We start from the raw sequence: 60948 nt of genomic DNA on the forward strand, positions 1-60948 counted from the left end.
GTGACAGAGAACGAAGGCATGGGTTTGGTATTTGGAAGAGAGAAGGGAATGGAGTGGATAATCACTTTTGTACTCTTTGAACCTCCTTTGGAAGCTGGCGGCGACCATGGCCTTTACAAGGAAGAAGATGGATAGAGTGGAAGATGAAAAGAACAAGGGGGTCCTAGGGTTCGGGAATGAAAATGAGGGTCAGAGTGAGAGGGAGAGTAAAAAGAGTAAAGGACACTTTGAACGAAGACGGTTTTTACAAAATCACCTTATAATAATAACCTTCTAAGACGGTTTTCACAAAATCATCTTAGAATGGTAGTTTCTAAGACGATTTTTGTAAAATCATCTTCGTTGAAAAACCTCTTATTTACAAAATTATCACCCCCTACATACTAAGACGGTTTTCGAGAACCGTCGTCAAAGGTGCGTCGTAAAAAATGGTTTTTTTAGTAGTGACAAGAACTTGCTTCTATTGAAATTTAGCCAAGTCTTAGTGGGATAATCAATTACAATATATCGTAATCGATTACAATGTTTGTTTCAAGAAGGAAGGCTCAATACATCGAGATTATCGTTACCATTCCCTGTAATCAATTACATTGCTTCAGAAAAACTTAGGAAGCTCTCTGGAAGTCGAAATAATTAATTACCTAATATCATAATCGATTACATTTCTTCTAAAGAGGTATGCTTGTTCTTTGTTGATCGAGATAATCAATTACCAATTAGTGTAATTGATTACCATGATTCTAGAAATGTACAATAAAGGGTATTTGATCGAATTAATCAATTACAAGTTTTGGTAATTGATTATTACAATTTTATTAGTTAAAATCTATAAACACCTCATCTTGTTCTTTCTCTCTGGTGACTCTTTTTATGAACCTTATCTTACGAAATGACTTTTAAGAAAGGGTACCTATGAGCTATCATGTGAACCAAGAAAAGTCCTCATTCCCTCTTGAAAAGTTGAAAAAGAAAAATGTGAAAAAAAGAAAAACAAAAAGAGAAACAAAGTAAAGAAAAAAAATCAAAAGTTAAGGACAAGTAAAATATGAATCTGATTGAAAAATTAGGGGTACCAAGGATTGGTAGGAATTGAATGAAAATCTAATGAAATAGACTAAATATTTTCCTTCCTTTGAGTTACTTTTGAATATCCAGAAAAACCAATTTTCCTTGTTAGCCAAGCCCCATTACAAGCCAAGAAATTCCTTACTTATCTTTGCATGCATTTGATGTGTTGATTAACTTGAGATGAAAGTCAAAGTTGAACTGTGGTGTCTTAAGTTGTGAATTGAGTAAAACACTTACCCAAAGCTAAGTGAAAAGCTTAAGAGTGAAACACTTATTGTGAGGACAAATTGTTATGCCATTAAATTTGGTTGTCATTCTTATTGCATATTTATAACCTTGCATTTGATTTGGTTGAGCTAAAAAGTTGAATGTGGACATCATACTTAGTTGATTGAAGCACATGAACAAAAAAATTGTTGAATAAAGGGGAATGCAAGAAGAATGTGTATGTAACTTGTCATTGTGTGTCCTCAGTCTTTAGTTTTAATTTGTCGTTTGTTTTTTAGTCTTAGTTTAATTTTGTTTTTGAGTCCTTTTTTAAGTAATTTTTACTGTTTTAGTAGTTTTAGTTAGTCTTACTTGAAAACAAGCAAGGTTCTAATTTTGGAGTGTTAATAAATGTTAAATTTATCAGATTTTTTATATACATTTTGTAACATTTATTTTGTATTTTAGTTAACTTTAGGCTTTTTTAATTAAATTAGTTTTAAATTCAGTTTTTACTTTATATTAGGTAGAATTTTATGTTTTATTTATTTTTAATGAATTTTTTATGTTTTTTTAGCTAAAACAAGTTATTTAGGCAAGAGTTCCATCTCCCTAAAATTTGGAGAGCAACTATTTTCCATCTCCCTAAATTTCAATCAGATCACAACCCTATTATGGTGCAGATGACTAGAGGTACTTTTGAAAATAGGAATAGACGACCCTTTCAGTTCCTAGCATCATGGATTACACATGATGATTTTAATAGCTTTATCAAATCAGCTTAGAGGAATTCAAGATCTTGGAATTAGCAAATTAAGCTTTTCCAAGAGGACACTCTGAAGTGGAATAGGGAGGTCTTTGGCCATATTTTTTCAAGGAAGAAGGAGCTCTTGAAAAAATTACGAAACCTTGAGCGGTGTTTGGGAAATGGAAATAATCACAACGTTATGATGGAGCAACAAATGGTGTGGAGGGAATATGAGCAGGTCTTGATTTAGGAAGAGGTTTTGTGGTTCCAAAAATCAAGGACAAAGTGTCTGACATTTGGTGATCGCAATACCAAATTTTTTCATGGGATAATAGTTGTGAGAAGAAGGCGGAATAAAATTGATGTAATTCAAAATGAAGAAGGGGTTTTCATAGTCTAGAAGGATGTGTTGGAGAACTATGTTATATCCTACTTCAAAAATCTATTTTCTGATGATTTTGATTATACTCCTTTTTGTTTAACAAACTCTTTTCCTTCTCTTGACCCTCCTTAAGTGGATATGTTAGGCAATGAGGTTAAAGAGGAGATTTTTCATGTGGTCCAAAAGATGGGTGCTTTTAAAGCACCATGACTCGATGGTCTTTAGGCTGTTTTCTATCAATCCCAATGGCAGGTAGTAGGAAAGGATTTGTGCAACCTGGTGCTTTCCATTTTCTAGGATTTGAGGTTGATTAGGGAAGTTAATGCAATTCTAATTACCTTAATTGCAAAAGTAGAATCGGTGGTGACACTGAACGATTTGAGACTTATCAGTCTGTAGATTCTTACCCAAACACTCCGTATGTTGATGGAGAAATTGGCAAGTCCTTGTCAATGTAGTTTTATTCCTAACCAGCAAAGTGGGAACAATATTGTGGTAGTGTAGGAAGTGTTCCATTCTATGTGAGATAAGAAAGGGAAAAAAGGGTGGATGGCTATTAAGATGGACCTGGAGAAGGCTTATGATAAGCTCAAGTGGGTCTTTATTAAAGAAACATTAGAGGATGTCAGAGGCCCTGGCAAGTTTATTCATCTTATTTGGAACTGCATTTCCACTGCAACGATGAGAGTTTTGTGGAATGGAGAAGCCTTAGAAGAATTTTCTCCAATGAGGGGTGTTTGGAAGGGGGATCCTATTTCACCTTACTTTTTGTTCTTTTTCTTGAGAGATTATTCAACTCTATTAATGCCTCAGTATCTCAAGTTTTACGGAAGCCCATTCAGCTTAACAGAGGTGGCCCTATTTACTAAAGCTGATGTGAGACAAGCAGATATTATCAAGACTGCCCTTGATGTGTTTTGTGAGAGTTCATGGGAGAAAGTAAGTGTTGAAAACGTAAATTGAAAAATAAAGGAGGACATTTCTACCAAGATTGGATTTCAATGCACATAGGATTTGGGGAAATATCTAGGAGTACCTATATTCCATAAAAGGGTTACCAAGCACTCTTTTCAATTTTTACTGGATAAGGTAAATAAAAGATTGGGTGGATGGAAGTGTAAAAATGCTCTCAATGGCCGGACGAGTCACTTTGGCAAAGTCAGTGATTCAAGCTCTCTTGAGTTATATCATGCAAATCGTCAAAATCCCAGCTTACATTTTTAAGGAGATTGATGAAAAATGTAGAGCGTTTGTGTGTGAGGAGGAGAACGCAATGAAAGTTCATGCAATAGCTTGGAAGGATGTATGTAAGCCAACATAGATTGGTGGTGTGGGCTTAAGATCTTCTCTCGCTATGAATAAGTCCTGTATGAAATCTGGTTGGAGAATTTGCACTAAACGGGAATTCTCTATGGGCCGATGTAGTGAGAGCAAAGTATAAGTGTGGAAATAATGGCATTCCTTCCAGTGGTGGAAAAAAAAGATGAATAGCTCAAATTTCTGGAAGGGCATATGATCTAGCTGGAAGGATGTCAAGGAGGGTGTTAGGTGGCGAATTGGTAATGGTAGAAGTGCAAAATTCTGGACTGAGAAATGGCTGACAAATCAAGGTATCTTAAAAGACAAAGCTTTGACCACTCTGAATGTTAGTGAATTTGTCTTGTAAAATGGGTGTTGGGATATCCAGTGACTTGCTTACTTCTTACTAGTTGATATCATTCAAGTTAAAAAGGGATTGGTCCCTCCCTCGAATTGGATGGAAGATGTTATTGCTTGGGATGATAAGGCAAATAAATGGTTTGTTCTCTATCAAATCTGCATATAGAAAGGTAGCAGGATTTTCAAATGACAAGGACCTCTTGTTTAATTTAATTTGGTCGTGGAAGGGTCCCGAGAGAATGAGAATTCTGTTATGGAAAATAGCAAATGAAGGCCTTCTAACAAATAAGAGCAGAGTTACAAGAGCAATGGCAGAGTCTAGTGAATGCCCAAGATGCCACCTGCAGCCAGAAAGTATTCTGCATTGTTTGCGAGATTGTTTTTATGCAAAACAAGTGTGGAATACCTTATCCGGTAATTCTCTGAACCATCTCTTTTGCGCTCATGATTGTCCTCAATGGCTAGTGAGTAATTTAAGAAGTCCCCAAAACTGTGAAGAGAATAACTGGGCTTTGTTCTTTGTGATCACCATATCGTTTATCTGGAAGGCTAGAAATGAGATGATTTTTTCTAATAGAACACAGAGCGCGAGTGAACTTGTTGGTCACATCCCTCGCATGGCTCTCGAAGTTATTCAAAGCTTGAGTGTAGAGAATAAAATCCATTGGCACCTTCCCCCTCCGGGGAAGTTCAAGCTGAACTGTGATGCTGCAGTGGACAACATGGGGAATGCAGCAATAGTTGGTGTTATTCGTGTTTAAAATCGGAAGATGCTCCATTACTCAAGCTAAACTTTGAGCCATTGTGCTTGGCATTCAAGTTGAAATATCCAGAGGCTTTACTGAGTTATTAGTGGAATGTGATTCAAAGTTTGCTATTTCTCTCATTCGAGATGGTTGTCCTTCTACACACTTATGTTATCAGGTGGTTGCAATAATCAATATATTCGTGAATGATGGGGGAGTTTTCTCGTGGAAGCATATCTATTGGGAGGCAAACCAAGTTGCAGATCTTCTGCAAAATATGGTTTTTCATTAGATAATGATGCATGGATTTTATTTTTTTTCTTTCTGCTTCTTTTCCTAGAGATTTTTAATAAAAGTTCTTTGTTGAGGCCTTAGCCCTCTCGATCACCAAAAAATTGAAAAGGTAACACTAAAACCCTTATTACTCTCACCATCAAATCAATTAATTCCATTTTATTATAACAATCTACATTTAAATTTACTTATCTAAATTTCATTATCCATGCCTACAATAACATATAAAATATTATCACTATTATATGAACATCATTTATAACTACATCATCTCTTAAAAAGTTATAATTGGTCAGCAAACGAACTCATTAATATTATTTACAAAATTGAACCTCTTATTGGTGGCATACATCTCTAGTAGGGTGTTCACGATAGGTTTTGGTTCAAATTTTAGATGAAAAGTCATTGAAATCAAATATAAACTTAATAGGTAATTTTGTTTGATTGTTCAAATGCAATATGAAATTGAATCAAACTAAATCAATATCTTTTATTTTTAATAGTTTTTTTCTAATGAGTGAAAAAAATATTTTATACGATTTTATTTTTTTTAATTTAACAACTAAAAAATATGCAATATAAAATCTGATGACTAATTGAGTCATAATTAAGCCTCAAAATTGACATTTACATAATGATAATGATAAGTAATAGAACAACAAAAAATTGCATAAAATAATAATCGTATAATGAATCTCTTATAAAGAGTACATCATTGTTAGAGATAGAGGGAGCAACATGGTGAATAACCTAAAGGCTAAAGCTTGAAGCTCAAAGAAAAGCTTGAAGAAGTTTTGACTTTCACATGCCTAACTCCCTTGAGTGGCATTTGTATTGGTTGTTATCTTGTATGTTGCATCTTAGTACATATGATATCGTATTGCATCATGTATCATCATGGTTAGTGTAAAGAAAAGTTTCTTCAAGAGGCAAAAAATCTTTGTTTTAATCGATTATAGGTTCATTGTAATTGATTACGACATGTTGTCTAAAGCTTGAAGAGTTGAGTCTCATATCGGTTTAATCGATTACATTGTTGTTTGAGACAATGATTGATTTATTCAAGAGTCTCTACTTTAATCGATTACGAAGTGGATTAATCGATTACTTCTCGCTCGTCTAGTAGTTCAAAAGTGAACAAAAACACTTTAATCGATTACTTAGAGCATCTAATCGATTACATTGTTCTTGAGTTATTTTCAGATGTTGGGAAAAACACTTTAATCAATTACTTAGATAATCTAATCGATTACTTCATTGAATTAATCAATTACTTTGTAGATTTAATCGATTACAGGTGGTTATAACTATTTTCCCTATAAATAACCAGCTTGTGTTCCCTCCACATACACTAAGAGAATACTCAACATCTCGAAAATAACCCATTAGCCTCTGGATGAGAAAGATCTCGAGCTGTCATTGGTGAAAAGAGAAGAGAAGAAATGAGCTTTATAGTTATTCACAACTTCTTAATCTTTGGTTATGAAGATTTTTTCTTGGAAGTGAGTTATGTCTCTTGAGTTGAAGAAGAACACCTCAATCCAGCAAAGGTTTTTGTGGAAAAAATTGATCAAGTTGTATCTCTCTTTACTCGCTTTTCTGTGTATGGTTTTACAGGTCTTTTTGGTTATGCTAGAATAGGCTTTTCTCATTTGGGCTAAGAGTAGGGTTCTCTTAGGTTTATATTCACAAAGGACCCTAGTGTTGGGTGTCTTAGTCTCTTTTTTCAGGGTGAGAATTGTAGATTGGTTGTGATTATTTGTAAGGATTCTTGATGTATAGTGAAAATCTAATTCTGATTTTGGATTAGATAACTAGATTAGCTTCTCTAGTAATAGAGAGTGAACCAATATAAAAAGAATGTGTCTTTCTTCTCTTGATCTGATCTTTTTCTCTCATTCAAGTATTAATCAAGTCTTAGTCTCTTATAGGACTTTATGAGAGTATAAAAGAAACTTCAATATAAGTATTATGTGCAATTTGATTTGGTTTGATTTTCAAAATAGTTACCAAATATCAAATCAAACCACAACAATTTTTTTTTAGTTTTTTTATTTTCTTGATTTAATTATTTTATATCAATTTAGCGATTTAAAATGATTTGATTTAGTTTTGAACACCCTTAATATCTAGCATGTTGTCATGTCCTTGGTCTTGAACCTACATCTTGTCTCCAACCATGTTCAACAAATTGAATTGTGAATGTAGCTCCACTAACATCTCCTAGTTTCTTAGGTACCACCACCATCATATCATTTGTTCGTTAAGTCAAAATATTTATTTTATTAAAGTTAGCATTACTAATTACCATCTTTTTTGTTTCTACCTTAAGTTTGTGATAAGGGGTTTGATCCCTAAGTTTGCATGTATGCCAATATGAAAAGAAAAAAAATACAGGAATTAATACTTAAGGTAAATGCTATATCCATTTCCTTTTTTTTAAGTACACTCCCATTTTATTTTAATTTAATTTTTTTTACTATTATTAATATTCTCTATACCTAAAATACCTTCATACATCATTTAATCATTATTTCAGAAAGTAGTTTTTAGAGTGCTACTTTAATTTTTTTTAGTTCTAAAAAGTAATTTCTGTAATGCAAAATTTGGAACAACATTCTGAAAATTACTTTTCAGAATACAACAATAAAGTTCTGAAAACTACTTTTTGAAATGTTGTTTGAGTTTGTGTTCAGGAAAGCATGTTTAGGAATACAAAAATAAAATAGTATTCTAGAAACTACTTTCCATAATTTAAATATAAACAATTAATATTTTAAAAAGTCACTCTATCAAATTTAATTTTTAATTTTATTTCCTTCACAATTATATTTGTTTTAATTACGCCTAAATCACAACAAGGAGCACAAATGTATCGTGTTTGAGAGCTTTGGGGATGAAAAAACTATACTATTAGATAAAGACACCAAGCAAGTAAGGAAGATTGAAACAAAATAGTGAATGCATTTCTAATAATATCTTATATTTTTCATTACATCCACATGATCCTTGAAGTGAATGACACACTCATTTATCACTACACTCACATGATCATTTGGATATTTGATTCAAAATATAGTATTAATATAAGTTTTTTGTGAAAATAGTTCAAAATTCAAATTTTATTCTTTTTTAATTTATTATATTTTATAATTTTATATATTATCTTATATAAAATATAATAAATTAAAAAAATAAAATTTTAAATTTGAACTATTATCTCATAAAACTTATATTAATTCTATATTTTACACCAAATATTCAAATGAATATTTGGTGTAGTGGTAAAAAAGGGTGTTTCTTACTTCAATGATAGTATATTAAAATCAATTATGAGACTAAGATAGTATATTTTGAAATATAGAAAAATTAAAATAGTGAATTAAAAAATAGGGATACCAATTTAGTGAAATAGACAAAATAAGGGGATGAATTTTAAAATTAAGCATATATATATATATATATATATATATATATATATATATATATATATATATATATATATATATATATATATATATATAAAGAAAAGAAAGGGAAGTGTACTCAAGAAAAAAAAAAAAAAAAAGAGAGTAGATATAACATTTGCCATACTTAAACCCTAAACCATTTTCATTTACATAACACATAATATGCCTAAAAAATATTAAAAGATGTAAAAACATATATATTAAATCACTTTTGAATCTCATCTCGGAGGTTCTTTATTTTTTCATTGGTCGTGCATGAAGGAGCAAGAGTAAAAAAAAGAAAAGAAGAAGTGTGATCCCAATATGACGAACTTTAATAGGAGAGAAAAATCAATAAAATAATCTAAATTAATAAACAATAAGGGGTGGGGTGTGTTACGATTTAATGTAAATAGGATTATTATTGAAAAGGATAATTTTGTCTTTTACTTGTTCAGGTTAATGTTATTAACTTTTATTAGAGTTAGATATAATTTTTGAATCCAGGAGAGCCTAAGGAGAGGTATATGAAATTATTTTTTATTACTATTCTATCAAAATAAGACCATATTTATAATGTGTAAGCATTTTTAAAAGTAGCATATTTGTGATGTATGGTACTGATAGTTTCAAGTCCACATAAAAATTAAAAATATAAATAAAATTAGAAATGTCAGATAAAATTATTATTATTATTTAATAATGATAAAATCATGTATTTTAAATAAAATAGAAACAATTCATATTTAATTTTTTCAAATAAGATAATATTTTGAAATTGAAAAATATGAAAATAAATTATTTAAATTGAAAAATAAGGCATATTAAAAGAAAAGTACATACAATTATTTTGGATGAAATTTAAAGATGAAACCATCAATTCCCATAAGTTTCAAGCAAAACGTGTGTTTCACATCACGAGTTTTAGAAGGAGAGGTTATGGCTTACTGAAGCTCTTCAGTGGGGAACCAATTTGGATATGAGCCACATTATTTTTGAGACCATGACAAGCTCTAAAGCTTGTTTCTAAGCAGGGATCCATTATTAGTGATTGTAGAACTACCCTTGCCACTTATCCAAACTTTTCGGTCAAGTTTATTAGGTGACGAGCTAATATAGCTGCAAATAGCTTAACTAAAACAGTTATTGCATATGTTAGTCGTGCCTGTTTTAATCATATTTCACATTGTATTTTAGAAGTTATCAATAATGAAATGATATAAGTTGATTCTGGTATAAAAAAGAGTAAAACATGTGTGTGTATGTGTGTGTGTTTTTATTTTTTTATTTTTACGATAAATTTCAAAATAGTAATATAAATCAAAATCAACATTTCTTTTAATTTTTTCTTCTATTAAACATTACATTTTGTTAAATAATTTTATTATTCGGTTTATGCATAAATCTCTTTATGATATTTGTTAATAATGTTCTTAATTTTTTTATTTGTTTACTTATTTTACTTTTTTTTATTATTTATATAATATCTATTTACTTATTACAATAATATAATTTTTTTCCCGAGACAAGAGCATGCACAAACTTTATTGGTGAAAGAGGAAGATTGGTCTCTAACTTGTCTTAAATCATTTTTTTTTTGGATTTCTCTGATTGACATTAAGTTAAAACAAGGTTAAACAATCCAATATTAAATAACCAATAAAGTTAAGACATTTGTTTTATTTCTAAGTTATCAAATTTAGCACATTCACATTTCTCTCTTATATCATTTATTTATGTATAATACATGATATTCTATCTGTCTCGTTATATTTGTGGTATAAGAGAAAAAAAATTATTTTAAAAAAATTATTATTTTAATTTTTTAATATAATTAACATTAATTAAGATTCTTACTTATATCTTTTATAATATTTTTATAATATTAGTGATGATATAAGATTAGTTTTATAAAGTTATTATTTTATTTATTTATTTATTATTTTTTCTTAAGCTGTCTAAAATAATTATAATTTAAGGTGATTGTTATTTTGAAACGGAGGAATTCTAATTCAATACTCGAATGTTATTAATTCACTCAATTCATTAAATAGCACAGTAAACCTGTGAAACCATCTAGATTTCACCCAGAACCCGATTTAGAAAATGAAGCCCGGTCAAAAATGTAGCAAACAATCAATCCAATCCAACCATTAAAACACAGGTAAAACACAGCTCAGAAAAAGGGAAAAACAAATCAGTAAGAAAAAGAAAAAGAAAAAAAAAAGTTCCCCCAAATCAACAACGAATCGCATCTTAAGTCAACAAGGAAACCAACAACAACTTTCCCTCAAGCGTTGCCGAGATTTCCATTATCCACACAAACACAACCCAAACAGGTCTACGTCACAAGCACAAAAAAACCCCATTAATGCCAGCCCCAAAATCCGTACAATCGAAAACCAAAAAAAAAAATAAGTATTCCCAAAGAAACAAATACATATCATCCAGATTAAAATCGAGGAAAACGAACACCCAAAACCGATAGCAACCTTTATCATCACAACAAAAACAAAACAAAATTAGGTCAAAACGGAAAGAAAAACACAAACATCAGAAACAACAGAGATTTCCAAAAAAAAATTAGCAAAAAGAAAAATTATCATAATCAAGAAGCGAGAACATAAAGCGCGTGAAAAATCCGTCGAGAAATTCATCAAGAAACGCATCAAAAGAGCTAATAAAAAAATGGTTTAGATTCACATATATGTGTATATATACTTTGCATTTAAATTGAGACGTTGAAGGATCGATGGCCACAGTGGTCGCGTTAGCAGGTATAGGCCACATGTGCCGATTGTGTTTCGACTGGTCACGACCGCACCCATGCATAATCCGCCATCTTCCGAGTCGATCCGAGCCTCGTCCCTGAAAAGAAACATCAATTCGAAATCGAAATTGGCACGCCTCCTCCTCCTCCTCCTCCTCAAAACCCTAGATTCGAAAACCCTAGATCAGGCGCGGCGTCGCAGATCTCCTCCTCCAATCCGCCATCGGGGAAGACTTTGATCAGAGTAGATTTGTAAGATGCTTACCGTGTGGGTGGAAATAGCTTTGATGGTCGCAACTTAGATTGGGCAAAATCAGAAGATAAGGCTTATGGTGGCCGAAATCAACCTCCGTGGCAGCGGAGCAGAGAGACTGAGGGAGCGAGGTCGAGCAAAGGCCCCAGAGTAAGAGTGCGGAGGGACCTCAATTAGGAGCCAAGGAGAAGAGAAAAAGGAAGGGGAAGAGACTGCGGAGGCCTTCGATTCGCGATAGGGTTACGTTGTTCCTGACTGTGTTTTGTTTTTATTAATTCAGAGGAAAAAATAAAATAAATAAATAAATTTAAAATCTTATAACCTCCATCAAAGGCTGTTTTTAAAAATCGCAGTAGTTAGATCCACTAATAAAGACGGTTTTTATAAAACCGCCTTAGTAAAGCTCACATTGAAGGCGGTTTTGTAAAAACCGTCGTAATTATATTTAAAAAATTTACTTTATTTACAAAAATGTCATCGTATCATTTACTACATCAGTTTCTTTATAACCGATGTAGATACAGCGACGTAAAAAAACTCTTTTGTAATAGTGAGAATAAAACATATGTCCAATATCTTTTTTTTTTTTTTTTGCCAAATACCCTTTGTTGCATTTGTTTTATTCATTCAACTTCTTACCGATCCAACATTGTTGAATCATTTTGCAACATTGTCTTAATATTTTATAAAGAATTAAATGAAAATAAATATATTATTTTAAGTATATAACATATTTAATATCTTTAAAAATAGTGTATGACATTTAAAATAAGAGCTATATATAAATTTTATATTCTTTTTTTTTATCTTTTCGAACAACATGTTTGAGTTAATAGTTTTTTTAAGATAAGGGTAGCATAGAACTTTTAAAATAGAATTCTTAAGTTAATAGATTTTTTTTAAAAAAAAAAACTTTCTAACCTAACATTTCTAGTATAACTTATTTTCTTGAAAAAATAACTAATTCATAAATTACATAATTTTCTCAACAAAAAAATAATATGTTGGAATATTTTTGTTCAAAATTTATTTTGATATGCTAAAAAAAGTAATTAAGTTATTGCAAGAGCTTTAACTATTTATTTTATCTCAAATGATTTTGGATGAAGAAAAACTTTTTTGAATCGTACAAACATACAACCAATTATATTTTTTGGTTTATATTGACAATTAACTTTTTATATTAATTTTTTAAAGTTAAAATAAATGAGATTTATTTATCTAATGTGAATAAAGAGTATTTTTATAATTAATAAAAATAATTATTAAGATTTTAATATTTTTATAATTTATTACACTTATTTATTTATTTTAAAATAATTCAAATTATTAATCTTAATTAATAATTATAACTTTACTCTTTTATCTATTAAAGTAATAGAGAGTGCATGACATGTAATTCAAATATATACAATATTTTTTAATCAAACATACTCTTATATACCATGTAAGTGTCTCCTGCAGTAGGAAACATAGCTCGTATTATAGTATTTTATAAAACATTTTTAAATATATTTTATACTTAAAATAATAACTACATATATTTTTTATTTGATTTTTATAAAATATCAATAAAAATATTGTAAAAGATTTTAAAAGTGCCATAAAAAGTCAAATAAATAAAATAAATACAACAAGTGGTATATGATAAAAGAAAAAAAGAAAAAGACGTAAGACATGTGTTGATGACAACTATGTTAATAACAAAATTAAGAATAAGCCAATTCTCTTAATTGTATTGGTCAGTTAAGATAAAATTGTTAAACCTCATTTTTACTTATGAAAGATAATTTTTTTTTTCTCTTGTTAGTTTTGGTGGAAAGTTCATTTGAAGGAATAATTAATTGAGAGTGAAAAAGCACCTCTCATAGCCTAATAAACCCATTACATTCTTGCACTAACATATTTCCTCCAAAATTCAAATTGCTTGATATCCAATCTAAAAATATGTACACATGTAAACTTAGTGATTACAAGAAGCAAAAGATGTAACATTTTAATTAAGTATTACTATTTACTACTAAAGCATCAGCCAGTGTATTGCATTTTATTAAGATGACAAACACCTTGTTTCTGAGTACAAAAGTTTGCTTTGAAGGATTTGATAGTTGGGTGAAACAGCAACCAAAATAACAAAGCCACTAAGGAGGGCAAGACCCAACCCTAAACTATTTACCACCATGGACTCAGTGCTGTGCTTAGGTACATTTCTCTTTGTTTGTAAGAATGTTAATTTCTCTAACAATCCAGTTTCAGCTGTTGCTATTGCCAATGCATAAGTGTATAGGCCAAGGAACACATGCCATGGTAAGATCCTTATCCTCACAGTGCGCACCTCTCCTCGGTGCCAAAAGTTCAAGAAGCCAATCAACCACTGTGTGTGGACAAGAAATTATAGAAGGGGTCAGATCATAGTACTCTCCGGTGAATATAAATATAGGAAAATGCTAGTAGTACTTAAAAAATTAAATCAAAAGTGAAACTGATCATCCAAGAGCATTTCTTGAAAATCTAAATAAAATTATATTTATACGTTTTGTTTGAATATAGTAACAATCTTTTAGAATTCTAGATTCCCCCAAAATATTTCATAATCAGCCTCTGATGAGACATATTCAGGAGCAGTGAATGATGCTTCAGGTCATGAAAGGGTGGTCATAGGTTGTTGTAGATGTGATAATAAATGAAGCAGAGGGGGATAAATTATAAGCGATGAATAAAGATATTTTTAAGTTTTTACATTCTATTTCCAAGAATAAAATAAAAATCCATGATCTAGTTTCTTATGTGCTTTTGTGAAAAGAAAAAAAATGCCATTTAAATATTTTAATTTTTCTCCTTGTCACGGAAGTGTTTTATTCGAAATACTAATACCTAATACAGTACCTGCCAAAAAATAAAGCCCAATGAGTTTAGTACCACAAATCCACAAAAAAGAAGCACATTGGGCTTTCAGCCCAGCTGTGGAATGTAACTAAAGGGCATTTTCATTGCCATTGCCTAATTTGCTATTGTTACCATTAGCCATTGCAAATTATCTATTTTATCCTTCTCTCTTTTTCCTATACTCCCAACCCTTTCTCCCTTCCTCTCTCACTTCTCCATCACTTTTCCCTTCCTCTTTCACAACACCCCCAACCCTTCTCCCTTTCTTTCTCACTTCTCCTCTTTTATTCTCTCTCACCACACCATCCAAACTATAGGTACATTTTTTTACACGATAAAATCATGATTCCACCATGCTAAAGACATAGCGAAATTACAATTCTGCATTTTTATTTATTTATTTTCAAAATACTCAACGGAATCATAAAATTGTTTGGATTTCGACACCTAGCAGAATCATGATTCCATTGTGTATTTTCTGGGATGAAAAGAATTGCACAATGGAATCATGTTGTGTATTTTTTGGGGGTGATTCCGTTGTGTATTTTTTTGAGGTGAAAAAAATTTCCGTTGTGTAATTTTTTCACCCCCGAAAATACATAATGGAATCCATGTTTCCATCAAAAGGACATTTTCAGAATAATGCTAAAAGACACCACATGAATAATGCCATTAGCAATTTTGCAAGTGTCAATAGCAACTTTCTAATTCAAAACTGCGCGAGCTCGACAACGTTCGGCCGATATATTTCTAGAACTAAGTGCATGTGTTTCCCCTTTCTTAAAATTATTATTACTCCTACTTATTCAATATCCTTTGCTTGCACGTTACAAAGATAAAAGATTGTTTCATTATTTCTAAATATTTGTGCGTTATTATAATAAGAGGAAGATTTAGTTTAGTGTTTAGATGGCAATAAAAATGAATAATAATTCATTTATAAAAAATATTTATTAATTAAAAATAGTGATTATTGATCAAGTATATTTAATTAAAAATATTTAATTCATAAAGCAGTCTGAAATTAGAATTCGTTGATGTACCAAAAAAATTAGAATTCCTTCTATTAAACATGTTTTCAGTTTTTATTTTTCTATTATTAATTATAAAAATTTCACTTCTGTTTTATTTTTAAAAATTTGTATAAAAATCAAGTAAAAATATTTTTTCTATTATTTTCACTATTTTTATATACATTTTTCTAAACTAAAAACATAGTAATAAAAATAAGATAACATTTTATAATTAAAATGTAAAATGCATTTTCTCAAATTTAACCAGTTTTGTTATTTCCTCAGATATTTCCTCTAATGAATTTATTTACCCAAAAAAGATAAATGTGTCTTCTTCGAAAGCAAAGTGTATTTTCCTTTATTTTTGAAAGAACCTCCTGAGTTTTGAAAAAAAAAACCCGAAAAAAGAGTACTTGAAACGCAATTTGTCTTCCTTTCTTCTGAAAAGACTCAAGAGTATCACCACGATAGCATCATCAATCATCCATTATGTTAGCACCCATTTAGTGCGAAGGACAGTGACAAAATAAAATTACTAAAAAATAGAAAAAAATGTTATAATTATGCCATCAACTCAAACTAGAAAAGTTGATACCAAAATGTTTAGCTTTTATCCTTTAAATTATTACAAGAATTTGTCCCGTTGTGTAAGTGTTATGAAGACATTAATATTGCATAGTAACCAAGAAAATAGTGCACAAGATTAATTTAGAGAAAAAAAAATATCTAAGAAATTATCAAGGATCATGAAGAAGCAAATACCTGGGCTCCGAAGAGGGATACAGAAGCCAAACCCATCCATGAATGTAGGCTATAGAAATTTGCCACAATCCCATCCTTTCCCTGGAATTTTGTCCAAATCCCAAAGATCCCAGAAGCTAAAGCCACCCCTTGAAGCCACAAATGCACCAATTTCTTCAACCCCCTTGATCCAACTAACCATCTGTGCACCAAAATTGCTGCAAAAAACAAATTAATCAATCAATGGACACTAAGATCAAGTACACTTTTCACTCTAATATATCCCATTTCTGGACACTAAGCTAAGCCACCTTCTTTTTAGCAGAAAAATAGAACAAAATTAAATTAAGCTAAGGTACCTTCTCCACTTAAGAGGATAAAGCCAATGACCATGAGCAGAGGATGAAGAACCTACAATTAGAGAAAAAAGGAAAGAAATTGTTTAAGGTACTTGTTGAAAAGGAAGCTTATTACTTTTGAGTTTTAATTAATGTAGAAAGGAAAAAGAGGATGTGAGTAATGTACTGCATATATGAGGTCTTGTTGGGAGAGTGAGGGAGTGAGGAAGCTGGACTTAAAGGCAAGGGCCCATATGAGGACAAGCACTGCCACTGCAAGCCCTAAGACTCTTGCAAAGAAGAGGAGTGAGGGAGAGACAGTGGCCATCACAATTCACAAGTGTGTTGAGTGAGTTAGTCTCTGTTAGACTGAGACTGACGTTTGCCTTCAAGTAAGAGAGTAAGAGAAAACGTGAGTTTAGAGAGAAAGCTCGAAGGAGCTCGTAGAGAGTAAGAGAAAACGTGAGTTTAGAGAGAAATTGAGAGAAGAAGGAACTCGAGAAAGAGAAAAGAAGTTTATGGATTTTTCTATATCCCTTCAAGGTTTGTTACAACTTATTTATAAGCGTGAGGGTCCACAACTAACCGTAAGTGGTTAGCTGCTGCTAGCCCTAACGACTCGAACAATCATCTAACTACCCTTCCCGCCAATGAACTACACGAACAGCTTTACCCCAGGCCCTCTTATCCTAACTGGTAGATATCCCAATGCTTAGATGGTTGCTTCGTCCTTCTCGAACGCCTTTGCTGCATGGCTTCGTCTTCTACGTTCATATCATCCCCCCACTCTTCAGACAAAACCTTGTCCTCAAGGTTGTAGCGATCCCGTAGCTAGTGCCAATCTTCCCACGAAGTGTCCTCCCGGGAAGAACCTTGCCACTGCACGAGCACCATACGTCGAGGCCCATCATCAGAGGGAACTAACTTGGAGTCAATGACAGTCAAGGGGACCGTTGCGGATTCGTCATTAGTCATGGCAGGTAAGGGATCCGCGTTTGCTGTTGCAGGATCTCCTACGAAGGGCTTGAGTAACGATACATGGAAGACAGGATGAATGCGACTGTGGGAAGGAAGCTTCAGGCGATACGCGACTTTGCCCAACCTTTCCTCCACCGCGAATGGGCCATAGTAGCGCTTAGTAAGCTTCGAATATGTTGTTTCAGAAGCCGAAATTTGACGGTGTGGTCTGAGCTTGACCAAAACCCAATCCCCAACATTGAACTCCTAAGGTCGTCGTCGAGCATCCGCGGTCTGTTTCATTTGCTGTTGTGCCTTAAGCAGTTTTCGACGAAGCAACTGCAAAACCTCGTCCCTCTGGCAAAGCATCTAATCCACTTCTTCGACTGACGAAGTGCCCCCCAAGTACTCCGGAATAGCTGGTGGTTTCCGACCATAGATGATCTCAAACGGCGTTACCTCGGTACCGGAATGGCATGAAGTGTTGTAAGACCACTCCGCCCATAGCAAGAAATGTCCCCACGACGATGGCTTGCGGTGAACGAAAGCCCGTAGATACTGCTCCACAATCTGATTCGCAACCTCCGTCTGACCATCTGTTTGTGGATGGTACGACGAGCTAAGACGAAGCTTGGTACCACTTAAGGCAAATAGGTCCTTCCAAAACTTGCTCATGAACAAGGGGTCCTTGTCCGATATGATGCTGCGAGGCAAGCCATGAAGACGAATGATCATGGATGTGAACAGCTCCGCCACCTTTCTTGCAGAGTGCTTAGTGGGTAACATCCCCAAATGGAGCCCCTTCGAAAAATGATCCAAGACGACGAGGATGCACGTATTGCCCTTATACGATGGTAATCCCACAATAAAATCCATGCTTAAGTCCTCCCATGGCCGATAGGGTACCGGAAGGGGGCACAATAGCCCTACGGGTTTGCGATTGTTATACTTCGTAAGCTGGCACGTGACACAAGCTGCGATGGTGCGGACATCATTGCGCATGGAGTTCCACGTGAAGTTATCCTGTAATCGTTGGAGTGTCTTTTGAACCCCATAATGACCTCTTGTGGGTGTGCTGTGAAATTCCTCCATGAGTAGCAGAATGAAGGAAGATCCCGTGGGAAGCCAAATGCGCTACTTGTGAAGAATTAAACCATTTTCAATATGATACTCAGAGGCTACGACTGAATCTTTGCGGATTTGCTCCAGCAACGTCAAAAATTCTGGGTGCGTGGCTAGCTTATGCTTAAGGTCAACAATAAAGGAGAACTGTGGTATGGAAAGTAGGTACAAGGAGGCCTTAGCTTCTTCTTCGGCTACCCTTGATAATGCGTCTGCTACCCCATTCTCACGTCCCGGTCGATACTGGATACTATATTCGAATCCCAATAACCGAATGAGATACCGGTGTTGCTCCGGTATCTGCACGGCCTGAGTCATGAGGTCCCTTAAACTCTGGTGATCAGTGAGAATCACAAAGGGGTGGCCTAACAAATAATGGCGCCACTTCTTAACGGCCATGGTGATAGCTGCAAGTTCCTGAATGTAGGTGGAAGAGGCGCGAAGCTTTGGACAAAATTCCTTGCTGAAGAACGCGATGGGGGTGTCCGTTCTGCGAGAGCACTGCCCCAACGCCGGTGCCAAATGCATCGGTCTCCACCACAAAGGGAATATCAAAGTTGGGGAGTGCCAGGACGGGAGTCGTGGAGACTGCTTCCTTTAAGGTGGTGAATGCTTTCGTGGCTAACTCCGACCACCAGAATTGACCCTTGCACAACAACTGGGAGAGAGGCGCAGCCATCTTAGCGTAACCCTTAATAAATCTTCTGTAAAAACCCACCAATCCTAGAAAACTTCTTAGTGCCTTCACTGATTGTGGTAAAGGCCATTCCCGAATTACTTGTAGCTTTTCTGGCACTGGTTCAACTCCCTTCCAGAAACGATGTGCCCCAAATACTCGAGTTGCGACTGAGCGAAAGTGCATTTGGTACGCTTCAAAGAAAACTTCCCTGAAAGCAAGAGTTTGAACGCGCTTTCCAAATGAACCAGGTGATCTGCCATCGTTTCGCTATAAACTAGCACATCATCGAAGAAGACGATGATGAACCTGCACAGGAAGGGCTGAAAAAGCTTATTAATAGTTGCTTGAAACATAGATAGAGTGTTACACAGTCCAAAGGGCATTACTCGAAACTCGTAATGCCCTTGATGTGTTCTGAATGCGGTTTTGCGAATATCATATTCCTTCATCAGAATTTGGTGGTATCCTTGCATCAAATCCAGCTTAGAGAACCACCGTGCTCCGCCTAGTTCGTCCAACAACTCATCTATTGTTGGTATAGGAAATCTATCGCATATGGTTATGGCGTTGAGAGCCCTGTAATCAACGCAAAATCGCCATGATCCGTCTTTCTTTTTCACTAATAGCACAAGTGATGAAAATGGGCTGGCGCTAGGTCGTATGAATCCTTTGCCCAGCATTGAACTGATCTGGTCTTCAATTTCTTTCTTCTGATAATGGGGGTACCGATATGGTTTCACGTTTACTGGTGCCGCTTCGGGTAGAATGTTAATGGCGTGATCAGTGTCCCTCGAGGGTGGAAGGTCCAACAATGGTTGAAATAATTGTGAATATTGATCAATCAACTCCTCGATTTCTTGAGGTATTAGAATAATCTTTGGCTGTAGGGGTGTGCATGGTTCCAATCGAATGTGGAACATCATACTGGTTCCATTGGTGTGTATAATGCGTCGTAGCTGAGAAGAAGATATGGATTCTAGGGCTTGTTCATGTTTGCCGTGTAACTCCACTAGGTGGCTGGCGGCCATAAATTTCATCGTCAACGTGGTGTAATCTGTCAACACCGACCCCAACGTTTTCAACCATTGTACTCCCAAGACTAGATCAGCTCCATAGATAGGTAAAACATGGAAATCTATAACGAAAGGATGTTGCTGAATAGTTACCTCGACGTTGGGACATGTTTGTTGGCACTGAAGTTCATCACCGTTGCTAATAGTGACCCTTAACGGTGGAGTTGTAGTCGTGGTGAGCCTTACTGACATAACCACCCTGTGATGCACGAAATTATGTGTGCTACCTCCATCTATCAATATGCTCACAAGTTGCCCGCGAATGTATCCCTGCATCCGTAATGTTTCCAGTACCACGTGTCCTGATAATGCATTAAAGCTCAACTGTGCTGGAGGTGGTTCTGGTACAATTTCCGGCAAGGCTAGCTGTTGTTCGTGTGGCTCTGTCATCTCATTGTTATCCTCCATAATGAGTAAAAAAAAGAGAAGAAGAGCACTTGTGTCCCCTCGAATATTTTTCATCACATTGGAAGCATAGTCCCTTCTCTCATCGTACTGCTAGTTCTTCTGGTGTGAGGCGCTTGAAAGGGACGGTGGATGAATTCGTGCGCGTCGGTGTAGGTAATAAAGGAGGAGTGGATGATGGTGTAAGCAGTGGTGGTTGACGAGAGCTTGAGGAAACTCCAGCTGAAGGCCGAAACGTCTTTCGCGCATCATTTTGCTTTTCCTCGTGCAACCTGGCATAAGCCACTGCTTGACTCATGGAGGCTGGTTGCATAACTTGAACCTCTCGGGGAATCGACGGCGTAAGACCCGAGATGAAGCAGCTCAAAGCCATTGGAGCAGGTAATCCAATGATTCGATTTGCTAATGCTTCAAATTCAGAGAGGTAGTTGTTTACCATGGTTCGTTGCTACAATTTACATAGCAGTCTCGTGGGATCCTCGTATGTGGTTGATGCAAATCGCGAATGGAGAGCATGATGAAATGCTGGCCAAGACGATAATTGACCATTTCAGTGCATCCATTGGAACCAGGCTAATGCTTGACCTTCCATATAGAATGATGCGATCGTGAGTCTCTCATGATCTGGAGTTGTGTGATACTCGAAGAACTGTGTTATCTTGAAGATCCAGCCAGTGGCGTCCGAGCCATCAAATCTCGGCACATCAAGCTTCATCCGATGCGGTGTTGTGTGTGATCCTGATGCCGGAAACGAAGTTGCCTCTGGTTGTGCTTGCTGAGGATTATATCTGTTAGCTTTGAGATGTGCTAATCGCTCCGATAAGGTCTCCATCTTTGCTTCAACTGTCGCTGCAAATTTCGCAAACAGTTCCTCCATTTTTTCCGATGATAGAGCTTTTGATCTCGTGCCTTCCACCATATGTCTGAACTTGTGCTCAATGAAAGCATCAATGATACCTAGCTTTCGAGGGCTAGGGAACCTCCACGCTTCTCGCGTCCTGTGAAAGCTCGAAGGAGCTCGTAGAGAGTAAGAGAAAACGCGAGTTTAGAGAGAAATTGAGAGAAGAAGGAACTCGAGAGAGAGAAAAGAAGTTTCTGGATTTTTCTATATCCCTTCAAGGTTTGTTACAACTTATTTATAAGCGCGAGGGTCCACAACTAACCGCAAGTGGTTAGCTGCTGCTGCTAGCCCTAACGACTCGAACAATCATCTAACTACCCTTCCCGCCAATGAACTACACGAACAGCTTTACCCCAGGCCCTTTTATCCTAACTGGTAGATATCCCAATGCTTAGATGGCTGCTTCGTCCTTCTCGAACGCCTTTGGTGCATGGCTTCATCTTCTACGTTCATATCATACTTGTTGAAAAGGAAGCTTATTACTTTTGAGTTTTAATTAATGTAGAAAGGAAAAAGAGGATGTGAGTAATGTACTGCATATATGAGGTCCTGTTGGTAGAGTGAGGGAGTGAGGAAGTTGGACTTGAAGGCAAGGGCCCATATGAGGACAAGCACTGCCACTGCAAGCCCTAAGACTCTTGCAAAGAAGAGGAGTGAGGGAAAGATAGTGGCCATCACAATTCACAAGTGTGTTGAGTGAGTTAGTCTCAGTTAGACTAAGACTGAGGTTTGCCGACATCTTAGCTTTTATTAGATCCACCTAGGTACCACTGCACTTCTATTTTTTAAGTAAATTAGGGGAGTTAGAATCTTAGTGGTATTTTTTTTTCTTTTTTCTTTTTATCAGTTAGAATAGAAAATAATATTAAAAGATTTATAATATCCATACATTTTGAAGAATTAACCGAGTTAGATTCTTATTTCAACATTTTAATAATTTTAAACATCTCACTATTATTTATATTTTTCTATTCCTATTATATTATATCATTTCTTATATTTATATTTTTCTCTCTTTAGTTTTCAAAGTATCATTTATGTTCAATTTGATTGAGAGAAAAAAAAAAAGGATGGGCAAACACAAAAAAGAGTGAAAATGTGAAAAATAAAGTAAAAATTAAAAATAAAAAAATATTACAATAGATATCACCAATTTCAAAAGTATTTTTACTCTAAATTTATTAAACCAAACACCATCATCTTATTTCTATCTACTCAAAATTGTTTTTATCTCTTATGTAAACAACGCATTAATTTGCTTACTATCTACTTTCTCCAAATTGAAATATAAAAAAATATATCTATATGTGATGGAATAAAATATAAATAAATTTTAACTAATTTTTTCATATTTAATTATATCATCTTTAAAATATTTTTTATTAAATTAAAATTTTGTTTTTAAAAAACTTATCTTTTTTTTCATTAACAAATAAATGTAAATAATACTTTAAATAATGAACTATTTTCTTAAATAAGACTATCAAAATTAGTTATTTTTAATTTATTTTCTTAATTAATGTGAATTATTTTTTATATTTTTGTCCGAAAAACTACTAATTATTTTCCTTGAATCTCGTGAGTTTATCAAACTTAAGATAGATAAAAAAATTATTAGATATTTTGGAATCATCATTGTGAATGTATGAATAGAGGTTTTTGATGATGCCAAAGTATAATCAAACAAGATTACTTCAAGAAACATTCAAGGTTAAGCAAATAGAGATTGCTTTAATATTAAATCAAGACCAAGAAAATAAAAATCAAGAAGAAAACTAAGTTTTAATCTATCTTCGTTAAAAGAGTTTCTTAGTGATTGCAAAGGTTTGACCTCATAACATAGTTTTTAAATTGATTATAAAAAGGTTTTAAAATATTTTTAACATTTTTGGAAAAAGGCATTTTTCCACTAGTAATCGATTACTAGTTATTATAATCGATTACTAGAAGCAAAATTATTTTAAAAAGCTTTTTCAGAAAATTTGAAATTTGAAATTTGAATTTTGAAAATTGAAAATTGAAAATTGAAATTTAAAAATTTGAAATTTGAAATATGAAATTTGAAAATTTCAGAAAAGAGCAAACACATCTCTCTGATTTCAAACAGAAAGAGAGAGAGTTTTCAAAGAGAACTTAACTGTCAAATGCTCTCTAAACAAACTCTTGGCCAAACACAGTAAAAAATCTCAAGTGGATTGCTTGAGGACTGGACGTAGGCACGGGAAGTGGTCGAACCAGTATAAATTGAGTTTGCATTTCTCTCTTCCTTTATCTCATTTATTTTATTGCAATCAATTTTGTTTTGTACGTTTAAAGAACATCGATTAAATTGATTGTTGCTTCTTTTTCTGCATTCTGAGCCTATCATTTAAAAGGGGGTTAAAGGTTGTTAGTGAAAAAATTTTAAAACTTAATTCACCTCCTCTTTAAGTTATTGAGACTACTTGTCCAACAAGTACTATCAGAGTAGGATTCTTGTTTAAAGTTTAAAAACTTCAAGAATAATTATGGTCTCATCTAACTTTCCATTTCTTGAGGGAAATTCTATTAATAGGCCTCTTATGTTCAATGGTGAGAGTTATCACTATTGGAAACCCGAATGCAGATCTTTATAGAAGCCATAGATTTAAATATATGGGAAGCCATTGAAATTGGTCCCTTTATTCCTACAATGGTAGTGGGAAATGCAATTATAGAAAAACCTAGAGGACAATGGGATGAAGATGAAAGAAGAAGGGTTCAATATAACTTAAAAGCCAAAAATATAATTACTTCTGCATTAGGCATGGATGAATATTTTAGAGTTTCAAATTGTAAAAATGCAAAAGAAATGTGGGATACACTACAAGTAACCCATGAAGGCACAACTGGTGTCAAGAGATCTAGAATAAACACTCTCACACATGAATATGAAATGTTTAGAATGAATCAAAATGAAACCATACAAGATATGAAAAAGAGATTTATACATATAGTTAATCATCTTGCATCATTAGGAAAAATATTTCCTAATGAAGATCTCATTAACAAAGTGTTGAGATGTTTAAGCAGACAATGATAACCAAAGGTAACTGCAATTGCAGAATCGAGAGATCTCGCTAACATGACTCTTCCAACTCTTTTTGGAAAGCTTCAGGAACACGAAATGGAACTTATAGACTAAACCAACATGAAGAAAATGACAAGAAAAAGAAAGGAATTGCACTTAAAACCTCATCTTCTATTCAAGAAGAAAGTGACAAAGAGGACTTGAGTGAAATAGAAGAAGATGATGATTTCAGTCTCTTTGTGAAGAGATTCAATAAATTTCTTAGAAATAAAGGAAATCAAAGGAGATCAAACTTCAATCCAAATAAGAAAGGAGAATATTCCTCCTTAGTTCCAAAATGCTATGAATGTGATCAACCTAGGCACTTGAGATTTGATTGTACTGTCTTTAAAAGAAGAATGAAAAAATCTGACAAGAAAAAATTAAAAGATAAAAAAGAAAAGAAAGCATACATCACTTGGGATGATAATGACATGGATTCATCAAGTGATTCAGAAAATGAAATCATAAATTTGCGCCTCATGGCCAAAGACTATGAAAGCGGAGATATAAATAAATTTTAACTAATTTTTTTCATATTTAATTATATCATCTTTAAAATATTTTTTATTAAATTAAAATTTTGTTTTTAAAAAACTTATCTTTTTTGTCATATACAAATAAATGTAAATAATACTTTAAATAATGAACTATTTTCTTAAATAAGACTATCAAAATTAATTATTTTTAATTTATTTTCTTAATTAATGTGAATTATTTTTTATATTTTTGTCCAAAAAAATACTAATTATTTTCCTTGAATCTCGTGAGTTTATGAAACTTAAGATAGATAAAAAAAAAAATTAGATATTTTGGAATCATCATTGTGAATGTATAAATAGAGATTTTTTATGATGCCAAAGTATAATTAAACAAGATTGCTTCAAGAAACATTCAAGGTTAAGCAAATAGAGATTGCTTCAAGATTAAATCAAGACCAAGAAAACAAAGATCAAGAAGAGAAAACAAAGATCAAGAAGAGAGCTAAGTCTTAATCTATCTTTGTTAAAAGAGTCTCTTAGTGATCGCAAAGGTTTGGCCTCACAACATAGTTTTTAAATTGATTATAAAAAGGTTTTAAAATATTTTTAACATTTTTTGAAAAAGACATTTTTCCACTAGTAATCGATTATCACGCATTGTAATCGATTACTAGAAGCAAAATTATTTTAAAAAGTTTTTTCAAAAAATTTGAAATTTGAAATTTAAAATTGAAAATTGAAAATTGAAATTTGAAATTTAAAATTTGAAAATTTTAGAAAAGCTTTTTGAAAAGACACATTTATTTAAACCATCTTGAAAAGGCAGGCACAATGGGCCTATGTATATGTATGTCTGATTTCGAAAAGGAAGAGAGAGATCTTTCAAAGAGAACTTAATTGTTAAATGTTCTCTAAACAACTCTTGGCCAAACACACTAGAAAATCTCAAGTGAGTGGTTGCTTGAGGACTAGACCTAGGTATCGGAAGTGGCTCAACCAGTATAAATTGAGTTTGCATTTCTCTCTTCCCTTATCTCATTTATTTTATTGCAATCAATTTTGTCTTACACGTTTAAAGAACATCGATTAAATTGATTGTTGTTTCTTCTTCTGCATCTTGAGTCTATCATTTAAAAGGAGGTTAAAGTTTGCTAGTGTGAAAATTTTAAAACTTAATTCACCCCTCTTAAGTTATTGAGGCCACTTGTCCAACAATCATATGTTTATCTTGTAATCACTCTCTGACATATATTCATTTTTTATTTATAAGAAAGTATTAACAACATTTAGTTATATGTCATATTTTTTATCAGATAGCTATATATATATGTATATAAAAATTAGTTAGGACTATTCCAACATTTTATTGGTTGGGATATAACTAAACTCCAATCCTTGAGTAAAGTCTTCATCTTGAACTTTGTAAATCAATACCAACGAAATTTTTCTACAGAAATTTGTTTTCTATCATAACTAATAAATATTTCAAACTCATAACAATAACGAGAAATTAATCATAATCATAATAAGAGTTTAATATTTATGAACTGATATTTTAAAAGTCAGTAAATGTATTATACATAATCTAATAGATTATGATAGGTAATAATTTCGGAAAATTTAATTATTTTTTGGAAACAAGTTTCATGGCTAAAAAATTGTTGGAAACAAGTAAATTCTTTCGAAGTTCAAAAGAAGTGTAGTGTTGGTATGCTTTCATGTTGGACCAAACATTGATTAAGGTGTTAAAGTCATTTTATGTAAATTATTGTTTCCAGTTTTTTTCGGAAAAAAATTGGTATATAGAACATAGGTATAAAATTTTGTAATACTACTAACGCCAAAAAATTTAAGTTTGTGTAATAATTATCCTAACTATAAATTTGTTGGGATGGAGAGAGATATATCAACTTCAATAAGTACAAATTAATGTGTTACGTTCATTAATTTAAAAATAAAAATAAATGATTGAATAAAACATATTCACATTATAAAATATTTATTATTTAATATTTTAGTAATTGAGAATAACCAATGAAATATAAATGTTAATATATTAAACCATTTTTTAATATATATATATATATATAAAGGTGATCAAAACATATTAATAATTAACAAACACATTCTCACCACGTATAATCGGAAGCAATATTAAATTTAAATTAACCTTCAACCATTGTTAAGAGACACATGTAGGCACATGTTTGGTTTTGATTTTCTAAACCCTCGTTGACTCATTGCCATGATGTTTTTATGCTTAGTTACCCAAAACATAGAGCAAAATGTGTCTTTATATCGAACTCTATGATAAACATAGGAACCATAAAATCCGCACAAGATCACATCCATAATGCAAATATTGATAATGGGTTTGAATTAAGGTTGAAAAATGGATCACACTCACCAACAAACTCTTAGATAACTGTTTCCACTCACTCTGAATTATAACATAGTATATATTGTGTTCCTTGAATATCGGAAATAGCCAACAACCAACATTCTTCCACTTGGTCCATTTATCCCATTATCAATCATAACAAGAAACCAAATATACAAATCATAGTGATAGGTCCTCTAATAGTGAGTATTATCTCCCATGTATTATAATATATCAAGTCTCTCAACACTAGCTCTTAACTTAATGAATAAACCACATGTTTGTTCTAGGTCAAAACTAAATGATATTTCTCAAGATAAATAAATATGTGCACAAAATAAATGAGAAATCAAACTGAATAAGAGTTTCATCAAAACAACAATTGTACGTGCAATAAATATCACATCATGGAACCAAGTCTCATTCATACAACATGATCCTTAAAATTATTTGTGGTATGCCTTTAGTCAAAGGATCAACTATCATCAACTCAATGCTAACGTGTTCAATGACCACTTTATTTTCTTTAACACGTTCTCTTATGGCTAAATATTTAATGTTGATGTGCTTACTTCAACTTCCACTCTTATTGTTCCCAGCCACAAATACTGCAGTAGAGTTGTCACAGTACAACTTTAACGACCTAGAAATAGAGTCTACAAATCTAAGCCCAAATATAAAACTCTTCAACCATACACCATGCAAGGTAGCCTCAAAACAAGAAAAAAACTTAGCCTCCATAGTGGAAGTAGTAGCCAAGGACTGCTTTGCACTTCTCCAAGATACAACTCCACCAACTAGCATAAAAACATAGCCAAAAGTGGATTTCCTCATAGCAATGTAGCCAACATAGTCTAAATTAAAGTAGTCAATCACCTCCAAATCATCAATTCGTCTATACATGAACATGTAGTCCTTTGTTCCTTGAAGATTTCTCATTACCTTCTTTGTAGCTTTCCAGTGGTCAACACCTGGATCACTCTGATATCTTCCTAAAACTCCAACAAATGCAATGTCAAGAACTAACTTAATTTAAGTCTATCACCCTTCATAATGGAAGCCACACTCAATGAACAATTTTTTTATGTTAAACCTCTCTAAATTTTTTTTGATATAGGTCTCTTGAGACAAATCCAAAATGCCTCGAGATCTTTCTCTATGGATCTTAATGCCTATGACATAAGATGCCTCACCCATATCATTCATATCAAAGTTCTTCGAGAGAAATTATTTCACCTCATATAGCATACCCTTATCATTAGCCGCAAGCAAAATATGATCCACGTATAAAACAAGAAAAAAAATCTTACTCCAACTAATCTTCTAGTATATAGACTGATCCATGACATTTTCTTCAAAATCGAATGAAGATATAGCTTAATCAAATTTTAAATACCACTGATGGGGCAAGCTTATTTCAATCCATATATGGATTTATTAAGTTTGTAGACTAAGTGTTCACAATCACTAGAGATGAATCCTTCAAGTTGTTTCATGTAAAACTCTTCATCTAGATCCCCATTGAGGAACAATTTTTTCACATCCATTTGATGTAACTCAAGGTCAAAATGAGATACTAATGTCATAATTACTCAAAGAGAATATTTCTTAGATACGAGAGAGAAGGTCTCCTTGTAATCGATTCCTCCTCTTTGAGTGAATCATTTGGCAACAAGTTTTGCCTTATGTCTCCCAATGTTGCCTTGTGAGTCTTTCTTTGTTTTAAATACCCATCTACATGCAATAGCATTTACTCCATTAGGAAACTCAACAAGATCCCAGACTCGATTAGATGCCATAAAATCCATCTCATCTTTCATAGCATTATACCATAAATTTAATTCTGTAGAACTCATGGCTAGTGAAAACGTTTCAGGATCATTTTCGGCTCCAATGTTATAGTTTGGTTCTTGCAAATACACTTGATAATCACTAAGAATTACTGACATTTTGACTCTAGTAGACCTTCTTAATGTTGTCTCATTATCTTGTTGAGGAACTTGTTGTTCAACCAGTTGTTCAACATTGGCTTGTTGTTCCTCATTAACAACTTGATCTACATGATCATCTTCAACGACTAGTGGAACTTCAACTATTGGTTGTCTAACACCCACTTGAACTTGAGGGACATGAATGACTACCAATCTATCACTTGATATAGAGGGTTGAGCTTCATAGTGATCCTTTTTAAAAGCAATGTATTGAAATCAATCACTCCCACTTATCAAGTCATTTTCAAGAAATTTTGCATTTCTTGATTCCATAATTCTAGCGTTGTGAGATGGGCAATAGAACCTATAACCCTTAGACTTTTCAGCATATCCAATGAAATACCTACTAATAGTCCTTGGGTCTAGTTTCTTCTCTTGTGGATTATAAATTCTCACTTCAAATGGGCATCCCCAAACACGTATATGTCACAAACAAGGTTTCCAACCTTTGAATAGCTCAAAAGGTGTCTTTAAGAGAGCCTTGGTCTAAACTTTATTTAATATATACGCAACAGTCTTAAGTGTTTCAATCCACAAGAATTGAGGAATTTTTGCATTACTCCTCATACCTCTCACCATGTCCGTTAATGTTCAATTTCTTCTTTCTGTCACACCATTCTGAGTTAGAGAACTAGGCATAGTGTACTAGGTAACAATCCCATGTTCTTGAAGAAATTTCACAAATGGACTAGGTGCTTGTCCATTTTCCGTATACCTACCATAGTACTCTCCGCCTCTATTTGATCTCACAATCTTAATTTGTTTTTTACATTGTTTCTCTACTTCAACCTTAAAAACTTTAAAGATGTCCAAAGCTTCATCCTTAGAACGAAGTAAGTAAAGATGCATATATTGTGAGTAATCATTTATAAAGGTGATAAAGTATCTCAAACTACTTGCATCCGTGTTTGAACAACAAATATCTATATGAATAATCTCCAATAGGTTTGAACTCATCTTTACACCAATTTTAGACATGCTAGTTTGCTTACCCTTAATGCAATCCACACAAGTCTCAAAATCAGCAAAATCTAAATTACTAAGTACCTTATCATTTACTAATTGCTTAATTCTCTCAATGGAGATGTGTCCCAATTTCCGGTGCCACAACATAAAGGAATCCACATTCACAACATATCTTTTTAACCAGTAGAAACATGCACAAAATTATAAGTAGCATTGTTTTGTAAATTAATAGAGTAAATACCATCACGTAGTTCACCAAAACCAACAGTTTCAGATTTATTCAATAAAGTAAAACCAGAATCTGAGAAATTAAAATAAAATCCCAAAAGTGCAAGTCTTAAAATAGAAATCAAGTTCTTACAAAAACTAGGAACATAAAAAGTTTTTTCTAAATGCAAAATAAAACCACTTCTTAAAACTAAACTGCACATCCCAATGGCCTTCACGTGTGAGCTCATCTTACTTCCTGAATAGATGAATTGCTCACTTTCCACTGGCCTCCTTAGGTTTTCTATACCCTACAAGGTATTAGAAACATGGATTGTAGAACCATAACCAATCCACCATGTGTTATGATTAACATTAACAATATAAGATTCATAATAGACAAAAGCAAATGAAGTACCTTTCTTTTTGAACTAATTCTTAAACTTTAGGCAATCTTTCTTCATGTGTCCCTTCTTCTTGAAAAAGAAACACTTTGATTCCTTCTTTATCACTAGCTGAGCAGGAATCTTTCCCTTGTGATTAATTTGATTCCTCTTATGCTTTTCAAAAGTAGTCAAGTTCACCCTTTTGCCCTCTTCCATTAGTAGCCTTTCCTCCTCTTAAACACACATGGTCAACAGCTCATTAACAGATCACTTATCCTTATGTGTGTTGTAAGAGATCATAAAAGGGGCATATTGTTGAGGCAGGATGCACAAAATGTAATGTACAATGAAATAATTTGGCATGGTAACCTCCAATTTATCAGATGTAGCAAATTGTTCATCTATAGCTTTTAATAACTCCTTGACTTTATTATGTTAGTCGATAGAACCCCGGATACCAGCAAAAATGTTGGTCTTTATGAAAGTCACAGAAAGGCGATTAGATCTCTCCCACTTTTCATAAAGATCAACCGCATCTGGAGTGTTGGTCTTAATAACAGCTGATGGTTCTTCCTTCCTGATAGCATAATCAATGTCCATCTAGCCCAAATGAAGAAGAACTCTCTCCTTCCAAACCTTATAATTGTCACCCCTTAACTCGGGAATGTCACATTTTATATCAGAAAAATTCACAAATTAAGAAACTGCAAAGTTCAAAAGCACATGCCCATCATCACAATTTAAGACTAAAAAAATGTCATGTTTCACCAATGCAAACATGTCCTAATTCATGAATATAGAGACATAAAACTTTTCAGTGGGCTAAAGTCCTACTCAATTAGACTCATTTAATAACCTTATGACAAAACTATCAAATTATGTTCCTTTCCTTAATTCTTATGGGTAGATTAAGAAATATAATATTATATTTTATTGTAAAACATGTTCGATAAATAGATTATATAAATATGTTGGTTTTATTTTAATTTTAAAGAAAAACATGTTAAAAGGGTTAAAAGGTTAACAAAAAGCACATAGCTAAGTTTGAACTCAGTTACAAGGACTTTAAGAAAACATGCTTTATTGCTACACCACATTCTCTTTCATGCTTAATATCCAAATCATGATGTATATAACTTTTATGCGTGTTTCTTAATTTAAACATACAAAAAGACCAAACAGCCTACGTTTAAGTCATCTTCAACCTTAAGCTGGGTCGTTCTGACCTGGTTGTGACCCGTGAATCCGAATACAAAACCTAACATTTTCTCAACGATTTTAGCACCAGATTCATTGTTTTAAAGCCCAAAAAGGTTAGAAACATGATTTTCATTTAACTTACAATATTAGGTTGAATTAAAAGGTCAAATTCACAATACCCAAAAACTGGAAAAAAAATCAAACTTCATGAAGGATGATAAGAATAAGCAAGGCAAAGGCATAAACAAAGCTCTCATATCAAATGTAAAACTTAAAGGTGATCAAAACATGTTAACAATTAATAAACACATTTAGATCATGTATAATCGGAACTAATATTAAATTTAAACTAAGCTCCAACCATTGCTAAGCGACGCACGTACGCACACGTTTGGTTTCAATTTTCTAAACCCTCATTGACTCAATGTGATGGTGTTTTCGTTTTTGAATGAGCAACATGCTTAGTTACCCAAAAGAGAGAGCAACATGTCTTTATATAGAACCCTACCAATCTTGGAGTTAATGAATGTGGAGATAAATGTGAGAACCATAAAATCTGCACAAGATCACATCCATAACGTTAATATTGATAATGTGTTTGAATTAAGGTTGAAAATGGATCACATTTAGCAACAAACTCTTAAATAACTATTTTCACTCACTTTGAATGTAAATAAAGCATATATTTTGTTCCTTGAATATCAAAAATAACCAACAATACTCATTGGCTAATTTTATACAAATACAAGTTACCATTCTTAAAAGTGAGTTAACTTTTATACATACTAGTTTATGTACCCGTGTCATGCACAGGTATTATTTTGGTCATTGTTATGTATATTATTTAGAAAAATAAAAATAAAATTTAATTTTTGTATACACACACGCATATATTACAAATCATGCAATATATATATATATATATATATATATATATATATATATATATATATATATATATATGAAAAATTTAAAAAAATTTAAAAATTTAAAAAAATGTTAAAAATATAGAATATTACAAACTTTTAGAAAAATAAATTTAAAACTTAAGTTTTTATTGGGTTACAAAAATATGAAAATGTAATAAAAGAATATTTTTAGATATATTTTTTGAATTCCTAAACAATTAAAATTCTTGATGAAAAAGCTTCTTGTCAAATTAGTAAGATAATGTAATATTTTACAATAAATCATGCAATAAGTACATGCTTTCATAAATTTTCCTACTTCATTTTATAAGAAAATATCAATCTTATGTTAGATAAAATAATGTATTTAATAAACTAGTTAAGTAGTCTCATGTTAGTAAGCAAGAAAATTTCTTTTTATGTTAAATTATGATAACAATAAATTAAAAAAATAATTTCACTCTAATAATTTAAATATTAATGTAGTTTTAGGTAAATTGTACCGTCCTTGTGAGTTAAGTGCAAATTCTCTTAATTGATTTAATAAATACTCATCCCAAGAGTTTGATTTAAAATTTAAGTTTTTCATTATAGGTTAAAAAATATAAATTGTAATTGTAATATAAAATGCATTTTAAATGCGTAACCAATATAAGTACTTAATGAAAAAGCTCATTGTTATATATATATATATATATATATATATATATATATATATATATATATAATAATAATAATAATAATAATAAATCATGCATGACGCTTATGCTTTTATAAATTTTTATGCTTCATTCATAAAAAAAATATTCAATCCCATAACATATTCAATAAATTATATTTCTATTTAGATTAATTATGATGCCAATAAATTAAAATATAATTTCACTCTCATAATTTAAATAATAATATAGTTTTTGGTAAATTATTTCTTCCTGTGACTTAAGTGTAAATTTCTTGACTTGATTTAATAAATTGTTTCTACCTGGTCCACACACAATTGCCTTTTTTTTAATGATTATTGCATGTAATTTAAATAGTATATTATTGGAAAAATAAATAAAAACAATAAATTACCTAAGTGATAATTAAAAAAGATAAGGATTATTTGTTTCTAAACAAATACTACAATATGACTTAGCAATAGAGTAAATTTTTTAATGAAAAAAACATAATTAAAATGAAATATTCTTTTAAAGATCACCAGTTGGGAAGTTACTAATATATATTAGTATATATTTAATTTATATTACATTTATTTTAAAATTTAGAAATTATTACATGGTAATACTTTTATAAAAACAATGTTTCAATAATTTTTATTTTAATCTACGGATATAGTTATTATTTTAATATAGTTAACGTGTAATTTGTTTTTTCTTAATCACGTTATTGTGGTACAAGTGAGAGGTGAAGTCCCACATTTGGTAGAAATGAAAAAGTTGAACACCACCTTATAAGTGAGGAAAAAAATGCATAAACCAAACTCTTAAGGTTTTGGGTTAAAGTGTGGTATCAGGTTCACTGGTTGCTCATGACTCATTAGAGTAAATCTCCCTAGTATTTATCCTCTCAATTTTATAACAATTGTTATCAAAGTCTAGTTCGACTTGGTGACCAGCTCAAGCGAGTAAGATGACGACAACGAATCCATGGACATGTAGATCCCTTGTATCGAAAGTCTTCTTGACAGTAGATCCAAATAGCGCATCCCGTAGGTGGAGCGGCAATGCAAGTATCTAGAGCATGTGCGCTCTAATGGCTATCATGGAATACTTGTGGATGATAATGACTTCCACTCGAGGGTGATGCTATTATGTGAAAGAGACTCACACTTGAGGAAGATATTGTTGGAGTACAAGTGTGAGGTGAAGTCTCACATTGTGTAGAAATGAGAAGGTTGAATAACATAAAGTGAAAGAAAGACCCATAAACCTAAGCCTTAGGGTTTTGTGTAAAGTGTGATGTAAAGTTAACTTATGTGTTGTTCATAGCTCATTGATATAAATCTACTCGTTATTTATCCCCTCAACAATTGGTACAACATTATTAGGTGATCATAAATTGATTTTTTTTTAACATAACTAATTTCGTTAATTATTATTTTTTCATATCCTTCAACTTTTATTTATTATATTGATTTGCTTTTAGATATTAATTTAACAAAATAACAATTAAATTGATAGCTAATTTTAATTTTCTATTTTATAAATAAAATTAGTTAATATAAACCAAGTGTTTTTAAAAAAACAATTGTTGTAACATTGATGTTTGTTAGTAGCTAATCTTTTTTTTTTTCAAATTAAAGAAATGAAAAAAATATTTTGTATTCAAGTGTTTGTCATGTCATTTTGTTTTGAGGTTGTGTTTCAAAATTAGCTTTTTTTTCATATAATTTAACAAAATAACAGCTAATGTTGATAACAAATTTTAATTTTTAATTTTAAAAATCTAACAGTTAATTGATTGTTTATTAATAAGTGACCATGTTTTGAATTTTTAAAACCTATCAAATTTTAACTAAAATTACACCTTTTTTCTGCACAAATACTAATTTTTGTATACATTTTTTTTGATAAAAATTATTATATTTAAGGAACACCAATATGTTAACTAATTGTGATATAAACAAAAGATGTAGCAGACAAAAAAAATTAAGAAGTGACTCACATTAACAACATAATGATGATTTTTTTGAAAAAGAAAATGCTTTTCAAAGATAAGGATAACTTACAAAGAGATAATAATGGTTATTACTTAATTTCATAGATAAATGTGGTTACAAAATTTCACGTAAAACAATGTTTTTCAACACCAAATAAAGATGATACAGAAATATATATTGCTATAATTCTTCATCATACCATAAGTATATATATCTCTCAAGAGATTTTCTTGTGAACCAATTGCATCAAAACTATAATAGACTATCATATGAGGTGAAAAATTCTGGCCCATCAGCAGAAAGCCTATTATTAATTTGCAAGACATTAAAATTACATAAAACTATAAGAATATAGAAATCAACCATCACACACAAAGGAAAGTGTATAAGTATGAACAATTTATTCATTTTAGAATCATATAGCCGATGAGGATCAAAATGTGATCTTTCTAGAGTCACACTTATTATCACGACAGAACAAAATACTTAGGCAAAACTACACAGACAAAATTATACTTCAAAAAGTAAAATTATAAGGCCCAAAAATAATCATGAGACACTAAAAGTAAGAAGGGATTCTTCTTTGAAATGAGTATGAGACAATAATCATGAGATTTAATATGGATTGAAGTGCAAAACAATAAATATTTATTTGCATGTTAATGCTCTTCCTCCCATCATCTACGACTCTGAAATGTTGACAAAAACTTTCAAAAAAAATATTACATCATCACACTTGATCAAGCAGAAAAAAAATATAATAAAATAGAATCTATCAATAAAGTCACTACTGTATGCAATTTGAATTCCAAAAAAATAAAAAATATGTGAAATTAAAAAAAATGAATAGACACAAATGATACAGGAATATAGAATGAAGTGGGAAAAAAGAAATTGTAACAAGAATTATCAATCAGATTTATTTAAAACAAAAAATAAAATATTTAAGTTGAGATATTTGAAATGTGAATTGTTTGTATTTTTAGAAGAATACAGAGGAAGGAATTGCACCAAAAGAAGTCACATGTCAAAAGAAAAATAAAACAAATGACAACTTCCAAGATTAAACTTATAGTATATTGATATTGATTTATATTTTATATATATATAATACTCAATACTTACAAAAATTACTTTTTTTAATTTCTTGGATCATCCAGTACTCAATTTTTTCCCCCTAACATTAGACATAATAAAATATTTATAAATAATAACTACAATGATTTCTTATAAATTAACCTAATTATATAATTTTGAAAATTAAAATAGGATCATAATTTATACAAAAATAACTTAATCGTGTTTTCTCTTCCATTATAAAAACATGTATATTATATGTACTTATTCAATAATAATTTAATTAAGTTGTTTATCTAAATAAATCCTAAATTTCACATTTGTTTTATAGGATTCAATAATAATTTAATTAATTTGTTTATCTAAATAAGTCTTAAATTTCACATTTGTTTTATAAGATTAATTAATAAATAATGATGAAGAGAGATAGAGAGAAAAAAATATATCATTGTATAAATAACGCATCTCTTCAAACTTAGTATATGAAATCAACTCCTTAGTTTGAGTATATATTATAGACTCTAATTTCTTAGGTAAGATATACTAAGTATGAGTTAGCTGTGGATTATTAGACATAGATTAATCATTACCAAAATTAGTTAATATTTTGTGTCATTAACATGATAAAAAAATAAAAACTTTGTATATGAAAAAAAGAGAAAAAATAATATGTTTTGATAGTCTAAGACTTTTCCTTTTTCACATTATTAACCAAATTATTTTTATTGACTAACAAAATAAATTTTTATACAAAAAATATAAATCCATTCAACTCAAAAGAGAATATCCTATTAAAAACATATATATTTATCACACAAATAGAATTAGCTCTGATATTTATAAAGCATAACATGGAGGAATCATACATAAAGCATAAGTCTTAGAATCCACATAACAAAGAATATCATAACAATCATCAGTTTATCAATCATTATATCAAGATTCAATCCTCATACGCCATGATTTATCCATCAAACATCATTATCACTAGTCCATCAATCATCGACACCAAAGACAGACTCAACTTTATGGAGATTTTACCTTTTGAGTGTTTAACCCAAGTATATCCATTAACATAGTCGTACTCTATGATTTGACCATTCAAGGAGACTCGAATTAACTCTGTGGAGGAAGTATGATTTTATAAAATAAAAAAAAAGATGAGCATGGTTAGTGGCTTACCCTAACAACGCTTGCAAAAGACCTTAACCTATCTAGAAGTTCAACTACCCATCCATTCTATAGGCCTTTTCACCGTTAGCCACCACAACAAACCACCAGCACTAGGTTGAAGGCCTTCTTAGCACCCCCAACTTACATGTCTACTCATAATAACAACAACTAAACTTGGATTCCTCAAGATCTAAGATATGACACCTCGTACCCACCATATCACTCATGGTTAGTCTCAAGGATCCAAGTTTTACCATCAACATCAATCCATTCCATGTGTAATTAAAGGGTCACTAATCTCTTTGGGAAGTAGTTCTTAACACCTCGACATGTCATTCGATGTCAAAACATAGGGGTGGTACTTAGGAAGATAGCCCACTAAGCGAGACCATCAGATCACTTTAGTGAGGTGGGGTTCTAGCATGGAACTCTTCCTCCCATGTATACCATTTGCTAACAACAATAAAAAAACTTCCCAAAGGATACAGTTAATTCCTTTTCACACATATGAATGGTTCTTAAAACAATATTATCATCTACAACAATCATACGTTATCACAAATTCCTTCACTATTCTCAACACCATGTGACCCTATAATGCTCAAACTTCACTATTCTTCAAAAATAAAACTTCAAATGCTCAAACTTCCTCATAGGCACCTCAAGGAAATTCATTTGGTTTGTTCCACCATGTGACCCTATAATGTTCCTAAGGATTACATCAAGATGAAAGCATTTCCTTTCTCCTGGGCTGACACAGCAAAGGATTGGCTGTATTTTAATCCAGCTTCCATCAAAAGCTGGAATGATATGAAGAGGCAGTTTCTAGAGAAGTTCTTCCCTGCTTCTAGAACAATAACCATCAGAAAAGACATCAGTGGCACAAGGCAACTTTCTGGAGAGACTATGCATGAGTATCGGGATAGGTTCAACAAATTCTATGCAAGTTGTCCTAATTATTGCATTAGTGAACAACTTCTCATCTAGTATTTATATGAAGGATTGCTTCCAGTATGGAAAGAAGCATGGTTGATGCAGCCAGTGGTGGAGCATTGATGGACAAGACAGCAACTGCTGCCAGACAATGGTTCTTCAACATGGCACATAATTCTCAACAGTTCAGTACCAGAGTTTTACCATCAAGAGGAGTCCATGATGAGACTGTTGCTGCTGATTATTATGGGCTAGAAAACCAGATAACAGAGTTGACTTCCCTTGTTAAACAACTAGATATTGGCCAACACCAGCAAGTTCAAGAAGCAAATATTCCACCCCCCAGAGCATGTGGCATATGCACCTCTCTAAAACATCCTAGTGATGCTTGCCGCACCCTCCAAGAGACTAAACCAACTGCGGATGTTGTTGGAATCATCACTGGCCCACAATATAGACCTCCACAACAACAGGAAAAATATGATCATCCTAACCTGAAATATGGTTCTGTGCAGGGTAATATGCTGCACACTATGAATGTCCCCATACCAATACATTTATTTCTCATGAGGCATACTGGTAGTCTAAACCAAAGAAAATCTTAATTGTTTCTTTGGAATTTAAAATATCAACCCTCCAATAGAATGTTTAATAACTCCTTTTCATTTCAATTTCTTTTTCTTTTATCATTTGTTCTATTTTAGTTTTCACTAGTTTAATGTTTTCATTTTTTTAGTGCACGGATCAAATATAAAATCTTAATTGAATTTTATCTAATGATTAAATTAAAAGACAAAGATATTAATAGAGAAAGTACTAGCCGAGAGCCTAAGCAATAAAAGCTTTGATATATTAATGAAATAAATATAAGAAATACATCAGATAATATTGCTAGTAATTGCAGAAAAGACTGTTAGAGTTGATCCTGTTGACACCAGTATTTGCATAATGCTATTTACTTCACCTTTCATTGAAATAAAATTAAAAAATGCATCACAGGTGCATTGTCTGCAATCATCACTAACATCAAAATAGTAGCTAAAAGTTAGAAAAAGGGTAAGACATTATCTTTCTTTATTATAGCTCAACCAAAGTGTTGCTTATAGGTTATAGAAGCCTAGCAATGATATAAAGGTGAATGACATGTGATGCAACATTATATGATTATAAATTTAATTATATTATAATACTATACAAAACAAATTAAACTTTTGTGCACAAAGTTAAACAACGAATCTTAATGCACTAATTTATTTATGAGGCTTAAGGTAGCTGCAAATTGCACTTCCCGAGCCTAACAGTTTCTTCTTACATAAGAAATTTTGTCCTTAAACAATTTGTGGTGTTTGTTATTACTCATTACCTTTTGTTTATTGATCTGGTCCATTTTCCTGAACTTAAAATATACACCTATAGTAAGTAATTGGACTATTCAGTTGTCGCGTGCTTCTGGCTTTAAGTTTCTGAGCTTAATTTAGACTCTTGCATATACATACAGAGAGAACTCTCCAACCAGAAGAAAGCATGCACATCTATAGACTATAGAGTCAGAAGTTTAAAACAAAATGATGGTCAAACCCTCTTTTTAGCATGACAAGTGTATATGAATGTGGAGTTGTTGTTGGAAGCCCACGTTGCATTCACGTCCCACGTTCCTTTTTTTATTTTATTATTTTGGAACATTTAGTTATTTTGAATCTGGTCCATTTTCCATCCACATTCAACCCATATCTTTGCAAATATATTTGCAACCACCTTCAGTAACAAATCACGTACCCATCATTTATCTCACGTACTGATAACTTCTTATCTCACGTCTGATAACTTTCTATCTCACGTTCTGATAACAAGTTGAGAGCTCTGTGATGGACAGACTCTATAAATAGGATGGGGTGCTCTCAGTTTTGTATCACCAAACTCACTTCTCTATTCAGAAAAATACACCATCTATTCAGAGTGAGTAAGGGTCTGGAAGAACAAAATTGTCTTTCAGGTTCGTGTGTGCGCCGCTTCCCGTTTAATTTGCAATGGCTGGAGGTACGCTCATAATATTTTTAATTTCCGCTGTTTGATTTAAATATGTCATTTAAATTGATTTGCATGTTTAGATCAGTATATGTATATTTTACATTTGGTATCAGAGCAACATAATACCTCTGCCTTGCCTTTATTGTGCTTTGTTCAAATAAAGAAGAAACATGAACATTGAGCGTTAAGCAAATTTTTTTTTTAAAATATTAAAACTTGTGGCTGAATTTAATATTTAAATATTAAAACTTTGAACCTCTTTGAGAAAGCGTAAAAGGGAAGCGAAGCTAATTTATATATATATATATATATATATATATATATATATATATATATATATATATATATATAAAATAATCTGTTACGCTGAGAGGATGAAGATGTACATGTGCATGTTTACTGATGTGAAATTGTTAATATATATTGTGCTGGTTTTGAACCCTCGCCCTGCAAGCATAAAAGGACTCCCTTTGCCGCTAAGCTACTGCAATTTAATTGTTTATTAATTGCAGTTCATGTGTATTTATAACTTCTGAAGGTTAAATCATTTATGCACAAACTGTTTAAAATTGTGTGTCTCTTAAGTTATGCTGAACATACAATATTATGTTAAATACTGGTATGGATTGGATTTAATCCTTTAAAGTTTATTACATGTTGAATGAATATACGTGCAATGTTATTTTGAATTGGTATACATGTAATTTTTATGATTCAATATTGAGCACATTTGCATTATTAAGTATGTTTATGCAAAAATTATTTTTGAATGTTAAGTGATTAATATAATTTTATTAAATTAGAGAATAGTCACAACATCTTTAATTGAGTAAAATTATATACTAAATTTATAATCACTAGAAATATTAATTGTGATTAATCATATGTAATGTGATGAAATCTACCCACAAGAATTTTGTTATATTTGTATGATTAATTAGGATAAAATATTAAATTATATTTCTTAATTTACCCACAGGTATTAAGGAAAAGAACATGATTTAATAGTTTTATCATAAAGTTGCATGATGAATCTAATTGAGTAGGACTTTAGCCCACAGGCAAGTTTTGTGTCACTAGATTCATATATTGAGACATGATTTGCATTGGCAAAACATGGCATTTGTTTAGTCTCAAATTTTCTTAATGAGCATGTGTGTTTGTTTGCAGTTTTACAATCTATGAATATTTCTTGTGACCTTCCCATTTTGAAAGGTGATAATTATAAGATTTGGAAGGAAAGAGTTCTCCTTCATTTGGGCTGGATGGATATTGACTATGCTATAAGGAAGGATGAGCCACCGGCTATTACTGAAACTAGCGAACCTGATGCTATTGATCTTTATGAAAAGTGGGAGAGATCTAATCGTCTCTCCATTATGTTCATAAAAACCAACATATCCGCTAGTATCCGGGGTTCAGTTGACCAGCATGATAAGGTCAGAGATCTGTTGAAAGCCATTGATGAACAGTTTACAACCTCTAAGAAGTCACTTGCTAGCACACTCATTATGCAATTCTCTTCCATTAAGCTTACTGGAACGAGGGGTGTGCGTGAACATATCATGCGCTTAAGGGACATAGTGGCTCAATTGAAAACCCTGGAAGTTACCATGTCTGAATCCTTCCTGGTACATTTCATTTTGTGCACCCTACCTCAACAGTATACACCCTTCAAAATCTCCTACAACACACATAAGGATAAATGGTCTATTAATGAATTGATGACCATGTGTGTTCAAGAAGAGGAGAGATTGATAATGGAAGAGGGTGAGAAGGTAAATTTGACTACTTCTACTTCTGGAAAGGATAGGAAGAAGTCTGTAGGCACCAATAAAGGAAGGATTCCGACTGAACCAACAATTAAAAAGGAGTCAAAGTGTTTCTTCTGTAAAAAGAAAGGACACATGAAGAAGGATTGCCTCAAATTTAAAAGTTGGTTTGAGAAGAAAGGTACACCATTGACTTTCGTTTGTTATGAATCTAATATGATTAATGTGAATCATAATACATGGTGGATTGACTCTGGTTCTACAATCCATGTTTCTAATACCTTGCAGGGTATGGAAAGCCTAAGGAAGCCAGTGGGAAGTGAGCAGTGCATCTACTCAAGGAGTAGGATGAGCTCACATGTAGAGGCCATTGGAACGTGCGTCTTAGTCTTAAGTAGTGGCTTTAAATTACATTTGGAGAAAGTTTTTTATGTTCCTAGTTTCTGTAAAAACTTAATTTCTGTTTCTAAACTTGCACCTTTGGGATTTTATTTTAATTTTACAAACTTTGGTTTTAATTTACTAAATAAATCTGAAATTATTGGTTGTGGTCAATTGGTTGATGGTCTTTATTCGATTGAATTGAAAAATGACGCTACTTCTATGCACGTTTCTGTTGGGTTAAAACGATGTATTGTGAATGAAGAATCCTCTATGTTGTGGCACCGGAGATTAGGACATATCTCTATTGATAGAATCACGCGATTAGTAAATGAATGAGTACTTAGTACTTTGGATTTCGCTGATTTTGAGACTTGTGTAGATTGCATTAAGGGTAAGCAAACTAACAAGTCTAAAAAAGGTGCAAAGAGGAGTTTTAATTTATTAGAAATCATACATACATACATACATACATATGTTGTCCAGACATGGATGCAAATAGTCCGAAATACTTCATAACCTTTATAGATGATTATTCACGATATATGTATCTCTACTTACTTCATTCTAAGAATGAAGCTTTAGATGCCTTTAAAGTTTTTAAGGCTGAAGTTGAGAAACAATGTGGAAAACAAATTAAGATCGTGAGATCAGATAGAGGTGGGGAGTACTATGGTAGATACACAGAGGATGGACAAGCACCAGGTTCATTTGCGAAATTTCTTCAAGAACATGGGATTGTTGCCCAATACACTATGCCAGGTTCTCTGGATCAGAATGGTGTGGCAGAACGAAGAAATCGAACCTTATTAGACATGGTGAGAAGCATGAGGATTAATGTAAAGCTTCCTCAATTTTTGTGGATTGATGCTCTTAAGACGACTGCGTATATATTAAACCGAGTTCCAACCAAGGCTGTCTCTAAGACACCTTTTGAGTTATTCAAGGGTTGGAAACCAAGTTTGCGACATATACGCGTTTGGGGATGCCCGTCAGAAGTAAGAATTTATAATCCACAAGAGAAGAAACTAGACCCTAAGACTATTACTGGGTATTTCATTGGATATGCTTAAAGGTCTAAAGGGTATAGGTTCTATTGTCCATCCCACAACACTAGGATTGTGGAATCAAGGAATGCAAAGTTTCTTGAAAATGACTTGATCAGTGGGAGTGATCAATTTCAGAACATTTCTTCTGAAAGGGATCACTATGAAGCTGAACCTTCTGGGACAAGTAATAGGTTGGTAGTCATTCCCACCCCTCAAGTTAAAATGGGTGTTAGACAACCAGTGATTGAAGTTCCACAAGCTGTTGAAAGTGATCATGTAGATCAAGTTGTTTGTGAGGAACAACATGATGATATTGAACAAACTGGTGAAGAACCAGTTGAACAAGTTCCTCAGTAAGATGACCAAACAACATTAAGAAGATCTACTAGAGTAAAAAAGACAGCAATTCCTAGTGATTATGTAGTGTACCTACAAGAATCAGACTACAACATTGGAGCCGAAAATGATCCTGAGACATTTTCACAAGCCATGAGTTCTAAGGAATCAAATTTGTGGTATAATGCTATGAGAGATGAGATGGATTCTATGGCATCTAACCAAGTTTGGGATCTCGTTGAGTTGCCTGTTGGTGTAAAAGCCATCGGATGTAGATGGGTCTTCAAAACAAAGAAAGACTCAGAAGGCAACATTGAGAGACATAAGGCAAGACTTGTTGCTAAAGGATTCACTCAAAGAGAAGGAGTCGATTACAGAGAGACCTTTTCCCCTGTATCTAAGAAAGACTCTCTTCGAGTAATTTTGGCATTAGTAGCTCATTTTGATCTTGAGTTGCATCAAATGGATGTGAAAACGGCGTTCCTGAATGGTGATCTAGAAGAAGAGGTTTACATGAAACAACTTGAGGGATTCTTATCTAGTGTTGGTGAGCACTTAGTCTGCAAGCTTAATAAGTCCATCTATGGATTGAAACAAGCCTCCTGCCAATGGTATTAAAAATTTCATGAGGTCATTTCTTCATTTAGCTTTGAAGAGAATGTCATGGATCACTGTATATACCAGAAGGCCAGTGGGAGTAAGATTTGTTTCCTTGTATTATACGTAAATGATATTCTGCTTGCGACTAATGATAAGGGTATGCTATATGAGGTGAAACAATTTCTCTCAAAGAACTTTGATATGAAGGATATGGGAGAGGCATCTTATGTCATAGGCATAAAGATCCATAGAGAAAGATCTCGAGGCATTTTAGGCTTGTCTCAAGAAACCTATATCAACAAAGTTTTAGAGAGATTTAATATGAAAGATTGTTCACCAAGTGTAGCTCCCATTGTGAAGGGTGACAAACTTGCTTTGAGTCAATGCCCCAAAAATGATTTTGAGCGGGAACACAAGAAAAATATTCCATATGCTTCAGCAGTTGGAAACCTTATGTATGCTCAGGTTTGCACTAGACCTGATATTGCATTCGCTGTTGGAGTCTTGGGAAGATATCAAAGTAATCCAGGTATTGACCACTGGAAAGCTGCAAAGAAAGTGATGAGATATCTTCAAGGAACAAAAGATTACATGCTCATGTACAGACAAACTGATTGTCTGGAAGTGATTGGCTACTCCGACTCAGACTTTTCTGGTTGCGTTGATTCACGAAGATCAACATCTGGTTATATTTTTATGTTAGCCAATGGAGTTGTATCTTGGAGAAGTGCCAAACAAACCTTGACTGCTACTTCCACTATGGAGGCTGAGTTCGTTTCTTGTTTTGAGGCTACCTCGCATGGTGTATGGTTGAAGAGTTTCATATCTGGCCTTAGAGTTGTGGACTCTATTTCTAGGCCATTAAAGTTGTATTGTGACAACTTTGCTGCGATGTTTGTGGCTAAAAATAACAAAAGTGGAAGTCGAAGTAAGCACATCGACATTAAGTACTTAGCCATAAGAGAACGTGTTAAAGAAAAGAAAGTGGTCATTGAACACGTCAACACTGAGTTAATGATTGCTGATCCTTTAACTAAAGGCATGCCACCAAAGAATTTTAAGGATCATGTAGTACGAATGGGACTTGGTTCCATGATGTAATTTCATTGTACGTACATTTGTTATTTTCAATGAAACTCTTATTCAGTTAGATATTTTCTCATATGGTTTTGTGCACATATTTATTTATTTCGAGAAAAATCATTCGGTTTAGATATAGAATAAACATATGGTTTATTCATTAAGTTGAGAGCTAGTGTTGAGAGACTTGATATATTGTGGTACATGGAAGATACTACTCATCATCAGAGGACCTATCGCCATGACTCATATATTATGTTTCTTGTTATGGTTGATGTTGAGTTAAATGGACCAAGTGGGAGAATGTTGGAAGCCCACGTTGCATTCACGTCCCACGTTCCTTTTTTATTTTATTATTTTGGAACATTTAGTTATTTTGAATCTGGTCCATTTTCCATCCACATTCAACCCATATCTTTGCAAATATATTTGCAACCACCTTCAGTAACAAATCACGTACCCATCATTTATCTCACGTACTGATAACTTCTTTTCTCACGTCTGATAACTTCCTATCTCACGTTCTGATAACAAGTTGAGAGCTCTGTGATGGACAGACTCTATAAATAGGATGGGGTGCTCTCAGTTTTGTATCACCAAACCCACTTCTCTATTCAGAAAAATACACCATCTATTCAGAGTGAGTAAGGGTCTGGAAGAACAAAATTGTCTTTCAGGTTCGTGTGTGCGCCGCTTCCCGTTCAATTTGCAATGGCTGGAGGTACGCTCATAATATTTTTAATTTCCGTTGTTTGATCTAAATATGTCATTTAAATTGATTTGCATGTTTAGATCAGTATATGTATATTTTACAGTTGTAACTTAATACGAGTGATAAAAATGGTAACTAATGAAACATGCATATTTTATAGAGGTCAAAAGTTTAGCAGTCAAATATAGCTAGATTTTTTTTTGTTTTGCATTATTATATCTGGCTTGATTTTGAAGTCTAGATGCAGATCAACAACCTCATTATAATTTGTGAGACTTCTACCCCCTACAATGATAATGATTAATCTAACTTAGGTAGAAAGTAGGCCAGGTTATTTGACAGAAACATGGTGCTTAGCTTACATTGAGTCGGGCCTTTTTTTTTTAAATAAAACAGACAAACTTGTATAAAAGTTTATTTAATTAAAAAGACAGGTTTTAGGTTATTTAAAAAAAAAAGTTAAGTCTAATTGGCATATTAATTTTTTTGGTATTATTATCATATTTTTATTTTTATAATATATTAAAATTGCGTATTTTTTTAATATTAAGTTTGTCTTTCATCATAGTGACCGAAATGTGACTCCATGATAGTGGTTCAAGTTTTCAAATCTCAGCTTTTGGTGCCTTGGAGGATTCGGACTAGAAGGAGCAATTGTTTGTCTTTCATTAAGCATATTTCTTTCCGCATTTCCCAAATTTTTCATGAAGGGGATTTTTGTTAGGACATATTTTTATGCTATTTTATTGATTCATTATTGTTGTACCAGTTTGTTAAGTTTTATTAGTCTTTAATTAGTCAATTAAGATTTTGACTAGTCCGTTATTAACTAGTTCGTTATTTTGTTATTCTTGAGTCGATTCATAAAACTCCTATATAAGTTGTAATTGTCTCATCAATTAAATGTAGAAAATGGTCTTTATTTAGAAATCCCAATATGGCATCAAAACAGGTTAAGACCCGCTTGGCTTCCGCTCTCTGATTTCGTAAAAGCGATAGAATTGTTTCTTTTCCTTGTTCGTGATATTGTCTTCACACCAAATTTAACCCATTTCTTATTCAAGATTCTTGTCATGGAGAAAGAAACACATACAAAGACCACTTCTCAGGGAGATGAATCTCAGAATGTATCGAGTCCCTACTACCTCCATCCTGGAGAAAGTTTAGGAATTGTAGATGCAATTGCTTTTGATGTTTTGATGATGATCATGATGATATGATGCAATTGATGTAAATGGGCTTTTCAAGATTAAATTCAAGACAATACTTCAAGATTACAAGTCACAGCATCAAGATGATCACTAGTATATTAGGAAGGGAATTCCTAATTGAATTAGCAAAAGGTTTGGCCAAGTAATTTAAATTAAAAAGTGTTTTACAAAGGTTTTACTCTCTGGTAATCGATTACCAGAGGATGTAATCGATTACCAGTGGCCAAATATATTTTATAACAGCTACTAAAATTTGAATTCGAAATTTTAGATTGTGTAATCGATTACACAAGTTTGGTAATCGATTACCAGCAGTTAGTAAACGTTTTAATTCAAATTTTAAAAGCTGTAACGATTACACAATTACTGTAATCGATTACCAGACAAGATTTTCAGAAAAATAATTCTAAGAGTCACAACTTTTCAAAGGCTTTATTCATGACCACCGATGGTCTATATATATGTGACTTAAACACGAATTTGCTTAGAGATTTTCAGAACAACAAGTGTTTATCCTCTCAAAGAGCAAAATCATTTTATCCTCTTAAGAATTCCTTGGCCAATTCAATTGCAATTCATTAAGGAATTATTTGAGTACTCAATCTGTAAAATCCATCTCTTTCTAGAGAGATTTATTCTTCTTCTTCTCCTCATTCTCTAAGGGATTAAGAGACCGTGAGTCTCTTGTTGTAAAGGAACTCTAAACACAAGGGAAGGATTGTCCTTGTGTGTTTAGAACTTGTAAAAGGAATTTACAAGATAGTGAAACTCTCAAGCGGGTTGCTTGGGGACTGGACGTAGGCACAAGGGTGTGGCCGAACCAGTATAAATCTGAGTTTGCACTTTCTCTTCCCTTAATCTCCTTTATTTATTATTGCTTTATATTCATATTCAAATTGTTTTATTTGAATCAATATTTAAGAAGATTGTCATTAAGGGAATTCATAACTTGAATAAAAAGTGAAATAGATTTTTAATTGGGGAAGTAGTTTGGAATATCTTAATTCAACCCCCCCCCCCCCCCCATTTTAAGATATCTGAGGCCACTTGTCTAACAAGTGGTATCAGAGCTTCATTCTTGTATAAAGTTTAGAAGCTTCAAGAAAAAGATGGCCTCAGCAAATTCCTTATTTCTAGAAGGGAATTCTATCAATAGACCTCCAATCTTTAATGGAGAGGGTTACCACTACTGGAAAACCCGAATGCAAATTTTTATTGAGGCAATAGATCTAAATATTTGGGAAGCCATAGAAATAGGGCCTTATATACCCACCACAGTAGAAAGAGTTTCAATAGATGGTAGTTCATCAAGTGAAAGCATAACTATAGAAAAACCTAGAGATAGATGGTCTGAAGAGGATAGAAAACGAGTACAATACAACTTAAAAGCCAAAAACATAATAACATCTGCCCTGGGAATGGATGAATATTTCAGGGTTTCAAATTGTAAGAGTGCTAAGTAAATGTGGGACACTTTTCGATTAACACATGAAGGAACTACAGATGTTAAAAGATCTAGGATAAATGCACTAACTCATGAGTATGAATTATTTAGAATGAATGCAAATGAAAATATTCAAAGCATGCAAAAGAGATTTACACATATAGTAAATCATCTAGCAGCCTTAGGAAAAGAATTTCAAAATGAGGATCTCATAAACAAGGTGTTAAGATGTTTAAGTAGAGAATGGCAACCCAAAGTAACGGCTATTTCTGAATCAAGAGATTTGTCTAACATGTCCCTTGCCACTCTATTTGGAAAGTTGCAGGAACACGAGATGGAATTATTGAGATTACACCAACATGAAGAAAATGACAAGAAAAAGAAAGGAATTGCTCTTAAAGCATCATCTTCAATTCAAGAAGAAAGTGATCAGGATAATGATCCAGATGATGATGATGATCTAAGTTTCTTTGTAAGAAGATTCAACAAGTTTCTTAAAGTAAGAGGAAATCAGAGGCGACCCAATTTTAAATCAAAAAGAAGGACAGAAAATTCATCCTCTACTCTAAAATGCTTTGAATGCAATCAACCTGGACATCTGAGGGTTGATTGTCTCATCTTCAAGAAAAAGATGGAAAAATCTGAAAAGAAAAATCATAGTGAAAGGAAACTGAAGAAAGCATACATCACATGGGATGAAAATGATATGGAATCTTCTGAAGAATATGAAAATGAAGAGATAAATCTCTGCCTTATGACTAAAAGTTACGAAAGTGATGAAGAGGTAACATCTTCGAATAACTTATCTATTTCTTTTGATGAATTGCAAGATGCATTTGCTGATCTGCATAAAGAGTCAATTAAACTTGCAAAATTAGTTTCATCTTCAAAGAAAACAATTTCAAATTTAGAAAATGAAATTTCGAAATTAAACAAAGAATTAGATCTTCTTAGAAATGAAGTCTCAATTTCTAAAACAAATGAAAAAGTTAATATCTCCACTATTTCTGACAAGAAAATATCAGATTCTTGTAGTTGTTGTGATAAATATGTAAAAGAAATTAAAGAGTTGAAAAATTCACTTGCAAAATTTTCATATAGTAAAAATAATTTAGATGTTATATTAAGTAAACAAAGATATGTGTCTAATAAAAATGGACTAGGGTATAAATCTGATAAACAACAAAAGTTTCATAAAAACTTTTCCACTTCCACACAAAAATGTAATTCTAATTCTATCACTTGTTTTTACTGTGGAAGAAGAGGACATGGCATATCAACTTGCTACTTCAAGAAAAATTACAGTAACATTAAAATGATATGGGTCCCAAAAGGATCCTCAGTTTATACTAACATGCAAGGACCCAATAAAATTTGGGTACCTAAGTCAAAAACTTAATTATGCAGGTATCTTTGAGAAAGAAGTGGTACATAGATAGCGGATGCTCAAAACATATGACTGGAGATGCATCAAATTTTACACATATCTCTCCAAAGAAAAGCGGGCATGTAACATATGGTGACAACAACAAAGGTAGAATCCTTGGAGTGGGTAAAATAGGTACAAATTCTTCAAACTCCATTGAAAATGTTCTACTTGTTGAAGGACTTAAGCATAGCCTGCTTAGCGTTAGTCAACTATGCGACAAAGGCTATCTAGTATCATTTGATTCTCAGAAATGTCTTATAGAACATAAGCATGACATTAATATAAAGCATGTAGGACATAGAGTCAATAATGTTTACATGATAGACTTAAGCATAAAACAAGAAAACAATCATTGCTTTCTTAGTAAAGATGAAGATCCATGGTTATGGCATAAAAGAATTGCTCACATAAACATGGATCACTTAAATAAATTAATTTCAAAAGATTTAGTAGTTGGTTTGCCTAAATTGAAATTTGAAAAAGATAAACTATGTGATGCATGTCAAAAGGGCAAACAAACAAGAGTCTCATTCAAACCTAAAAATGTTGTTTCAACCACTCAACCCTTACAATTATTGCATATAGATTTATTTGGTCCATCTAGAACCATGAGTTTTGGAGGAAATTATTATGCTCTAGTTATAGTTGATGATTTCTCTAGATATACTTGGACATTATTTATTACACATAAGATTGATTCATTCCAAGCATTTAGAAAACTTGCTAAAGTCATACAAAATAAGAAAAATCTCAAGATTGCATCCATTAGAAGTGATCATGGAGGTGAATTTGAAAATAAAGATTTTGAATTATTTTGTGATGAACATGGTATTGAACATAATTTTTCTGCACCAAGAACCCCTCAACAAAATGGAGTTGTTGAGAGGAAAAATAGGTCATTGGAAGAAATTGCAAGAACTTTATTAAATGATACTTTTCTTCCAAAGTATTTTTGGGCTGAAGCGGTCAATACTGCATGTTACATCATGAATAGGGCCTTAATAAGACCTATTTTAAAGAAAACCCCATATGAGTTATTTAATGGTAGAAAACCTAATATTTCTCATCTACATGTTTTTGGTTGCAAATGCTTTGTGCTCAATAATGGAAAAGATAATCTAGGAAAATTTGATGCAAAATATGATGAAGGTATTTTTCTTGGATATTCATTACAAAGCAAAGCATATAGGATATATAATAAAAGAACTATGAATATCGAGGAATCCATTCATGTTACCTTTGATGAATCTAATGTTATCTTGTCAAGAAAGAATATGCTAGATGATATTGCAGATTCTTTAGAACATATGAATATTGATGAACAAGATTCCAAAGGAAATGATAAAGGAAACAATGAAGATCCTCCAGAAGAAGTCAAATCCAATGATGAACTTCCAAGAGAATGGAAAGCTTCAAGAGATCATCCCCTCGACAACATTATTGGTGATATCTCAAAAGGGGTAACAACTAGACATTCTCTTAAAGATTTATGCAATAATATGGCTTTTGTATCTATGATTGAACCTAAAAATATAAAAGAAGCCATAGTAGATGATAACTGGATCATTGCCATGCAAGAAGAACTGAACCAATTTGAAAGAAACAATGTGTGGAAATTAGTAGAAAAACCTGAAAATTATCCTGTTATAGGAACAAAATGGGTTTTTAGAAATACATTAGATGAACATGGTATAATTATTAGAAATAAAGCCAGGTTAGTAGCAAAAGGATATAATCAAGAAGAAGGAATAGACTATGAAGAAACATATGCTCCTGTTGCAAGATTAGAAGCCATTAGAATGCTTTTGGCATATGCATCCATAATGGATTTTAAACTTTATCAAATGGATGTTAAGAGTGCCTTTCTAAATGGCTTAATTCAAGAAGAGGTATATGTTGAACAACCCCCTGGTTTTGAAATTCCTGATAAACCAAACCATGTTTATAAATTACAAAAGGCTCTTTATGGTTTGAAACAAGCCCCTAGGGCGTGGTATGAACGCTTAAGTAATTTTCTTCTAGAAAAAGAATTCTCTAGAGGTAAAGTGGATACCACATTGTTCATAAAGAGAAAGCATAATGATATTTTGTTGGTTCAAATATATGTTGATGATATAATTTTTGGATCCACTAATGATTCATTGTGCAAGGAGTTTTCCCTTGATATGCAAAGTGAATTTGAAATGTCAATAATGGGAGAACTAAAGTACTTTCTGGGATTACAAATCAAGCAAACTCAAGAAGTTATATTCATCAATCAATCCAAGTACTGCAAGGAATTGATCAAAAGATTTGGGATGGATAGTGCAAAACACATGTCCACACCTATGAGCACTAGTTGTTACTTAGATAAAGATGAATCTGGTCAGTCTATAGACATAAAACAATATCGAGGTATGATCGGATCTCTTCTTTATTTATCTGCTAGTAGACCTGATATTATGTTTAGTGTATGCATGTGTGCTAGGTTTCAATCCAACCCCAAACAATCACATTTAAGTGCAGTAAAAAGAATCATGAGATATCTATTAGGGACAATCAATTTAGGATTATGGTATCCTAAGAATTCAACATGTAACTTAATAGGATATTCTGATTCTGATTTTGCCGGATCTAAAACTGATAGAAAAAGTACAAGTGGAACTTGTCAATTCATTGGATCGGCTCTTGTTTCATGGCATAGTAAGAAACAAAATAGTGTTGCTTTATCTACTGCTGAAGCGGAGTATATCTCTGCCGGTAGTTGTTGTGCACAGATTTTATGGATGAAGCAACAATTATCTGACTATGGCATCATTCTTGATCGCATACCTATTAAGTGTGATAATACTAGTGCCATAAATCTATCCAAAAACCCAGTTCAACATTCTAGAACTAAACATATAGAGATTAGACACCACTTTCTTAGAGATCATGTCCTAAAGGGAGATTGTGTATTAGAATTTGTTGATACTAAGAATCAACTTGCTGATATTTTCACTAAACCTCTCCCCAAGAAAGTGTTCTTCTCTATTAGAAGAGAATTAGGTCTCTTAGATGTAAGAGATTTAGAAAAATAGGGATTGATTGGTTGATTGGTTGATTGATTTACTCTTATTTATTGTGTGTAGATTATTTTGTTTGTTTGATCTTGTTTGAATTCTTGTTTTTATGATAGAATTTATGATTTCTTGTGTATATAATAATTGAATGATTGAATTTAGTGTATTAGTAGTGAAAATTAATCATATAGGATGTATTTTTAGCATAAACATAGATATTCTCTTAAGAAACTAGCCTAGGATAGGCTCTGGTAATCGATTACCATCCAGTGTAATCGATTACACATGAACAGGCAGCCTGTAATCGATTACAACATCCTGTAATCGATTACCAGTAGGCTTATTGGTCCTGTAATCGATTACCAATACCTGTAATCGATTACAATACGTCATCTTCTATAAATACTCACGAAATCAGAGCTGCTGCGCAGCCAAAGCCTCCTCCACGTTTTCCTCCATACCTAAAACTTCAAATCTTCGATTCTCACTCAATTCTTCACCAAATCACCTCCCGTACAGCCCAATCTTCCTCTTTTACACTCCTCTTTCACATTCACCAATCAAAATCCACAAAAATTTCATCAAATGGCAGAGCCATCGAAGAAGAGAAAGGGATCATCCTCCACCGCTGCTGCTGCTGCCCATCACCGCCACGGCCTATCCGGAGCACCCACAACACCTATTCCTCCTTCTTTATCATCTCCAAGATCATCAACATTGTTTTCATCCGATGATCAGCGTCTACGGTACCTTTCTCAATTTTCTTCTAGAATAATCTTAGACCCTAAGTACCTAGACGTAGAATTGTTTAATGATGAAACGTTTGATTGCTATCAAGTGTTTCAAAATTCTGGTCTTGTTGATTTCATGTCATTAAAGTTGCCATATTATCCTGAACTTGTAAAGGTCTTCTACTGCAATTTAAAAATTCAGGATGGTATTATTATGTTTGAGGTGCATGGTATTTCTATGGTCATTGATCAATCACTATTCTTTTCTTTGACTCATTTACCCAGTCAAGGTGCACCTTTTGAGGGCACCATTGTTGATGACTGGAAATTTGATTATTCGAGTCATGATGCTCGCCGTATGGTCTGCAATGATAAGGCTGAAATGACCGGTAGATTGTTGGCCGGGTCATTAACATTTGATAATCACATCATGCATTATATCATTGTTAGAATTTTGCTTCCTCGGTCTTCAAATTTAGCACAGGCCTCTGAGGAGGATTTGATTCTTATGTGGGCTTTTCTTACCGATCGTCAGATCGACTGGGCCCATTTGGTTCGGTACCGAATGCATAAGGCATTACGGGCCAATGCACCTCTTCCTTATCCATATTTGATTACTCTGTTTTTGCGTCATTTTCAAATTCCGCTTGATGATGAACCCTTTGTTCAAGTCAAGCGTTCCTTTGCAATTGGTGCTGGTGCAGTGACCTCCTTTGGGTACCGTAAAGATCGGAATGGTCAATGGCTGAAGAAGGATGCACTCCCTCCTCAAGATGAACGTACTCCTTCACCTCCTCCTCAACGTGAAGATTCCGCACTCATGAATGAAGTCCTCTCCGAATTACGGGGTCTTCGTTCTTATGTTGGTGACCGCTTTGACTCGTTAGATTCACGCTTTGCCGGTATGGACATTCGCCTCACACAGCTTGAAGAGGATGTCGGATACATTCGTCAGAGTTTCGATCTTCCACCACCACCTCCGTCTTCTTAGATTTTAGTTTCTGATTATAAGTCTTTAATAAGCCGTGTATTTTGGCTGTTTAAGTTTCTTAGAGTTTTAATTATTACGTTAAGTACTTTGCTTATTTATCTTTTGGTATTAAGATTTCAGATTTTTTCTGCTTTGACATTGTGTGGTTGTTGACATTTTGAGTTATTTGGATTCTGGATTGATTATTTCTTGTTTGTGAGTTTGGATGGTTATGCTTTATACTCTGATCTTTATATCTTTCTACTCCATTGTTATATCTGTGTTAATTCCCTACTTCTTTGGCTTTTTGATGTTGCCGAAGGGGGAGAAAAGGTTGGTTGTAGAAAAAGCTTAACAACCTTAGAAATCAAGTGATCATAAATTCCGAAATATAGGGGGAGTAAACGCATTTTATCTATATACAATTGTTTGTTGCTTGCTTGAATCTTGATTTCAGGTATTGTATTGTCATCATCAAAAAGGGGGAGATTGTAGATGCAATTGCTTTTGATGTTTTGATGATGATCATGATGATATGATGCAATTGATGTAAATGGGCTTTTCAAGATTAAATTCAAGACAATACTTCAAGATTACAAGTCGCAGCATCAAGATGATCACTAGTATATTAGGAAGGGAATTCCTAATTGAATTAGCAAAAGGTTTGGCCAAGTAATTCAAATTAAAAAGTGTTTTACAAAGGTTATACTCTCTGGTAATCGATTACCAGAGGATGTAATCGATTACCAGTGGCCAAATATATTTTATAACAGCTACTAAAATTTGAATTCAAAATTTTAGATTGTGTAATCGATTACACAATTTTGGTAATCGATTACCAGCAGTTAGTAAACGTTTTAATTCAAATTTTAAAAGCTATAATCGATTACATAATTACTGTAATCGATTACCAGACAAGATTTTCAGAAAAATAATTCTAAGAGTCACAACTTTTCAAAGGCTTTATTCATGACCACCGATGGTCTATATATATGTGACTTAAACACGAATTTGCTTAGAGATTTTCAGAACAACAAGTGTTTATCCTCTCAAAGAGCAAAATCATTTTATCCTCTTAAGAATTCCTTGGCCAATTCAATTGCAATTCATTAAGGAATTATTTGAGTACTCAATCTGTAAAATCCATCTCTTTCTAGAGAGATTTATTCTTCTTCTTCTCCTCATTCTCTAAGGGATTAAGAGACCGTGAGTCTCTTGTTGTAAAGGAACTCTAAACACAAGGGAAGGATTGTCCTTGTGTGTTTAGAACTTGTAAAAGGAATTTACAAGATAGTGAAACTCTCAAGCGGGTTGCTTGGGGACTGGACGTAGGCACAAGGGTGTGGCCGAACCAGTATAAATCTGAGTTTGCACTTTCTCTTCCCTTAATCTCCTTTATTTATTATTGCTTTATATTCATATTCAAATTGTTTTATTTGAATCAATATTTAAGAAGATTGTCATTAAGGGAATTCATAACTTGAATAAAAAGTGAAATAGATTTTTAATTGGGGAAGTAGTTTGGAATATCTTAATTCAACCCCCCCCCCCCATTTTAAGATATCTGAGGCCACTTGTCTAACAGGAATGGTCCTTGTTTCTCCTCCTCTAAATGCCAACAATTATCACATATGGAGCAGAGGTATGTTTAGAGCTTTATGGTCGAAAAACAAACTAGAATTCGTTGATGGTACACTGCCAATGCCAAAAATGAAAGATGCAAATTATAAAGCATGGCAGAGATGCAACATTATGGTAGTCTCCTGGATCACTCGATCCCTTTCCCCTCAGATTGCACAAAGTACAATTTATATAGATAATGTCAAAAAGCTATGGGATGAGCTCAAAGAAAGATTTACAAAAGGGAATTTGTGGAAGCAAAGCTTTCCAAGTTTATTTTCATGATTCCAAAGACTCAAGTCAAGAATCAAGAGTCAAACAAGTTTCAAGAATCAAAGAGTCGTTCAATCAAGAATCAAGATTCAAGTGAGGTTTCAAGAGAAGACTCAAGATATGCAAGAACTTCAAGAACCATTAAGATAAGTATAAAAGGATTTTTTTCAAAATATTGAATAGCAAAATTTTGATCAAGAGAATTTTTCAAAAAGAAAAATCTTTTACCAAAGAGTTTTACTCTCTGGTAATCGATTACCATAAGGCAGTAATTGATTACCAGTAGCCAACATTCTTTTCAAACTGATTTACAAAGCAGTAATCGATTACCATGAGCATGTAATCGATTACCAATGTTTTGAACATTGAGATTTCAAATTTCAAGAATCACAATTTGTGACAAAACATTTTCAAATCATTTCAAACTTGTGTAATCGATTACATAATACTTGCAATCGATTACCAGTGTTTCTAAACGTTTTGATTTTCAAATTTAAACATGAAGAGTCACATTTGTTGATGTGTAATCGATTACACTATGATGGTAATTGATTACCAGTGACTTATTTTGAAAAATAAATTACCAAAAGTCACAATTCTTAAAGTGACTTGTTTCTGAAGATTTTTTCAAAAGTCACAACCTTTAAGTGACTAGTTTTCAAAAGAGTCACAACTTTTAAAGTGACTAGTTTTAAAGAAATTGCCAAGAGTCGCAAACTTTAACTTGAGTCATCAAATGACTATAAATATGTGACCATGGCACGAATTTTAAAGAGAGAACTTTCAGATTTCTTTCATTCATTCAAAGCATTCTTCTAAGATTTTTTGTTCAATACTTTCTTTATTCAAGAAAATTTCATTGGCCAAAAACTCGTGCTATTCTTTTTCTTCATTCCCTCTTCCTCTTGCCAAAAGATTCAAAGGACTAACCGCCTGAGAATTCCATTGATTCTTCCCCTTCCCTTTAAACAAAAGATTTCAAAGGACTAACTGTCTAAGATATCTTTTGTTTCCCCTTACAAAGATTCAAGGGACTAACCGCCTAAGAATTATTTGTCTTAACACATTGGAGGGTACATCTTTTGTGGTACAAGTAGAGTGTACATCTACTTGGGTTATAATACTGAGAACAAGAGAGGATACATCTCTTGTGGATCCGTTCAAGTGGAGGGTACATCCACTTGGTTGTTCAAAGAGAACAAGGGAGGGTACATCCCTTGTGGATCTTTACTTGTAAAGGATTTTACAAGGTTATTGGAAATCTCAAGAACCGGTGGTTGCTTGGGGACTGGAAGTAGGTACGGGTTGATGCCGAACCAGTATAAAAACTTATGTTTGTTTTCTTCTTCCCTACACTCTTTAATTTCCGCTGTGCACTTTTTATTTACGCTTTACTTTTGTCTAAGTTATTGTTTTTGTTCTTTACTTTCTCATAACTTAGTAGTAAAGCCTAATTGAATCTAGTAACATTAAGAAGGATAAATTTTTAATTAGTCAAGACACATTCATAATTAATTCAACCCCCCCTTCTTAATTATTTCGAGGTCACTTGATCCAACAAAATTATTTCAAAATTTCTTATTTACTTCAAGAAATACACTCCATCAAGTAGGGAGAGAGAAGTGCCACTAATTTCTTTACAAAATTAAAGATTTTGTGGGATGAGTTGGATATGCTGAGTCCTACTCTAGATTGTTCATGTACAGTCAAATGTACTTGTGATTTGATTAAATCAATCCAAATGAAACAAGAAATTGAACAGGTGATATGCTTCTTGAAAGGTTTAGGAGAAGTTTATGGTATTGTGAAACCAAATATTTTGATGATGGATCCTCTCCCATCCATCAACAAGGCTTATGCCTTAGTCTTGCAACAAGAAGGACAACTGCAAAGAAATGGAACTAATGACTCAAAGTTTTTTTTTACCTCCTCAAATCAGCAGAATAATCTAGGGAATTGGAGGCCACAAAGGAGAGGGGGTAGCAGCTTTGGTAGAGGAAGAGGTAATGGAATCTTGGGTAGAGGGGATGGAAATGCTGGAAGAGGAAGAGAACACAACTATACAAGCAAACAGTGCACATATTGCAATAAATTTGGCCACATAGTTAACCAATGCTACTCAAAGCATGGTTTTCCTTTGGGTTTCAAACCAAGAAACAACTATGCAATTAACAATTTTGTGGCACCCGAGGGAGAACAAAGTCAGTCTGAAATTGATAATTCTCTTCAAGGTTCACAAGGTGGAACCGTCACCTCTTCAGGAGTTCAGTTCAAACCTGAACAACTACAGCAGCTGCTCACTATGTTGCAGCAGTCTTCCACTAAATCAACTCACTTAGTAAGTCAGATCAGTTCAGGGAATGTTGATGAATCTTCCTCACAACAATAAAATCTCCTTTCGGGTAAATTTCTTTCAAAATCTGCTACTTGGATTCTTGATAATGGTGCTATGTTCCGTCGGCTCCACTTGTTACTGTGAATGCGAAATTTTATCAGCAAATGTACCGAGTCGTGCAAGTAATATTAAAATGGTAAGAAACCGAGTATCAAACTCAAGGAACTTATTTCATTTAGTGAAGTGTCATTGAATATGTAGGCATTTGAGTAAAGAAACAGTGATCATGAATAAACTCTGGTGTTTTCTATTCTAATTGCTAATTATAGAAAATATGAGCAAATGGGTGTTAAAACAGATAATTAAAAGCATTGGGTCCTCCTACTGAGTTACTTGATGCAAGTAAGGGTTTTTCTCTATTCAAAGATGTTCATGTGTTTTATGTTGAGGGCAAAAACTCCAAACCATGATTCCTCGCGTGAATGGACTAATCCTATTTAAACCTCGCTCTCGGATGTCTCGTCGAACTTAGCCTAAATAGATTGCATTACGATTACAGCATAATAAAACTAAATTATCGCACTTCGTGTCTAGACATACAATAATCTAGTATGTTCTATCCAGTTCTAAGGATGCAATACATTTTCCAATGCTAAAGCTCCTAACTTTACATACAAATGGGTGATCAAGTCACAAGCATGTAGAAATTAAGCACAGATAGAAACATTGAACACACAAAACAACTTAAAATAGATAAGATAAGAATTTACATCAAGTTCTCAGCAGAATTTC

The 60948-nt window shown here is 32.8% G+C and overlaps 2 protein-coding genes across 3 annotated transcripts; one reads left to right on the plus strand and one right to left on the minus strand.

The window, feature by feature from the left end:
* Positions 1–13589: 13589 nt before the first annotated feature.
* On the minus strand, positions 13590–16910 carry LOC114404898 (probable transmembrane ascorbate ferrireductase 4). 2 transcript variants are annotated; one of them, XR_003665155.1, is made up of 4 exons: positions 16742–16910; positions 16576–16627; positions 16238–16418; positions 13590–13950 (listed from the first exon to the last, which is right to left on the minus strand). XR_003665155.1 is itself a non-coding variant. In XM_028367629.1 (4 exons), exons 1-4 carry the CDS (start codon positions 16880–16882, stop codon positions 13627–13629), a joined length of 714 nt encoding a protein of 237 aa, XP_028223430.1. In that variant the 5' UTR covers positions 16883–16910; the 3' UTR covers positions 13590–13626. The 2 variants fall into 2 exon arrangements, 1 of the variants encoding a protein (XP_028223430.1); XM_028367629.1 differs by having other exon boundaries at positions 16238–16434.
* Positions 16911–42437: 25527 nt separating this feature from the next.
* Positions 42438–60210, plus strand: LOC114419021. Its single transcript, XM_028384631.1, has 2 exons — positions 42438–42803; positions 59584–60210. The coding sequence occupies exons 1-2, from the start codon at positions 42438–42440 to the stop codon at positions 60208–60210; spliced, it is 993 nt and encodes a 330-aa protein (XP_028240432.1).
* The last annotated feature ends 738 nt before the right edge of the window (positions 60211–60948 follow it).

Source organism: Glycine soja, chromosome 1 (genome assembly GCF_004193775.1).
Source record: "Glycine soja cultivar W05 chromosome 1, ASM419377v2, whole genome shotgun sequence".
Lineage (NCBI taxonomy): Eukaryota > Viridiplantae > Streptophyta > Magnoliopsida > Fabales > Fabaceae > Glycine > Glycine soja.

Bases quoted from the DNA above. Each gene is read 5' to 3' on its own strand.
- LOC114404898 (XM_028367629.1), bottom strand. From the start codon at position 16,882: ATGGCCACTGTCTCTCCCTCACTCCTCTTCTTTGCAAGAGTCTTAGGG. The intron at 16,628-16,741 runs GTACATTACTCA...CTCTAATTGTAG, and splicing joins AACAAGACCTCATATATGCA to GTTCTTCATCCTCTGCTCAT. The intron at 13,951-16,237 runs GTATTTGCTTCT...GTCCACACACAG, and splicing joins TATCCCTCTTCGGAGCCCAG to TGGTTGATTGGCTTCTTGAA.
- LOC114419021 (XM_028384631.1), top strand. From the start codon at position 42,438: ATGGATATTGACTATGCTATAAGGAAGGATGAGCCACCGGCTATTACT. The intron at 42,804-59,583 runs GTACATTTCATT...GAAATTGAACAG, and splicing joins CCATGTCTGAATCCTTCCTG to GTGATATGCTTCTTGAAAGG.